Genomic DNA, 72,089 nt, shown 5'->3' with positions numbered 1-72,089 from the left:
TACAAAAGTAAAGTCCAAGAAGCCTTTCTCATGGTACCACATGCAGGGTGCTGACAACCCAAAGTTCAAGGGTAAGGCAACTACCTTCGCTGGCCAGTCTGAGGATCCAACAGTAGTAGTTACTGATTCAGCTTATGCGCCTTCCATAGATGCTATGCCTTCTACAGTAGCCAGTCCTTCCACCGGGATAACATCCATGCCACCACCTTCTTCTGCTAGACCATCAGCCCATTTATCAGTGCCAGCTTCATCCAGATTGCGCTGCGAGTCTCCCAAACATTGGCGAGTCTCAGCAATTGGATGCAGGCAGCTACTTCAAAGCTGTCTAACATATCTAATGTTGTTGCAGCACAGTCTTCTGCCCCAACAGCACCATAGGTACCTCCGTTAGTGGAGGAAACGTTGAAGAAGATTCTGGACAGCCAGAAGACCATTATAGAGACCCTTGTGGCGCATAGGGAGGTCATTGAGGAGTTGGGAAAGCAAACAAAGAATATGTGGAAGTCTCAGGCATCAAAAAAGTCAGTGGAGAAGTTGAGAAAAGAGATTGCCAAGATTACATCTGCTGGAGATCTACCATTGGACCTGTTTATAGAGCCAGCAGCACAGGCAGCACCAACAGTACCCAAGGCACCAAAGGCAGCGGTCGACCAGTCTGAGGAGCCGGTTGCAACTGCCCACACCGCTGAGGAGATGATATGGATGCTCAGCAACCCTGTTGTCCATCAGCCAAGTGATGATGAGATACAGCTAGAGGAGATCGAGGGTGTTGCGGATCCCATGCAGATTGAGACCACATAGGTAGTTCTCTTAACTCTCTACCCTTCCATGTTCTTATTTTTGTTAAGCATTGGGGATAATGCTTATTTTTATTCTGGGGGTGGTCTATTTTGATTGATTGACATTGACATTTGGCCTGTAATAACTCTTATACTATTTTTTCTTTTATCTTTATTTTCTCTTTGGTATGTATATATTCTTCCCTTTCATTTGATGTATATATTCATTTCCCTTATGTATATATTCATTTCCTTCTGGTTTGTATATTTATTTGTCTTACTTTCCATAGTTTAATTTATAGCTTCTTTAGTTTGTCTTTCTTGGTAGTATAACTTCTTATTTACTTTAGTATTTTCTTTTGGATTTGTTAGCTTCTTTTTACGTTTGAGTGATCAATAAGCCTTTAGTTTTCTTAATGTCACAGTTCTTTCCAAAGGTGGATTTTGTGTGAATCGGGTGGCTCTTCCCAGCGATGGATGGCGTGACAACCTTCTTAAGGGATTGAGTCCGTTTTCTTTTAGGTTTTGAAAAATATAGTAGTAATGAATAAAAGGGTCACAAGCATGCTTCACTTGGTACCAACACACTTACCTACGACCTTATGGTTAAAAACAAAGTTGTTGGCATAAAATAATTCTAGTTGTGACCTTTTGACTCTTAAGTTGACTTAAACAGTCATCGAGTGGTTCAGTCGAGCTATTTGTGATTCTCAATCTTAAATAGAGTTATTGTGGGTCCTCGACTCCGTTCTCTTTAGAAATCCAGCAGTGTGAGAGGTGAGGTATTGAACTGCAAGTCCAAGTACTCGTGCTAATAGCCTAGAACTTGCCCCGAATATTTTTCTAGGCGAAATTCTAAGTGTAGCTTGGCTTGAGAAATGATTGTAGGCTCTCCTTGATCCAATTTGAAATTGTAAATATTCTATAGCCTACCAATGTCATATACCTAGTCAGCCCATTTGAGCCTAAGCCCTTTTTTCAAATAACCACGTTATAAGCCTTTATCCATTTTGTAGTGACCCTCTCTTGGCACCCGATCTTTCCTTAGCATTCTTGGGAAATAATTGACAAAAACATAAGTTTGGGTGAGAGACGAGGATTTTGAAAGTGATAAAAAGTAAAAACAAGAGAAAGAAATGAAGAAAAGGGAAGGCAAATAAAAGAAAGAATGAACAAAAAGAAAAATGTCAAAAAGAAAGTGAATAAGGTAGAAAGTTGAAAGGATTCAAAGAAAACAAAGATGAAAGGCATGGAGTAAAGAGAAAAGGAGAAAAAATGTCATGACCAATAAAGAGTAATGTTACGTCTCTCTAGTTCCCCCGAGGAAAAAGAACTCAAAGAGTCGACAAAGTATGAGCCAAAATGAGAAAATGGATTGCTTAAGGAAAGATGGACTCATTCTATTTCATCAAGACCTACCTTGATCCAAAAGGCCTTCATTACATCCCGAAAAAGCCCTACATGATTTCAAGTTGAGTGAGCTTATATTAGTGGTGATTTACATAAGGGGCAAGCTTATGGTACTTAGAGTCGGACTTTTAACATTCTTTTGAGAGAGATGAGTGAACTTTTCACAATCCTTGCTTCGAGTGTTACATTCTAAAGTGAGATTTGCTAATGGAGAGTAAAGGAGGAGGAGTTTGGCATCCACAATGACCTACATGAAATAACGAGCTTCCTTGATGAATAAAGTCAACTCTTGATGCTCTAGTGTCACATTAGAACTATTGTACTCAAAAAGTCAAATCATTGCATTGTTGATAATTCATACGTATTGTGGGTAATTGTTGGTCCCAATTGATGTGTGATTGCTTCACCTTAGGCCAACTGAAATAGTTCTTGTCTTATGGAGATGGGAATTACCTTATTTGATTGGGAACAATCAAAAGCTTAAGTTTGGAGGAGTTGATAAGTATGGATTTTGACTACTTATTTTCACTCTTTTACTTTTGTTTTAGATAAATATTGCTTAAAGACATTCCTGAAAACTAATGAAATGTGCTTGCTTGCAAGAATGTTGCAATATGAGCCAAAGAAAAGAAAATCAACTCAAGAAGGAGTAAATTTGGACGAGGACCAAAACAAGGCTAAAAGGGGCACAGTGAGGACCGCACAAAAGTGAGTGTAGCCACAGAACCTAAGGGCGACCTCTGACAGAATTTCAAGGCAAAATACGAACCGCACAATTCTAGTGTGGGCGCAGAAGAGGAAATTTAGAGAGTTGGTTTTTGGGCAGGCTGAAGATATGCGGACCGCACCATAATTGTGCAGCCGCAGGATGACAAGCGCGGCCGCACTCACAATTATGCGGTCCGCAGAAGAGAAGAATCAAATAGCAATGTTCCAGTCCAAGTTCAAGTGTGCAGTCCGCACAATCAAATGAAATGCAGTCGCATCCCACTTTTATGTGACCGCAGAAGGCCCAGTTGACCAGTCAAGCTCAGAGTGCGGACCGCACACAGAATTATGCGGCCGCACAATCTCCGCAGGGGCAATTTTGTCATATATTTTAGCTTAGTATAAATAGAACTTTTGTCATTTTTAGGTCAAGTTGTATCAGTGTAGAGCATGTGAGCCGTTTTTTTATTGTTTTAAGTAATATTGTACTAGATTAACGTCTAAACATTAGTTTTTTCCTGATCAATTATTACACATTTTATCTTAATTTCTTAATTTTTCATGAGTAGCTAAATTTCTAGCTAGGGTTGTGGCCCAACCCTGGCGTGGGTACTTAATGGGTGTTTGATTTAGGGCTTGTTTGTGATTGGGTTAGTGATATTTAGCCTAGTTCTTGCTTGAATTCAAGAATTAATGGTTGCAAATATTGATTCATGCCTAATTGACTTAGTCTCTACTTGAGAAAGAGAGACTAAGTCTAGGAAAATTTGGCTAACAGGAAATTGTGATGAACTCAAAAAATTGATAGCCCTAATTAAAGGGTCAAATCTAGAGATAGTAAGACCCGACTTGAGCATATATCACTTGTTTTGTGCAATGCCCATTTGGACTTGAGAAAGACAAATTAGGCAAAATTACTCAAACTACTGAGAGGTATAGAGTGGGTAATTACGTGTGATTGCTATATTACAAACCCAACCAATCAAACTTGTCCGAGAGTTTACAATCCGTTAGGTAACCACCTAGGTGGAAGTCACGACCCTAGATCTTTTATCATTTGAAAAACAATCAAAAATTAAAAATATTGCCTTCTATCTTTATAATTACAATCAATAGCTTAAAGTAGAAGTAGAAACAACAATCAAGAATGTGGAAGTGTAATTTAAGGCACATCATATAATTACACTAAATATATACCTAATCCCAATTCTAACTCCCTGTGGATTCAACCTCGACTTGCGTTGGGTTTTATTATTGCATCGACTGCCTCACTACCTATATTTGTGGTGTGAGTTTAGGTGACATCACCCTGCTACCCCGGAGGCCGGTTATGGCTAGGGGGATGTGGATGGGATTGAGCATGACGCATGGTACGAGGAAGAATACCCCTATGGCAGCAGCGATGGTGTTGCTGGATTAGGTGGCGAGTAATTATTCTTCTTATTTATTTGTAATTTTAGTGCACACTTTTTGTGGGCGTCTATTCTAGCCTGTAAAGAATATGTTTGAAGTATGAAATGTTATTTTCACTGTTCGTATCTCATTCTTTTCTTTCTGTTTGGGCTTGTATGCTTCTTTTGTTCTGCCATTTGGCCGCTTTAGTCATAGGCATTTGGTTTATGTATGTTGAACGAGATTAAAAGCAGAATTGTTTTGGTCATGTTCGGAGACCGATAAGTGTTAACTCGAACGAGGTCGAATATAATGTGGTCAATTCGAGCGAGGTCGAATATAACTTTTGATTGACAATGGCCGTGGGCTATATGGGTATTGGTTTGAACGAGGTCGAGTTTAACATGTAATTAATTCGAGAGAGGTCAAATATAAATTTTTACTAATTCGAAACGCGGTCGAATGCAATGTAGTTAATTTGAGCGAGGTCGAATGTTATTTTTTCGAACGAGGTCGAATGTGAGTTAATTCAAGTGAGGTTGAATGTTATTTTATTTGAACGAGGTCGAATGCGAGTTAATTCGAGTGAGATCGAATGTTATTTTATTCGAATGAGTTCGAATGTGAGTTAATTCGAGCGATGTCGGATGTTATTTTATTTGATTGTGGTCGTGGGTCGAGTAGATACCGAGGCAATGTTGTTATGGAAACATAGGTAAGCGTTCATTTATGCTTTTTTCATACTTTGAGAAATTTACATATTTTTCGGGCTCGCATTCTAGTCCCGGTCTATCTAGTCCCTTTATTGGGTGACCTGGAGATATGTCGAGAGGTTGGGAGATGAACAGACCGCCCTATGCCTTTTACTGTCTGCACTTCGACTGGAAGTGTACCCCTTATCGCCTTGTTAAAAACCTCCTTGAGAAAACCCAATTGGGACAAAAATCAAGTGAAGGAAAAAGAGTACGACTTGGTGGACGCTTGTTCTTAAAAGTTGAAGTACTTGAGGTGAGCGGCGTTCCAGTTGTTCGATAGCAGTTTTCCTTCCATTGTTTTTAGTTGAAATGACCCTTTGTTTGCTGCTATTGTGATTTTGTATGGGTCGTCCCAATTCGTTCCCAATTTTCCCTCCTGTAGGTCATTGCTTGCTTGTGTTTTGGCCTTGAGCGCGTAGTCCCCGACTTAGAGTGGTCTGACCTTGGATTTTTTTATATTAACATTCTGCCTGTTGTTTTTGGGCGATCATCCTTATGTAGGCCATATCTCTCCGCTCTTCGGCTTCGTCGAGGTCCTGCCTTCTACTTTCGTCGTTCCTCGACCCGCTCTTATGGGAGTATCTCAAACTAGGTTCTCCGACTTCGACTGGTATTACTGCATCAGTCTCATAAACTAATGAGTAGGGCGTCTCTCCTGTGCTCGTCATTGGCATTGTGAGGTACGCCGATAGCACTTCTAGCAGCAGTTCTGGCCATAGTCCCTTGGCCTCCTCGAGCTTTTTCTTCAAGATGTTTAGTATTGATTTATTGGAGGACTCCGTTTGCCTATTACCCGCGAGGTGGTATGGGGTAGAGAGTATTCTTTTGATATGCCAGTTGTCGAGGAACTTGGCGACCTATTACCCGCGGGGCCGAAACATCATATGATGGTTTTCCATATGAAGGCGATCACTTCATGTTCGCGTATTTGGGCGAATGCTCCTGCTTCTACCCACTTAGAAAAATAGTCAGTTAAAACCAAAAGAAATCACATGTTACCTCGCCCTACTGGGACGGGGTCCGATGATGTCCATCCCTCACTTGATGAAAGGCCAAGGGGAGGTGACCGAGTGGAGGTGCTCACCCTCTTGGTGTATCATTGGGGCGTATTTTTGATCTCTCTCGCATTTTTTCACGAAATCAGCAGCCTCTTTTTTGATGGTGGGCCAGTAGTAGCCTGCCCGTATCAGACATCTAACCAAAGCTCGATTGCCGGAATGAGCTCCGCAGTGGCCTTCGTGGACTTATTCTAGAACGCGCCGCATTTGATTTGGACCTAAGAATTTTGCTAAGGGGACACCATACGTCCTTTGGTATAGGTCGTTGTCAATGATGTTATACTTGGCTGTTTATATCCGAAGCTTCTGGGCGTCTTTTTTATCGTCTGGGAGAACGCCGTCCTGCAAGTATGTAACAATACGGTTGCGCTAGTCCCAAGTTAGTTTTATAGTTCTTACCTTAATTTGATCGATTGATGATTAGAGGAGGGTGGCCATATTTCGTTCTCCGGTTATGTTTTTAGTAGCTGCCGTTAATTTGGTGAGGTCGTCTGCTTCGATGTTTTGTGCTCGAGGGACCTGGTCGAGCTGGCATTCATCAAGTTCGGGTAGCAACTTGCAGATCTCGGCTTGGTATTTTTGTAACCTTTGCTCTTTGATCTGGAAAGTCCCCGTGACTTGGTTGACGACGAGTTGAGAGTCGCAATGTAGGATGACCTGCCTCGCTCCGTATTTGAATACTAGCCTTAATCCTGCAATCACAGTCTCTTACTCGGCCTCATTGTTAGTCATGTCCTGGCATTTTATGGACTAAAGAATTACTTCGCCTGTCGGGACCTTGAGTACGAGTCCCAGTCGGACCCTAACACATTGGAAGCGCCGTCGGTATGCAAAATCCATCAATTTTTTGTTTGCGGAGAAGCATGGGCGGCTTCTCTTTTGGTTTTGGGCATTGTTTATGCGACGAAGTCGTCAAGCACTTGAGACTTTATCGTCGTCCGCGGTTGATATGTGATATCATGCTCGCTTAATTCTATGGCCCATTTGACCAATCTGCCCGATAGCTTGGGCTTATGCAAAATACTTCTTAAGAGAAATGTGGTGACTACCGAGATGGGGTGGTACTAGAAGTAGGGTCTAAGCTTTCATGAAGCTACGACCAAGGCCAGGGCCAATATTCGAGCTGGGAGTACCTCTTTTCGACGTCGACTAAGGTTTTGCTAATGTAATAGATGGGAGATTGTGTATATTTATCTTCTCGGACCAGGACTGCACTCACCACTACTTCAGATACGGCAAGGTAGACGAGGAAGCATTCTCCAGGCTCCGCTTTGGAAAGCAGTGGCGGTGATGATAGGTAAGCTTTTAACTCCTTCAGGGCATTGATGCAATCGGAGGTCCACTGAAGGCTGTTGTCCTTCTTATGTACAAAAAAAACTTGTGGCATCTGTCGGATGACCGCGAGATGAATCTCTACAGGGCGGCTATACAGCCAGTTAGTCTCTGAACCTCTTTTTTATTGGTTAAGTGCTCTGGTATCCCCTCTATGGATTTGATTTAGTCGGGGTTGACTTCAATGCCTCGTTGTGATACTAGGAAGCCTAAGAATTTTCCTGAGGTCACGCTGAATACGCACTTCTCAGGATTTAATTTCATTCTGTATCGCCTGTGTATATCGAAGGCTTCTTTCAGGTGGCCGATGTGATCTTCTTTTCTTTTATATTTGACCAACATATTTTCTATGTAGACTTCCATAGTCTTGCCGAGTTGATATTTGAATATTTTGGTGACCAACCATTGGTATGTGGCCCTCGCATTTTTGAATCCGAAAGGCATAACTCCATAGCAGTACGTTCCTAGGTGGGTGCTGAAGGTAGTCTTCTTTTGGTCTTCCTCTTCCATGAGGATTTGATTGTACCTAAGTAAGCATATAAGAAGCTCAGCAGTTTACGCTCAACCGTTACGTCAATGCGTTGGTCGATATGGGGCAACGAGAATGAATCTTTGGTGCATGCTTTGTTTAAATCTGTAAAGTCTACGCACATCCTCCATTTTCCGTTCTTCTTTACCATGACCACATTGGCCACCCATTGAGGATATTTTGATTCCCTAGGGATTCGTTCTGTAATAATTTTTCAACCTCCTCTCGGACCGCGTCGTTTATTGCAGAATTGAACTTCTGCCTAACCTATCTCACTAGGTGTAGAGTGGGTCAACGTTCAATTTGTGCGTGGCAATCTCTTTCGGGATACCTGGCATATCTGCATGGGAAAAAGCGAACAACTTTGTGTTAGCGGTTAGGAATTGATAGAATTTACCTGGTTCCTGAAGCTTACAGCCGATGTAGTCTTTCTTGTTGTGGTCGTTGTTGTCAAGTTAGACATGATCGAGGTTTTCTACGATTGATCCCGCGGCCTCCACCGTTTCGAGATCCTTGATGACGTCTTATTTTTCATCACAGCTTGACCTCACCCTGCTTATTATTATGCCTTTTTTTACTTTGCCCCTCATTTGTTGGGTATTCGTACAGTCTAAGGTGATGTGGTAGAATTCTCGAGATGTGCGTTGTTCTCATTGTATGCTGAATATTCCCCACTGGGTAAGAAATTTGATAATTTGGTATAAGCTGGAAGGAATGTCCCTCATGGCATGTATCCAGGGCCGTCTTATTATGGCATTGTATGTCGTATCCTGATCCATGATGTGGAACATGGTTTCCAGGGTGATGCCGCCGGCCAGGACGGGGAGTGTGATTTCTCCAGATCAACTGCATTGTTAAAACCAGTTAGCGTGATGCAGCGTGGCACTACCTTATCCTCGAGTTTCATCTGTGCAAGTACTCAAGGGTGGATAATGCACATTCATGTCCCATCGTCCACCATAATGCGTCTTACATCTATATCTAATAATCGTAAAGTGATAACGAGGGCATCATAGTGAGGGAAAACCAAATTGTGGGTATCCGACTTATCAAAGATGATACTTTCTTCGAGTTCGTCATACCGTTCATGAGTGATCGACCATTTGAGTTTGTGGGTCATGGTGAACTTTACGCAGTTGATTGACATGTCATCGCCGCCTCCGATGATCATTTGGATGGTATGAGTTGGTGAAGGTGGTTTTGGTGTCCCCTGGTGTTGTTCACATCCTCGGGCAAAGTCAACCTTTCCTCGATCGCTTAGCAGCTCTTTCAAGTGCCCTTGGTGAATCATGTTTACGACCTCCTGCCTTAGAGCGATGTAGTCCTCGATTTTATGACCTCGTTCCTGGTGGAATTTGCAGAGGGCGTTTGACTTTCTGGTGTTTGGGTTGAACCTCATCTTTTGTGGCCACTTCACTTTTGGGCTGAGTTTCTCCAACGCGTAGATTATCTCTGAATGTGACACATAAAAATTGTGAACGGATAGTAAAGGTGGCATATCTCTCTCGCTTTGGTGAGTCCTTGTCTTTGGCCTAGATAGACTTTCTTCATGACGGGAAGGGGGCGTGATGGCGCATTTGATGTATAGTTGATGTCTTTCTCAGTTGAATCGTGGAGTTGTTTGATCTCTCCAGGCATCGTTTTTTTGTCTTTCCGAGATTCGGCCTGTACCGAGGTCAACCGTTGGGTTGGTCAATTTAGGTCATCTTCATCAGCACGGACTTCGGCACAATAGGCATTGTGTATTTCATTCCAAGTGGTTGGGGGATATTTTATACGCCGACTCAGCAATTTTCTGGTCGCTCTCGAACCGTATTTGTTCAGCCTATTTTGGAAAGCTGCTACAACCATGCCTTCTGATTCATTTGGTAAGGCCATCCTTACACGATTGAATCGAGCTAGGAAGTCCCTCAGTCTCTCTTCGGGTGATTGTTTAATGGCAAATATATCGTTCACTCTTGCCTCCGCCTTTTTAGCTCTGGCATGGGCCATTTCAAATTTGTCGGTCATCTCTTTGAAGGTTTCAGTGGAGCACGCGAGCAGCTGTGAATGCCAAGTTAATGCACCTCCGGTAAGGGTTTCACCAAACATTTTCAACAGGATGGAGGATACTTGTTCTTTGGCGAGGTCGTTGCCCTTTACTGCAGTGACATAGTAATTCACATGATCTTCAAGGTCGGTCATGCCGTCGTATATTTTTAGGTAGGGCGGCATTTTGAAGGTCTTGGGTATGGCATGTGGGGCGGCTTCGTCACTGTAGGGTTGTTCTACGAATCAACCAACATATCGTTTTGGCAAGAGTTTTGGGGCACCCGGTATTTTGTCTACCCTTTCTTGATGCTCCTTCATTTGGTCTCGAAGCATTTTGTTTTCGTTTTCCATTTCTTCCATCTTCCTCAGAATGGCTGTGAGGGTGTCGTCACCTGCATTACTTACATTGTGAGTGATACTTGTTATTGGAGGGAGAGGGTCGTGCTGCTCGGCCATTATTGGTGCAACACAGGTCCTCGCATTCTCTATGGTTGATTTTTGGGCGGGCATGTCGAGGATGTTGATCAGCGTGTTCGTCAGCCAAGCCTCAAGTAATTTCTTCACTACTGGTGGCGCCTCTTCCGTTGTGGATGTAGAAGCCCCTTTACCATGGGACGTTGTGATACTATCATGAGGGAGGGTCTAGCCACTTTGACTGGGAGAGGCGTCCGGCGTTACATCTTCACCCTCTATTTCTAAAACCTCGTTGATGGTGTTTAAGAGATTGATGGTGAGATCGGTCACTGCCTTCATCCTTTCTTCTCTGTTACCTACCATGTTAGATGTGTGTGTACAAGAGAGTAGGGGATTTTTCCTTCTTTGTTTTTGCCAGTTATAGGTCAAGAAGAAACTAAAATTTTAACTAGGAAATCCCCACAGACGACGCCAAATTGTTTGACCAAAAAATGTAGATCTTTGATGTAACTAACTAAATTTCTGTAATGAGGGGTTAAACCTAATTAATGATAATAACTTCAAATCTATAATCGATTAATATGAGTAATGTAGGGTAGCGCTGGAAGAAGATTAAATGCAACGTGTATTTAATGCTTCGAGTCCATTAATAAGGAGGGAATGTTAAGAAATAAATAACAATAAATGGTATTAGTGTAAATAAGGAGAATGATTAACCCAATATTGAATGAGGTGGATGATTCCTCCTCCTGACAATGATACATGAAAGACAAATATTAGAATATCGGGATTCTTCTCGGATCTCATGGAAAAGGTGTTGAATAATAGACAAACGAATCTCTTTAGAAATCTAACATTTGTATTCTATCTAGAGAGAAAGCCTACTTTTCAAAGAATGTTCATCTCAGAGAATATTACATACATTTCACCTTATCTCTCTTTCTACTTATATGGGACATACCCCCAGTCAACCCTAAAAGTACAGGTACAAAGAATATTCAATGGAATATTCTTCTAAAGATCCTATTACAAAACTAGTCGTTACTGCTGCTCTCGATGCTTGGCCTCGGCCGTTATCGACTGCTTGGCTATAACCTCCACTGTTTAGGTCTCGACCTTGACCATATTACTTTTCGTAATGCCACTTCATTCTAAACCTCTTGAAGGCAAATTTAGACCCATACAGGAGTGATACTCTATATAACAATTATCGACTTAATATTTTGAATTCATTTCTGAATATACAGACTGATAGTGTGATTGAGGACAGGCTGTTAAAGGTGGGCCAAGCCGGCAGGCAGAGGCAGATTTAGGATTTTCAAAACATGAGTGCACCACTAAAGATAGAAAAAAAAGCACCAAGTGGAAATTGGTTTATATTTCTTTAGGTAAATAACTTAGTATTCAACCAAGTGCATCATTAAACCTTTGTAGAGCATGAGTGTCAACGATAATATTAGACTAATTCTAGAAACACATACATAAAATATCTAGTTTGGCGGAGAGACCATGGGTTCACGCGTCCCATAAAGTACCCTATAAATCCCCCTATGTTGGCAGACTTCTAACCGGCAAGCTTCTGAAGAAGGGATATACATATCACCTTAGGTGAATCCCACATCAGAATGGGAGAGGAAAATGAAGAGTATTGTAAGGCATGACACAAGTTCACATGATATGAGCACTTTTGGGGCTCGATGTAACGAGCCCAAAAGCTTAACCTAGGTTGTTCAAAGTGGACAATATGTATGATGAGCTTGGGTTGTGACAAATCGACACTCTTGTATACCAATACCAAAGTGCACTTTGAACACACACCAAAAAAAATGTTTTACTGTCTGCTTGTATGCGAAGCGCGAGCTAGGAATACACAAGGTATTTTCCTATATAAATAGCAAGTTGGGCAGAGAAGACATGTTGACTGCATATTTGGGAGGGAACAAGATCACGATCTTGATCTTATAAAGACAGTACGTATCCACTTAAAGCTTAAAATCAGTACTGTTTTGGCCTTTATATATATGGGGGGACGTCCTCTTTAAGCAAGTTGTGTGTCCACTAGTACAGGAAGCTTATGCCAATCTTTACTTGAGAGAAGTAAAAGTAAAAGATTTTCAAATGAGTGGAGAATGTTTTAGCTCTGGACATCGTGTGTGTCATTCTCCTTGAATATGGCATTCCCAAAATGATAAGATTCCGTTTAACCTATGCTCAACTTGATATCGATCGTTAATATCAATGGCAGCCTCAAAATTTAGATACGATGGGTTTTATATTAAAATGCGAGTTACGAAATGTATATTTAACATTATCTGTATGCTTGTTTTTCACATTTATACATAAGGTTAAGTCGTGGATTCTGCCGTACCCAAAATTTCTATGCTTAACTTCCCACTTGTTAACACCAATGATAAGGGTAATGACAGACCTACTTCCATAGTCTCTTAAATGAGGAGGGGAACATGAGTATTGTAATGGGTGATTTAGAACTCCCTAGGAGTTGTTGTGACTTTGGGTATTGTAGACGGATTAGAATTGATGATGTAGGGGGGACTATGCATAAGATGAGCAGGGGCAAAGCAACCGGGCTGAATGAAATTTCGGTGGAGTTTTAGAAGAGTGCGGGCAAGGCAAGCTTGGAGTGGCTCACTGTGTTATTTAATGTCATTATGGTTCCTGTATACAAGAACAATGGTGATATCTAAAATTGCAGTAGTTATCGGGGTATCAAGTTGCTAAGTCATACTATGAAAGTCTGGGAGAGAGTGGTAGAGCTAAGGGTAAGGATAAGTGTGTCTATTTCCGAGAACCAGTTTGGATTCATGCCGGGGCGTGTCATCCACCTTATTAGGGGATTGATGGAGCAGTATAGGGAGGGGAAGAAGAACTTGCATATGGTGTTCATCGACCTAGAAAAGGCATACGATAAAGTTCCGAAGGAAGTTTTGTGGAGATGTTTGGAGGCTAGAGGAGTACATATTGCTTACGTTATAGTGATTAAGTACATGTATGATGGAGAAAAGACCCGAATAAGGACGGTCGGTGGGGACTCGGACCATTTTTCAGTTATGATGGGGTTGCATCAGGGGTCGGCACTCAGCCCTTTTTTGTTTGCCCTGGCGATGGACGTATTGACGCGCTGCATCCAAGGGAAGATGTCGTTATCATGCTATTTATAGATGATATTATATGGATTGACGAGACGCGAGACGGTGTGAAGGTGTTATTAGAGGTATGGAGGCAGATCCTGAAGTCTAAAGGTTTCAAGTTGAGCAGGACCAATACAAAATACTTGGAGTGTAAGTTCAGTGGCGAGATTCAAGGAGGGTAAGGGGAGGTGAGGCTGGACTCGCAGGTCATCCCAAGGAGATGGAGTTTTAAGTACCTTGGGTCTATTATTCAAGGGGATGGGGAGATTGATGAAGATGTCACACATCGTATTGGTGCGGGATGGATGGAATGGAGACTCGCTTCCGGTGTTTTGTGTGACAAGAAGGTGCCACCGAAACTTAAAGGTAAGTTCTACAGAATGGTGGTCAGACCGACGATGTTGTATGGGGCTGAGTGTTGGCCAGTCAAGATTGCTCATGTCCAGAAGATGAAGGTTGTAGAGATGAGGATGTTGAGATCGATGTACGGGCACAACAAGTTAGATAGGATTAGAAAAAGGTTATCCGCGACAAGGTGGGTGTGGCCCCTATTGAGGAAAAGATGCGGGAAGCGCGGCTTAGGTGGTTTGGTCATGTGAGGAGGAAGAGCACTGACGCCCTGGTGAGGAGGTGTGAGAGGTTGACATTGGAGGGCCTACGGAGAGGCAGAGGTAGGCCAAAGAAGATGTGGAGAGAGGTGATTAGGCAAGACATGGCACAGCTTCAGCTGACCGAGGACATGACCCTTGATAGGAAGATATGGAGGTCGAGGATTAGAGTAGTAGAGTAGGTAGTCTAGAGTGTTCATAACAACAGTATTGGCATGCAGTCTCGCCTTATGTTGGTAGTAGGTTGTTATGACTAACCATTATTTTCTTTCATTATTGATCATTTACTATCTTGTTGTTTTTATTCTGCTTTTATATGGCTTTTTGGTGTTGTCCCTTCTTGTCTATATTTTCATTAATGTGGTGCTTATGCTTTTCTGAGCCGAGGGTCTATCGGAAACAACCTCTTTATCCTCACAAAGTAGAGGTAAGGTCTGCGTACACACTACCCTCCCCACACTCCACTGGTATAGTGGGATAATAATGGGTATGTTGTTGGTGGTGTTATTGGCTTTGACATCATATTATTCATTTGACTAGTGCTCTTTGATTCTTTTGGTCTAAAGTACAATAACAAAAAATAAAAATTTTAAAAAAAAAATTACATGCTTAGTGTAATTTAATCGACTTCATCACGTTATCCACCATCTGAACCAACAAAGAACAGTCAACAATTGGCCCATTCCGTTGTTCCTCACAAGTCACAGGTCATAATAATGGAATGGTTTCATTTGTATTCTAGTTATAGATGAGAATAAAGGAATTGTAAAAGCCCAAGTCATACGAACCAGCCTAGGATTGTTACGTGAAGAATTAGGGAGTTCAAAAATGTAAAAATAGTGCGGTATAGCCAGTTTTCAGACTGGTCATTCAAAAATAGCCAGCATTTATCAAGTCAATGAAAAATAGTCACTTTTTTGCTGCAACAGAGACCGGGTCATTCAAAAATAGCCAGCATTTATCAAGTCAATGAAAAATAGTCACTTTTTTGCTGCAACAGAGACCGGTCCAACATAATATACTCGAGTTCGGTGTACCTGTATATGAACTCCAGCATATTATGCTGGACCGGTATACTTTGTTAGCTCCAGTATAATATACTGGAGACTGGAGCATCGGTGCTCCAAACTCCAGTATATTATGCTGGACTGGTATACTTGCTGGAACTCCAGTATATTATGCTTGGAGTTCTAGTGTACTTATGCTGGAACTCCATCATATTATGCTGGAGTTCCAGCATACTTATCTTGGAACTCCAGTATAATATGCTGGAGTTTAAGTATACTTATGCTAGAACTCCAGCATAATATACTGGTGTATTTTTCGGGTTTTGAATAGTGTTTTCGCTCAAATTTATCTTTACATAAAAAGTGGCTAAATTTCGATTACTTTTGAAATTGGGCCATTTTTGAACGACCAGTTGTAAATCTGGCTATTTTTGAATTTCTCCCTTCAAAAATAGCTAGATTTACAAGTGATCATTCAAAAATAGTCACAGTTTCAAAAGTAATCGAAATTTAGCCACTTTTCATGTAAAGATAAATCTGAAGGAAAATACTGTTCAAAATCCGGAAAAATACTCCAGCATAATATACTGGAGTTCCAGTATAATATACCGGTCCAGCATAATATGCTGGAAGTTCATATACAGGTGCACTGAACTCCAATATATTATGCTGGACCGGTCTCTGTTGCAGCAAAATAGTGGCTATTTTTTATTGACTTGATAAACGTTGGCTATTTTTGAATGACCAATCCGAAAACTGGCTAGACCGTGCTATTTTTACGAACAATTAAGCTTATTGATTCTCGGGATCTCAGCACTCAGCAACATCAGATGCGTCCTAAATAGGGAAACTTACACAAATGTCCCAAATAAATCTCAACTTACCAACCTCAAGCCATTAATCATAGACTTACCAAAACTAACCAACAAAAATAAAAAAACCAAATAATAAGGTTTTTCTCTCAAAAAAGCACATGCAAAAATCACCTTCCATATTTTTAAGCTTGATTAGTAACACTAGATACAAGACGGAGAGAAAATTTTATGGATGAGGTAGCAAATAAGATGATGAAATACAAAAAAATATATACAATATTCCTAAAATATAAACAAAAAAGAAACTTTTTCAATGGATATAGTTGAAATTCATTGAAAATATATAGATAAGTCAATATACAAAATTTGAGGAAGATTGGAGGTGATTTGGACTGGTTTTGTATCAAAATTTGTAATTAAATCGAGTTCAAAAAAGTCTTATGCGACACATGTATCAAACATGTATCACGCATGTATCTCACAAACAGGTATATATGGATATACATGTGATACACAATAGATATAAATATGATACATATGTGATACACAAATGATACACAGTGTGATACACATATCATTTTTTTTTCATGTTCAGCTTTTACTTCGAATTTTCAATTCAAACTACCTCAAAACTTCACCAAATCATCCCAAAACTGAGATTCAAGCTTCTTAAGTTGTGCCCAATCTATTCTAACACTCAAAACAAAGCAAAAATTTAATATTTTTTTGCTACAAATAGCTAATTGGCTAATTTGGCTAATATTAGTAATATTTATCAATTGGTCAATTTTTGTAATGAGCTACCTATAAATGGACATAACTGGTAATTTCCCTCCTAAAAAAGGCTTTTGGGCTTTAGATGTGTCCACATTGAAATTTGGTTTTGGACCACAAAACTACTTTTGTTTTGAAATTCTCAATTGAAAACCTCTAAATTAAGGCATAGGGACGTTTGTATTGGGCTGTTTATCAATATAAGGAATTTCGAAATGGGATTTTTACATTCATATACCATATAGTAAACTATATTACCATCCATACTTAAATTTTAATATAATTACCTTTTATATACCTAATCACCATTTATGTACATTTTTAGGATTTTAATGGTATTAATTAGTCTCCTAATTTTACTCAACCGTATATTCTCACTCCCCCCAAGTTTCTCTCTCCAAATATCACCCCCTCACTCACGTATCTTGCACAAGAGAGCAGCAATTCCACCATTGATAACCATTAAAAAGCGTTGAAGCTTTGAATTCAAATTTGGGTTTTCAAAAAATATTGTTTGTTTGAATTGGATGTTGTTGCAAAGAATTGAGAATTCTCTCTACGTCTCTCTCTATCTCTCAATCCCAAATTTCGGTAATGTAAAGCAAAGGAAAAGAGAGCAGCAATTCCACCATTGACAGCCATTAAAAAGTTTTGAAGCTTTGAATTCGAATTTGGATTTTCAAAAATCATTATTTGTTTGGATTGGGTGTTGTTGCAAATAATTGGGAATATAGTTTGGAGTTTATGTCTCAATTTTGAGGGGTTTTGGTGAAGATTAGACTTGGTTTTGGCTATACTCCAGAATTGTAGTAAAATTGTAGAAAAATTATATTCTGTTGTTTATATATTTTTCTTTTATTCATTTAACTATTGTATGAAAGTTGAACAACATTATATAAAAATCATATTTAAGTTGTATGATATTGTAGTTGTATAAAATTGAGTAGAAATAATGTATGAAAATTGTAGATAAATTGTATATAAGTTGTATAATATATAATTAGTTGTATAAAATTTATTTTTACTATGTATAAATCAGATACAAAATATACCAAAGACATTTAGTATAAAATTTGTATTTAAGTTGTATGTTATTGTAGTTATATTTAACTGGGTAGAAATAATATGTGAAAGTTACAGATAAGTTGTAGATAAATTGTATAATATATAATTAGTTGTATGAAAGTTATTTTTACTATGTATAAATTACATACAAAATATACAAAAGACATATTGTATAAGATTTGTATAAAAATTGTATTTAAGAGGTATTATATTATAGTTGTATATAATTAGGTAGAAATAATGTATGAAAGTTGTAGATAGGTTGTAGATAAGCTGTATAATATATAATTAGTTCTATGTATAAATCAGATACAAAATATACAAAAGATATAGTTTATAAAATTGTATAAAAATTGTATTTGTGTAATAAGGAATAGTGTCAAGAACAGAGAAGTAGTTGAATCTGAAGCCATTTTCATCTATTTTCTTATAAAATCGAAACTTCTTTTGTAAACATTTAAAAGGGTGTATTGGTACTGATTTTTGACTTGTTTATTTATAGAGAAAATATGAAGATGTGAACAGACTAATTTTAAGTGTGAAATTGAGGCGCAACATATTTGGTGATTGGTATTATAATATAATTCGATATTTTGTCCCTATTATAGCCTGTTTGGCCAAGCTTCTCAAGACAAAAAAGTATTTTTTTTCCAAAAGCACTTTTTTCCCTAATTTGAGATGTTTGGCCAAGCTTATTTGGGGAAAAAAGAGTGTTTTTGGGAAGAAGCAGAAACAGTTTTAGAGAAGCAGAAAAAAGTAGCTTCTTTCCAAAAGCAGAAGCAGTTTTGGCTTTTCTTCTTACCTAAAATACCCTTAACAAAATATAGTATATACCAAAATAACTCTTAAACCTAATACTTAGGGTATTAATTTATAAATATTTCTTCTTATTTCTAGGAAACTTTCTAATATATAGTGACTTTAGGGGTGAATGCTTTTATATTTGTTGGAGGAATTTTAATATATTTAACTTATATTAAAAGAATTAAGTACTTTTTAATTTTATTTTCATATTTTACTTAAATAAAATAATTTTTTTAATTATTGCATGTAATAACAAAATTTTGATATTATTTATTTACTTATAATATTAATTATTAAGTAAATCTATTCATGTCCTTATTCGTAATTTGACACTTAAAAGCACTTTCTAAAAAGCTTGGCCAAACACAAATTATTTCTCAAAAGTGTTTTTCAGACTGATTAGCCAAACACAAACTGATTCTCTCCAAAAGTACTTTTTTCAAAAGCACTTCTCAAAATAAGCTGATTTCTCCAGCTTAGCCAAACAGGCTATTAGTGTTGCTGATGTTGCCATTGAGAAGAAAACTGGACAGCTTAATATAGGATCTAGATAAAACAAATATATACCAAGTGCAAATTATTTTCGTAAATATTTCTTTAAGTAGAAAAGCAACTATATTGACCATTTACATAGAATGAATACTTCCAGTAGGGGAACGAACAACTCAACACCACATGATAATTGATAGTAGTATTATGCAGGACAATGCATAAGCACATGAGAAAACGGAGTATGTTCGAAAAACAGAGATTAGAAATAGTGAGAGAAACGGGCTTAATTAATAGCGAGATTTGCGTTGAAGAAAATTTGCAAGAATCCTTAATATCCCGAATTCGACGCGCCTATAAAAGGAATTATACATCTAAAAGGATTCTGCTTTAAATGAGTTGCTCAAATTTTGTAGACTAAATATGTCCAGGTCGAATAATATGCTAATTATGGACATTTTAGATAATATAGTTTCATATATGGTATAGGAATGAAAAAATCTCTTTGAAAATTTGAAGATGGAACTTTTCTACAGTTGAATGTGGGTTAATCAAAGTTGCGTGACAAACTTTTAAATGCGAAAGCTTAGGACTCTATCAACTCTTTTTTATTTCTATTTTTCTATCCGAAAAGAATTTGCGTGAGCATTGTTGGGTAAGCCACTTCTCTTGTTGAAGCCAATCGAACGGAGAAACGTAGTCATTTTTGACATGTCAAATAATATTTTTTAAAGATATATACTCCTTTCGTCTTATATTAATAGTCGTGGTTATTAAAAATAGTTATCTCAAATTATTTATCATTTTAGAAATTCAAGACAAAATTGATTGTTTTTTTTCCTTTTTTTACCCTTAGTAATAATTGTTCTTAAAGATAGAGATAACACATAAATAGAATAAATATTCAATAAAGAGAAATTATATTTTAAGACATAAATAAGGGTAAAATAGTCAAATCCTTTTCTTAATTAATATTACTTAAGAGACGTGTAAAAAAGAAATACGACACGTAATATGAGACCGAGGGAGTACGTATTAATTCTTGCTGTCCACCGACAACGGATGCTTGAATTCTGTATGGCAGAAAACCTCAGAATATCATTAGCAGACTCAAATCCAAAAGACATAAATGTTGCATTACGACAATAAACTAAAACCAATTGTGGAAAATCATGCGTATGTAGTGGCGATTCGTGCTCGTTATACATACTTGCTATTAATTTTTAAGTATAAAACTTAAACTCGGAAATAGAATAAAATGTGAAACTGAAGATGAGCTCACATCTGTTGTCACACGCTATCAACAGATAATAAAGTAGTCAAACAACCAATAAAGTTTGCCCACTTTGACACGGGCTCTCCTTTACCAAACTTAACAGCATAAACTTTCAGTTAGAGGTGATAAGTTGGGTTGGTTCGAATTTTATAATTATCAAATTAAATTAATTGTGTCGGGTTATTAAATTTAAAGACCAAATCAATAAAACTCGGGTTTTTTACTCTCGATGTTTCTCGGGTTATTCGGGTTTTTTGGGGGGTTTTTTCCGGTAAAATATTTGTAGAACAAAACATAAAAAATTATGCTCAAAATATTTCTTTAATCCTAGTAAGATACAACTATATAAAGTATTTTCCAAGAAACAAAATATGAGATGTGCCATGGTAGTATCCTAAAATATTCAACAATAAAGGCAATAAAATTATGTAATATAAATATTGCTAATTAAAAAGTCATAATAAAAATAGACATAATCTAAAAGTAATAAGTTATTCTAAAATAAGTAGACTAATGAGAGAGTATTAATTACATAACTAAACGCTAAAGAAAAAATAAAAATAGGTTATGCATTTTTATCTAAATTATTGCAAAACAAAAAATAGATATTCAATACATTTTTGTTCGTAGTGTTGAATTGAATGTCTTTTGTTAGTATTAGTATTGATTTGATTTTGGTTTGGGCTTTTGTTAGCATTACTTAATTTACTAATGTTGGGACTTTTGCATCTATACCTGTTTTTTGTGTCACGTTTTAACTTGTGCCCGCTTTGCAAAAATAATTACAAGTGTACCCGCTTTTTCGCATAACTTCAGCATACGAGGCTGAAGTAGCAAAGGCAATCACGCAAAACTTCAGCATTTTAGTAGCCGGACCTGAAGTTCAGCTCTAGAGCGGGTACAATTATGTCATAATCGCGCAACTTAGGCCAACTGCACCTGTTAATAGTCCTAACACGATGCCTCGACTACTAGGGAAATTCTTGACACAAGTAATAGTTGTACCAGTATTTGCAAATGACTGAGAATTTGCACCAAATGCATATATACAAACACATTTGCCAAACATGGGGTTTTGAAATTTGTCCTGTTATAGCCAACCATATCATGAAGTAACCAAAAAAGTTCAAGATTGCACCTATAGCAAGAACTGCCCAAGGTGGTATAATTTCCATAATTAAACCAGCAATTATGGCTAAGTTTCCCAGTTACAAAGACAAAAATTTCAGCAAGAACTGAAGTTTTGTCTTTGTAACTGGGAAACTTCAGCTATAGAGCTGAAGTTATTTAGTTCATTGTATGTTTACTACCCCAAATGACACACTTTTCACATAATTTTTACCTGGATTCTTTTACTGTAATTGTTATGGCCCAGTTCTCAATTCCTTTTCTTTTCAATGGAACGATAACATAATATACAAACCTGAAGTTCATCATTCAGGAGTAAAAGCTAGATAGAAAATAGGAAGGAGAAGAAGAAGAAGGAGAAGAAGAAGAAGGAGAAGGAGGAGGAGCAGAAGGAGGAGCAGAAGGAGCAGAAGGAGGAGAAGGAGGAGAAGGAGGAGGAGGAGGAGGAGGAGGAGAAAGGGGGCTGAAATTATTTAAAAAGTGGGTACAAGTTAAAAGTTTTTAAAAAAATGAGTATAGGTTAAATGGGGGCGATCAAATAGGGCGCCCCGTGCAATTTTTACACTAATGTTAATGGCTATAAAACTTATTGGAATATTCAAAAGTTTTAAGTACAACCTTGAAATAATACCTTAAAAGATAAAATTATGAACATTTTTAAGAAATATTTATAAATTACATCACAATAAGTATATTTATATCTAAAATTTCTATATATATAATGTCGGGTTGGTTTGGTTTCGGTTTGACTTTCTTTAAAAAACCAAACCAAAGCAATTATGGTCGAATTTTTTTTCCCAACACCAAACCATAGCCGATTTTTTTTTCTCGATTTGACTTAGATTATCGGGTTGGTGCGATTTGTCGGTTTTCTTTGTACACCCCTACTTCCAGTCCATGTAGACACATGTATTGGCCACCAGACCAAGGTGGTTCAGAATATTAAAAAATAAATACACGATCAAGTCAAGGGAATTCGAACTAGTGCCACCAACGAAGTTAATTGGTCAAAACCACTACTATGTCAATTTCATAGGAAAATAGAACTTTAACCGGCAGAGCTAGACTTCTCAAGGATCAATTTTCATATTTGAACTGTTGCTAAAAGTTAGCCTGAAATCTGAATCATGTTCTAGAAGTGAAGATTTTCCTTTTCTTGATTGTGAATGAAGAAAAATCTACTCTTCAAATAATATACCAAACTAGATGGTCAAAACATACTATCATAGAACATTTGCTTTTGACCAAAGTCAACCAAACCTAAGACTCGAGTCAGTCTAAGTGTTCACACGTTAAGGAAACTGCAAACACATTGAAATTACAGACGGTGAAAAGCAAAGACATGTAATTTTTAAAAATGGTAAAACCCTAGTACCCACCTAATGCAACGTTTAATATGAAATAAACGATATCAAAGTGACCATTAGCCATGAGAGAAGCTTAAAGAAAGGTACAAGAACAATGTAATTGTAATGATACGATATGGTTTAACTTTGACGCGTTGATAATGAAAATAAATTATAGTATAAAATTATTTAACAAACAATTAGAACTCACATGTACTTTTTACAATAAGTACTTTTTATAGCAAGTGACTAATAGCATGTTTGGTCAAGATACAAAAATCATCGTATTTTGAGAAGTGTTTTTTTCTCAAGAGTATTTTGGTTGAGAATCCGTTTGTGTTTAGTTAATTAATTAAAAGCACTTCAGAGCCGCAATTAGTGTTTGATCAACTTTTTAAAAACTATTTTTAAGTGCATTTTTTTCAAAAGTACTTTTCAAAAAAGTATTTTTGGAGAGAACTACTTTTTATGTTTCTCCAAAACTGATTCTGCTTAAAAATACTTTTTTTTTCCTTCTAAAAGCTTGGTCAAACACTTCAACTTTGAAAAAAAAAACTTTTTTGTGCTTTTGGAGATGGAGAGGCTTGGCCAAACAGGCTATAAGTATAAGTTAGTAATATAGAAAAAATATATAACTAAGTTGCTACAACTGATTAAATTATATTCCATCTGATCCACTTTAATGATTTTTTTATTTTTTTTGTCGTCCATAATATTTGATTTTTTTAAAATATCAAGAAGGAATTAACTTTTTTTCCAAAATTGCTCTTGGAGTAAAAAAAAACTACTAATATTTTTGTTATATTTTTAATAAATAAATTAAGGTTTATATGATCAATTTTATTAATAATTAATGTTAAAAAGTAAATTTCTTTATACGTATGAAAATATTAAAAAATAATAATTAAAGTGGAGCAGAGGGAGTACGGATAGATAAAAAGATTTACTTCTTATGGATTTTCAAACGTGATTTGTTTTGGTCACGTTTTTACAACTTATCCAAAACATGATAATGATGAAGCAAATTTTGACGAGTACACGTGGGGTCAGTAGCTTAATCTTCGGTCAAATAATCCTGTATATGGTCTTAAACAGTCGTCTTAACTCTGAATTTTCCTTTTAATTCGCATTAAATTAAGCACGTTCCACATTCTGATTCGCAAGGCCAAGTTTCTTCCACCTGGGGTTGGTCGTAAGTTGGGGGTTGGAGGCCAAACCCAATATAAATATATATATTACTCCTAAGTCTTTATACACAACACATCAAAGTCCTTTATCATACAATAGACTCTGGTTATTTGGTCAGTTCATATGGAGGAGATGAAGAAGAAGAGCAACATGGCAAAAAAAGAAGACAGATTTTTGGAACAAAACTACAAGGGTGATCATCTCGTCCACAACCAAGTGAAGAAGATTAAGCAGGAAGAGTTCAAGAACCATGTCATTGACTGGTCCCTGAAACAGCCAGAGATGAAAATGGTTCTAGCAAGAGAGGTTGTCATGACCAGGCAACACTCGAGATCACGCCTTGGACTGAACTCCGGCCAACCCATCTCCGTCGGCGACAGCTAGATTAAATATAGACAGTTCATTAGCTTAGTAGTACAGGTCATGCAATAGGGTCTATTGGTTAGATTTAGTTTTCCATAAATATGATTTTTGTAAGTATTTTGATGGTCATGATCCTCTAGTTTTATCTTTTATGGAAGTTTCTTTTCACTGCTTTGCTTCCTCTTTAATTTGGACTATTAATTTGGTTCGTCCATCCCCTTTTTCTAAAAATTTTGTGGAGATTGAACGGTGTGGTTCGAATTAGTGGAAGTTCAAGCTGACAATTTTAGACTTGCTGAAAGCAGAGAAAAACTCTGTTTATTTCCTACTGATTGTTAACTTTCCTTTTCTTTTCTTGTGCTTTCACCTGAAAAAATCACTTGTTTTGCATCTTTAAGTAAGAAGATGGAATCATGGTAACAGCTGAAAACAGCACAGAATTGTAAATAAAAAGTGTCTTGTACATCAGCTCACAATATTCTTTAAGGATTTTATCATTAAACATGTATGGTTACCGAGTTACAATTCTTCGTACACAGATACTTCAGGTGACAGCCACGATCTTACTTGTTGCCTGAAGCTTTTTCTTTTCTTTCTTTCTTCTTCTTTAGACAAGAAACGAAATGGGAAAAGGTCCAAATTTGCTCCTCAACTATCACACGTTCACGCTTAACTTTGTCCTTCATTAGAAGTTGCCAACAAACATACCTTGAGTTTTTGCAATATTATCCCTTATCTTTGAGAATAGGTCTATTTTGGTAGCCTGAGCATATTTAGTCCCTTAAGTATGCTAAAGTTGAGCACCTTTAGTCTCACTAACACAGAGTGTTAAAAAACTAACGGTTTTACCCAACTCTGATTCGCGAAGCGAATGCTTTGAAGCAAAACGTTTTCTCTCCTTTTATTGGATAACGTAAATTGTCGCTTTAATTTCTCATTTTTAGAAAATGTCTTCTAAAATTTTGACCTTGAAAATATCCCCTTCTGTGCGAGTTTTCAATGAGAAAATGACATTGTATAGCTGTTTTAAAAAAATAGCCAAAAATATATAAAATTTGTATATATATATATATACACACACACTTCGTATGTTAATATACAAAAATTATATAAATTTTAAATACTTTTTCCTCATGTAAATAGTGTCTGGCACGGGTTAAAAGTGATAATACAACCTGGTTATTCGTTTGCTTCAATAATATGCTTAGAAGTGATTCTGACAGCTCTGTTTTTTCAAATTTTAACTTTTCATTTTGGAAAAATTGGCTGAAAATTTTAAAACGTATATATGTATGTATGTATATATATATATATACAAAAATATACAATTTTTATACATTTTTCGGATATTATTTTACAGCGGCTATACAATGTCATTTTCTCATTGAACAATTGTATTTTCAAGGTCAAAATTTTAGAAGACATTATCTAAAAATAAGGAATTAAAGTGATAATTTGCATTATCCAGTAAAAGGAGAGGAAGCGTTTTGCTTCTGAGCAGAAGATTTGCTTCATGAATCAGAGTTGGGTAACACCGTTAGTTTTTTAACATATTGTGTCAGTGAGACTAAAGGTGCTCCGCTTTAGCATACTTAAGGGACTAAATATGCTAACGGTTATATTTGAGGGACCAAAATAGACCTACCCTCAAAGATAAGGGACAATATTGGTCAAAAACTCTCCTTCACTGTTTCCTTTTTGTATCATATATTCATATTTTCCCTAATTCACTAACGGCCCTCTACTTGGACCAGTTAAACACAGAAACATACGTGGAGAGAGGAAGAATTCTAGAAACAACTTAGCGTGGCTGCATATATGGCATAAGACATCAGATTGGTGACAAAGTTAGAAGAATCTTATCTCGGAAAAAGGCATTTCAATTTTCAACTATAAATTGCACCAAAGAGTTCCCCACACAAACTGCAATATTACGTGCAAATGAACCAGCACCAAGTTCTTTAGGTTGTATCTTTATCACATGGTAAACTAAGTAAGCAGCTTTTCATCAAAGAAGTTCCTTTAAGGTACTCTTATGCTCCTGCAGAACATGGAAAACGTTTTTGATTTTTTGTTACTATTTCCTGAGAACTTAGGGCACTATGAATGCAGAAAATGTCAATTACCCAGCAAACTATGGACAACTTACCTCTTGAAAAGTTACATTCAACTACGGCATAAGCTCAGGATTCACCATGGACATTCTGAAGTAGATATTTAGCATTTAGCAACAGAGCATCAGCCTCCTCATTTGCTGTGTCAAGTGAACGCAGTTCCTTAATCTCTTCTTGCCACTTTTCCATCTGTTCCTTGTGTATTCTGCAAACAATATGGTTCAGAAAACAAGGCAATTCATGTCTAAGTACTTGCTTAACTTTCACTTACTGAATCAACCGTTCTTCAAATTCATAACTCAGCTCCTTAAGCATGGACTTCCCTGACTCCAGCAGTTCAGATACCTTCTCAAATTGATAACAAAAAGGATATCAACTATATAAACATGTGGAACTACAGTAAATCAATATTTTCACTGGCATGTTTGCAAACGTAAATGCTCGACGCTATTTTAGCAACATCAAAATTCCATCATACACTGAATTAGGCAGGTCTTTCAACCACTTTGTCCTATATTTTGACATATTACCACTTCAAGCTATATGAGGTATAACAGTTAGTACACATACCTGCTGAGTGAAATGGTTCATCTTGTCAAGAATATTGGCAATCTCCGCCTCCATCTGTTCAGAAGCCATAGGGACGGGAATCAAAGCATTTTCTTCTTCTGCATCCTTTGCTACTTCGATATTATTCTCTGTTGTTTCACTATCTGCCACCTAGTAGCACGTTACCATCTGTCAGGAAAAATATCATAGTAGTCAAAAAACTTAAGGTGGATAGAGGGTGTACAGAAGGTTTCATGTGCTTATTTGTGAGATCAGCAACTTCTATTTCCATTCTTGATCTGTAATTGCAGAAACTGGACAAATATGACGCGTATAAAAAGTTGTCAATAAACAAGGGAACAAATAAGATAACTATGTCAAACCTAATTTGTGATATATCTCATTTGCTTGTGCATTTATTTCATATATATATGCTGATACTTGACTAAGCAAATTGAATATTTAGTTACTAAATCCAATCCCAAAAGGGAATTTTTTTTAAGGAAATCCACAAATTATAGTGGGAGGTCAGTTATATGGCACATTACAAATGTTGAATTAGTTATATGGCCATCGTCACTGGCAATCAGTATAATATAACACAATAGATCTTTGTTAGAGGAGGAGTAGGAGCTAGCTTTAGGGGCGGAATCGAAGCGAAGAAATAAGTTCATGCCACGACGATCTATATGGAAGGGAAGTTTTGTTGATGCATTCCTCTTGAGAATGAAGAAGAAGAGAGATCCTCTTTTTACCAGGAAAATTTGGTCACGTAGATCTTCTATTTCACCGGAATTCATTGATTGCTCCATAGGGAGAAGGTCTTATGGCAATCTCAGGCAGACTCAAAATCGGTTATTTGGCCTGATCGAGCAACCTATAAACAGTTGTCGCCTACACCTCCGCCTCCCGATGCTGCTAACCCCTACTGCGACCTTTTTCCTTTATTCGCTACAAGACTGGTCCAAAATTCTAGTTCGTTGCACTCACCCTTCGTTTCTGTTAATCATTCATGACCCCTGAATGGAAGATAAAAGACTTTACTAAACAAGTTGTCTGTCGGTCCCCTTTGGTTAATTGTGTCACCAGAGGCAAGGAGTACCGTTGGACTATCCCCCTAGCGATCCTACTTCAACGACCTTCTCGTAATATGTAAAAAAAGTATCCCGATCCTGTAGGAGTGACAGTCGTAGTGGAGATCGATGAAGATCTTTATTCTTAAAAGAAAAGGCAAGCACCGAAACATAGGAATGATCAACGAGAGGCCTTTTTCATTCAGTCTCCCAATAAACGAAAAAAGATTTCTGGTGACACGTAAGTTGTGCTCGACCCTCTCTTTTCTATTCCACTGCGCTAAGTGGTCTTTCCCTTTCTTGCTAGATGACTACTATGGAAAAAGATGACGACTACTCCCAGTCTCCGGTCAATCCATGCTGATGCTAGAAGAGCTATTCCCCCGCGCACCCGAAAGAGATGAGGATCATTTTCTTCTATTCAAATTGTAAATAGTCACGGGAGATCATTTCCTCCAAACTATATCAATGACATCCAACTAGCAAAATGATATATATTTGATAAGTTATGCAAACTAGTTAATATGCCAATGAAACAAACAAATTCATCGGAACAAGCTACGGATCAATGTAGAGACAAAAATATGGCTAAAATCGTTACAGATTGCAATTCTGACCGCCTAGAAGCAGAATAGGACTACTCTTAATCAAAACTACACAAAATGGAAACAGCAGAATCCCAAGGCTGAAGAAAATAGAAATTGCTGCACGCTCAAAGTTTTAGATTTACAAAAATAAAATCACTTCTCATACTTGTGAGTTTAAGAGAACTGAGTAAATTCTCTCCAAAATTATCCCGACGATTCTTCATTGAAAGAGCAAAGAAATGTAGTCGACATCGAGAAATGAGATCGGATAATTGATGAAACTAGCAGTCATGAAATTAACAATTAAGTTAAATTCCATAATTTTGCCAATGCACTTCTTCATTAACAAGCAAAATCAAATCATTCGAAAAATGGACTAGGATTTTTATCTCTAGAGGAAATCTAGCTGAATAAGTTGAAAGAAAAAATGTAGCTGAAGGAAGAGAGAGAAAGGAAGAAGGTAACTTACATCGATTTCGCCGGAGAAAGAGAAAGTGAAACGAGTTCGCAGCTCATTTGAAAATGGGGAAGTTGAGCTGAATAAGAAGGTCGCGCGTAATTAAAGATGGGCCGTTGTGGTTTTGGGCTAGTGAGGTTTAATAGTAAAAATAGCACGGGCTAGCCAGTTTTCGGATTGGTCATTCAAAAATAGTCAGCGTTTGTAAAGTCATTAAAAAATAGCTACTATTTTGCTGCAACAGAGACCGGTCCAACATAATATACTGGAGATCAGTGCACCTATGTATGAACTTCTAACATATTATGCTGGAACTCCAACACCCAGAAAGTTCCAGCATAATATACTGGAAATTGAAGCAGCTGTATATGAACTTCCAGCATATACTGGACCGGTATACTTATGATGGAGTTCCAGTATACTTATGCTGGAACTCCATTATAATATGTTGGAGTTCCAGTTTACTTATGCTGAACTCCAGTATATTATGATGGAGTATTTTTCGGATTTTGAACAGTATTTTTGTTCAGATTTATCTTTACATGAAAAGTAGCTAAATTTTGATTACTTTTAAAACTGTGGCTATTTTTGAATGACCACTTGTAAATCTGGATATTTTTTATTTTTCTCCGGTTTAATAAAGCCCAATTCTTTATCCACATTCGGCCCAAAATCCTTTTGATTTAGATAGGGAAATTTTCGTTCATATACCATATAGGAAACTATATTACCAAATATGTTCATAGTTTGCATATTACCCTTCATGCTAATAGTATTTCTACATAATATAGACAATGCATTAAATAAGGAATCATAGTAGCTGTAGGCTTCCTTATTTAAGCGCGCTAAAATTGGGGGATTAAATATTCTTCCAGATCTTCCACAACGCAAAACACGCACATTCATCTTCTTCGTCAGTTTCGTTTCAAATTTAGCGTCTCTGCTTTTTCGATATACCGTGTTTCAAACTTTTTTCTGATTTTACAAATCAAAAATGACTAAATCTTCTACAATTTTTCTACATCAAACGCAATTATGTCCAAATTTCAGTAATACAAAGCAAAGGAAAAGAGAGCAGCAATTCCACCATTGACAACCATTAAAAAGTTTTTAAGCTTTGAATTCAAATTTGGATTTTCAAAAATCATTATTTATTTGGATTGGGTGTTGTTGTAAATAATTGGGAATATGATTTGGAGCTTATATCTCAATTTTGAGGGGTTTTGGTGAAGATTAGACTTAGTTTTGGTTGAATTTCGGATTGAAACTCGAAGTCGAAGAAAAATTGTATTATGTTATTTATTTATTTTTCTTTTATTCATTTAACTATTGTATGAAAGTTGAACAACATTGTATAAAAATTATATTTAAGTGGTATTATATTGTAGTTGTATATAACTTAGTAGAAATAATGTACGAAAATTGTAGATAATTTGTATAATATATAATTAGTTGTATGAAAATTATTTTTACTATGTATAAATCAGATACAAAATATACAAAAGATATATTGTATAAATTTTGTATAAAATTTGTATGTAAGTTTTATGTTATTGTAGTTGTATTTCACTGGGTAGAAATAATGTGTGAAAGTTGTAGAAAATTGTAGATAAGTTGTATTCCTCTATAACGGGAGATGTTGGCATATCAAGTAACTTTAGTGTTGCAGACGAACATGCATAAAAATAAAGATAATTTTGTTATGAACAGTTTGTAGAAATTTTGTAGATAATTTATAGAAACATTGAAATTCTGTATTTTCATATTAATTTTTCAAATGATATGCAGTTTTATTGTAGAATAAATGTAGAAAACAAGCCATTTGTGAGTCTTATTTGACTCATTCCTCACATTCAACCTATTCTACAAATTCACGCCTCTTTAAATACAATACAACCATACTTTCTTGAATTTAAAGGTATAGCACTATATATAACTTAAAACATTTTCTCCTCTGCACAAGTTAACTCCAAAACAGACGAAGTGGAATAACAAGCTCCCATCAAAACTTTTAACACAAAAACACAAAGCTCAAATTTTATGTTATTGTAGTTATATTTAACTGGGTGGAAATAATGTGTGAAAGTTGTAGAAAATTACAGATAAGTTGTATTCCTCTATAACGGGAGATGTTGGCATATCAAGTAACTTTAGTGTTATAGACGAACATGCATGAAAATAAAGATAAATTCTGTTATGAACAGTTTGTAGAAATTTTGTAGATAATTTGTAGAAACATTAAAATTCTGTTTTTTCATACTATTTTTTCAAATGATATGTAGTTTTGTTGTAGACTAAATGTAGAAAACAAGCCATTATGAGTCTTATTTGACTTATTACTCACATTCAACTTATTCTACAAATTCACGCCTCTTTAAATACAATACAACCATACTTTCTTGAATTTAAAGGTATAGCAATATATATAACTTAAAAAACATCTTCTCCTCTGCACAAGTTAGCTCCAAAACAGACGAAGTGGAATAACAAGCTCCCATCAAAACTTTTAACACAAAAACACAAACGCTCAAAAATAAATAAACAACAGTCTACAATTTATCTACAATTGCTGCAATATAATGTACGCCATGTCTTTTTCTTCTCCTTCTTCGAGTTTCAATCTGAAATTCAGCCAAAACCAAGTCTAATCTTCACCAAAACTCCTCAAAATTGAGATATAAACTCCAAACCATATTCTCAATTATTTACAACAACACCCATTCCAAACAAATAATGATTCTTGAAAACCCAAATTTGAATTCAAAGCTTTTTAATGGCTGTCAATGGTGGAATTGCTGCTCTCTTTTCCTTTCCTCTTATATTACTGAAGGAACCCGAAATCATAATCATCAAATCGACCAGGCTTGTGCTCATCTTTCCTGGGCACAAAAACATTGGGAGAAGATTGCAGAGGTGCCGACAGTGCCTTGGCTATGGAAGAAATAATGGGATTTTGATACAGAAATCATGGGTGTGGGAGGGAAATGTGGGTGAAGGTGTGGGAATTGGAGAGAGAAACGTGGGGGGAGTGGTATTAGAATACGGTATCATTAAATTAGGAGTGTAATTAATGCCCTTAAAAACCACTAATGGTATATAAATGGTAATTAGGTATACTAAATGTAATTATATCAAACCTTAAACAGTGAGGGTAATACAGTTTTCTATATGGAATAAGAATGTAAAAATAATTTAGGAAATTTTACCGAGCTAAATTCACTTTTAGCCTGTCGTAGAAAATTAATAGCATCTGATAGCCATAAATATTAGTCAGATAATTCATAACCCCAAACAAATTATACTGGCTAGCCCAAACTTACCGTATGCAAAACAAGGCAAAATTAACGGCTCTTCTTTGTAGAGCCATTAATTGAGGTAAAAAAAAAAAAATCTCCTAGGCAAAATAACTATGTTTAGTTGGTCTCCAAAAAGATTTAAACTTGTGAAGAGTTCAATTCCATTGCAATTCGTTGTCAAACGTGACTGGGACATAAATCCTTATAAAAGATAATTTTGAGTAGTTAAATATGATATCTAAATTTCTTTAAAAACAAACTTTTGGTTAATTTCAAAGTTTTAAATGAAAATCTTAAATATTAGGTAGTAGTTTAATTTGACAATCTTATAGCAAACTCTAATATTCTCATACTTTGATCAATAACGCAAAATTATTTTTTCAGGTAACTAATATGCATGTTACAATGTATAACATGAATATTGATCATAAAATATATTATTCAGACACAGATATAATGCGTGCTAAATTATATCCTAAAATATATGCATGCCACATACCAAATGCAAGTGAAGAGCTGGGAAAAGCGTAGTGTCTTTTTGATAAATTAAGAAGCAGATGATACAATAATTGTCTCTTGGAGAAAATGAGAAATTATATGGATTGGTTCAGTGCACGGGCTTGAACTAAGGTCTAATATTATAATAATGTATTTATAATTTTTATACATAGTAGAATAATATATACACTTTTATATATCATACAACAGTCTATACACATTGGATAGATAAAAGTGCTCGGGATATAAAATATATAAAAAATAGACTGTCATTATATAAAAAATATAAAAAATAGACTGGCAATATACAATTTATATGCAATAGACTGTCACTATACAAAATAAATACAATAGACTGTTACTACATAAAATATATACGAAATAGACTGTCATTATACAAAAAATATACTAAATATACTATCATTATACAAGATATATACAATAGACTATCACTATACAAAATAGACTTCATTATACAAAAAATATACTAAATAGACTATCACTATACAAAAAATATACTAAATAAACTGTCACTATACAATTTATATACAATAGACTGTCACTACATAAAATATATACAAAATAGACTGTCACTATACAAAAAATATACTAAATAGACTGTCACTATACAAAAAAATTTATAAAATAGACTATCACTGTCCAAAAAATATATAAAAATAGACTGTCAGTATACAAAAATATATAAAATAGACATTTCGGGCTCACTACAAGAAAATGGGCCTTTAGCGAGGGGAAAATTGGTCGTTAAAAGTCCAGTTCCGGTCGTTATAAGTCGTTAACAACCGGAAAAAATCCGGTCATTAAAAGTTAACTTTCTTGCTTACTGTTCATCAGAGTTGTCTTATAATTTGTTGTTCTTACTATCCCACCTCGAGACTGTCATAGGTTGAGGTCGAGATTTAGCTTGTATACTTGTTTGACTTATTTCATTCTCTAGTTTATCTATTTAATTCCTTGTTTATCAATTGGTATTGGATTAAATCACATATCCTTAAAACCACAATATAAGTTTAATTGTTACTCAAATTTTAGGGTAAACAAGAATATATCTAAGCAAATATCACAAGGTCTAACGTTAAAATATATCTGATATTTGATTGACTAGAAGTGCAAATTTCCCTTATGAATATTTAGTACTATTTTGTTTCTTAGTTAACTAGCTTTAAATAAAGATGATCGCAATATCTTTTTGTATGGTCGATGAAAAAGTATTTGTGAATAGTTTAAGTTGTGTGTATTAAGTGCGTTATCATGAAATTAAATAACCTACCATAATATGTAATCTTCGCAAGAAGCAATTTGTTATAATCAATTGTTCTAACCGGTTAAATTATACTCTATAATGCATACAATATACTTATAACGCAAGCCTGGGAAAATTAGGAGAAAAAGGAAAAATTTTATTTTGTGTCTCATACAACTGATACTAATTGTATGAGGCATTTTTTTTATCTCATAGTTCTGTGGACCCAGATTTTTGTAGACCCAGAAGTATAAGATTAGAATCCACAAATTTATGAGAGAAAAAAGAGTCTCACACAATTAATATCAATTTTGCGAGACACACAATAAAACTTCTCGGATAAAAGCGAGTTGGCACTTTAACATAGTCAAATCAATCTCACTGTCACAAAGTGAGAAATACTAGCTGGATTGGATTAAATGACAATTAAGTTAGAGCCCGTTTGGAATGGCTTAAAAAAGTGATTTTTCAATATAAATAGCTTTTAAGCCAAAAAACAATAAGTGGGGTTGTCCAGCTTATTGCTTTTGGCTTGTTTTAAGTAATTTTTTTAGTTATTTTAAGCACTTTTTGACTTTGCCAAATACTGAAAAAGCTAAAAAGAGCTTAAAAGCTATTTTGATCAGCTTAAAAGCCAATCCAAACACATCTTAATATCAACCCGCTAAGCCCCAATCTCACCATTTGGAGACTTGGAGTTATATCCATTAATTTCGTCTTATTTAGATCCATTTCATTCCAAAACACTAATTATATTAGTCATTTACCACTCATTCAGCAATCGATATAGCATGTTTACATTAAATCAACAAATACAAAATATATGTTTAAATATATACGCTTTTCTTACTTAATCATGATTAATTAATATATATTCTTATTTCATTTATATTATTTAATCATAATAAGTTAATGTGATTTGATAAAAATACCATTGCGATAAGTTTTTACGAGAAAATAGAACAAAACAAAAGAGTATTGTAATATGTATGAATACAAATAGAAAAGTTAATCTTGTCGACGGCGTGAGCGGCGTGGTTATAGGCGCTAAAGACTAGTTTCATTGGTCTTTTCCTATATATTTAATTGGTTAGTTAGACTTTTAATTTGTCGCACGATTAGGTGACTTATTTTCAAGGTTAGTTAGGGAAGGTTAAAGCTAACAAAAATAGAAAACTCAATTTCTCTTTGACTTTGTGTTAACAACTACTAATTGTACTACTAAAGCTGTAAGATTGTCTCAATGTAGTTATGTTCCATTTTTTCAACAATGTATTGTGTTCATAACTCACATAATTATAGTCAAAGCGATCCATTATATCACATCTTGCTAAAAAAATGTTATTTTTAAGGGGGGATGAACAAGTATGATGTTCTACCTGGACGAAATAGCAAGCTACCTTAACATACCTTTTACATAAAAAAATAAATTTTTATAAGTTAATATCGTGTGAGTCAATAATCCGCGTATCACATATTAAACTGATGGTACAAACGGTGTAGTTGATTTCAATCAAACGGTCGACAAAGGTAAGTCTTGCCCATTGTTGTTGGGGGAAGAGGTAAGGCATTCGGCTTTCAATGTTACAAATCTAGTGGGGAAAGGGTCTAAACTTTAAGGGGTCGTTCGGTACAATAGTGAGATATTTTAAAATATTTTATAAGATAAAATATTTCGTGAGATTAGTTATTCCCATCTTCTATACGGGATAACTAATCCCACTATTTTAATGTAAAAGTTATTTTGGGTTAACTAATACCTCAAATGCCTATTTGGACCTAAGAATTTTTTTACTTTTTTCTGAAAAAAATCATTTTTTTCGAAATCAGTATTTGACCATAAAATTTTTAATTTTCACTCGAAGATATATTTTGAAATTTTTCGAAAATTTGAAAAACTGAAAAGAAGTTATTTTTCAAAATTTTCACTCAAATCACTCAAAAAAATTTAAAAACAACCCCAAAATTATATTCATGTCCAAACACAACTCTGATTTTTAAATATAATTTTCACTTGAAAAAAATCATTTTTTTTTTTAAGTTTTACAATTTTTATGTCCAAACGCCCACTAAGTATAGTATGTTTTTCTTTGGGCAGTTGAGCAAGTGGGCAAAAGGAAATTTGTAAAAAAATGCAACTTTTGTAAAGGTTCCTTCTGTTAATTTCAGAAGGTGGTAGGGGGTGGGGGGACCCTATTTAGAAGCTATAATGGGTTTTTTCTGAGTGCGTGAAAAGCAATGAGAAAAATCATGATGGTTTGGATACTTCATTATTATAACACACCCTTTTCAAGTAAAGTTCAAAACTATAATTATTAGCCCTTCAACCTAATAAGTACATAAAGATAATGTTTAAACTCTACTCTTTTACATTTGGGAGTATATGGCATGATCCACTTTTTCTATTAATTTAACTTGATCATTTCTCAATTTCCAATGTTCTACTAATGCCCTTAAAGTACAAAATATTTTTAACTGTCTTATTTGTCCACACATTGTTGCTTCTATTGTTAAACAGATATAGATAATTGTGACATTATCTAATCGATTATTTTACTAATAGCACCGTTAAATCTATTGAGAATATAATAGGTAGAATTTTACTTAAAACGAAAGACCTTTTATATCCAAGGCATTAAAGAAATTTCAATACTTGTTTCAAGTGACCTTATGATTTTATAGTATTGTGTTTTTCATATCACTAGTATTATTATTATAAACAGCAACAACAACCCAGTTATACGAATAACTTACCCCTACTCTGAAAGAGTAGAAATGTTGTTTCCGAAAGACCTTCAGCTCAAGAAAACAAAAAGACAATAGGAGACAATATTAGTATCACCACAAAAACCATTGAAAAAATAGTAATAACATGAAATTCAGAAGAAAGATACAAAACAAAAGCGATAGCTAATAAATACTAGTATTATTATTATTATTATCATTTTCGTATTATCCTAGCTAGCCTTCGGTTTTTATTATTATTTGTTGTTTCCCTTATATCAGTTTTTTTGTTTTGCTATTTTATTGTTGTTATTGTTCTTGCATTTATTATTTTCAATATGACTTATTCACTTAAGTTTTCCTTTTTCAAACCTGATGTGAATTGCCTTTCTTAAGCCTAGAGGCAGACCCACCTTGTGGGTTAAGGGGTCACGGGATCCCGCTAGCCTCGGCAAAAATTCCGTATATATATCTATACATATATATGGGACCCCTTAAATAATTCCTTAAATATTTTATTTGTGCCCCAAATATAAAATGTTGTACGGGAGAAGTGGTGTTGCGCTAAACTTACCTGCTTAGCTTGATGGACGTGTGATCCAAAACCAGCTTCCGCTTGTCTGCTCCTCTCTATTTTAGTTCTTATCATTTCTTCTATTTTATATTTTAATTCTTTGAATACAAGGTAATTTATACTTAGCAATTTTTTTAGAATTTAATTATAGTTTAGCACTAACACATAATAGTCTACTTAATTAATTTTTCTTTTTTATATTCCTCCCTTAAAATTAAAATCCTCAAATTGATTATTAACATGCCCTTAATATTGATTTCTTTACTAAGTTTTTGATAATTTAAAGTTTGAACGCCCTTTTGATCACTAACCCCTTCTTTAATTAGAAACTAGAAATTTTAAAGTGTGATATATGCTTAATCAAATACCTTCCCTTTTTATAGCACCCATTTTGCGAAGAAATCCCTTTGTGTTCGTTTTTTTTTTCCTTAGAACTTTATTTTGTTTATCTTTGGATGATAAGTCATCATAATCATTAAGTTTTAAAATAGTTTCCCGTCGAATTTTATCTTTAGTAATTAGCATACAGTAGTGCCCCGTTGTACTTAAATTCTGGGTCCGCCTCTACAGTTAAGCCGAGTATTCATTCGGAAACAACATCTCTAGCTCTAGAAGATACGACTAAAGTATGCATATATGTTACTCTTTCACGACCTAATATACTGTGGGGATATATTTGGTATGTTGAAATTGTTATATGATTATGTAATAGGAGTATAATTTTTCCTTGAAGATGAAGTTTAAAAAAATTCTTTCTGTGGAGACTGGACATAACAATTAGTCTGGTCATTTTCTTATATTTACTGAGACATTGATAGTAACTGTAAAGCTACTCTGGAGAAAGAAACATACCTTTACCTAAAAAGTGACAGAGTGTATACTGATTTTTCATTTTACATACCTTTGAACCTATTTTTTTTGGTCTGTGCTAAAAAGAATGATCACTTTCTTTATTTAAAAATAATTTATCTTTATACAATGATTTATAGCCACACAAAATATATGTGCCTCATTTTATACCACAAATTCAAATATCTTCTTTATTTTTTTAAATTTTGTGCCCGGTCAAATGAGTTAATATAAATTGAAAGTGAGGGAGTATATCCATTTATTGGGAAACTAAACTTAGAACAAACTCTAAATTCAAAAGCAAATTCCTAGGGTCTCCATTGTCCCTACCCTCTCCTTTCACATCCAAGAAAACAACCCCTCTTTGCTTTGTTGAGTGCTAAATCTGCTGACAAAACCAATCTAGACAATATGGGGACCAGCTAATTATCAAGAATTTCTCCAATTTATCTCTCTGGTCATTTTGGTCTCTAGTACATGTCCCTCTCTGCTCAACATTTTCATGCTTACGGACAGGAAAATATGACATTTTGATTATAATACTAGTAATTATATTAGGCATGCTATTTATTTAATACCCTCCACTTATTAAGTCCATGACTTTCTGTTTCTGTCCTCCACTAAACCACAGTATATAGCTCAACTCTATTAGCTCACACCATATTCACTCAATTAGCTCTTTTTTCTTGTTTCCAACATTAACTTTGCAAAATTCAAAAGCAATGGCATTATCTATTTTCTTCTTTCTTCTTTGTGCTTTTGTAGGAATTCGGAATGCATTTCCTCATCCAGACAAAATAATACTATTGCCTGGACAACCCCAAGTGGGATTTCAACAATTTTCAGGTTATGTTACTGTTGATGACAAGAAACAAAGATCTCTCTTTTATTACTTTGTTGAAGCAGAAACAAATCCTGCTTCTAAGCCTTTGGTTTTGTGGTTGAATGGAGGTACACAAAAGTTACTTTCATTACAATTTGGTCTCTTGATAAAGTTCCAAACTTGAGTTATTTGCATTTGTTATTGCAGGACCTGGTTGTTCTTCTTTAGGTGTAGGTGCATTCTCTGAAAATGGTCCTTTTAGACCAAATGGACAAGTTCTTGTTAAGAATGAGTACAGCTGGAACAAAGGTGAATCTTGTTCTATTCAAGGAATTTTGTCATTATTTTTTTTTCCTCCTTAAATGATTTTGGTGAAGGGGAGCCTTAGCCGTAACGGCTAAAGTCGTGGAAACCCTTTTTTAAATGAGTTTGGTATTGCCGAAGGTCTACCGGAAACAACTTCTCTAACTAAAGGGGTAGGAAGGTAGGAGTAAGGTCTTCATTCACACTACCCTCTCTAGACTCCACATTTGTGATTACACAAATGTGGTGGTGTTGTTATAAATGATTTTGGTATCTTCACTGAAAGTGATTTTTTTCTTGAAATATTGCAGAGGCAAACATGTTATATTTGGAGTCTCCAATTGGAGTTGGCTTCTCTTATTCAACTAATACATCTGCATATGAGACAGTTAATGATGAGACAACAGGTAGTTAGCTACTTAAAACTATAGTTTCGTCTGTTTACTTGCATTAAACATGGATTTCACATTGATAATATTTTCATTTTCTGACTTGAAAAGTTGATCTCCAAAAGCTTGCTCTTTTTGTTGTTTCTTTTAATCTTTTCTATAATGCACATGTGATGCCCATCACCATTCTTTTTGTGCTGATTAGAGTAGTTAAATAGTTTTTCTTTTTTGGTGTAAAGGAAAAGTAAAGCAGCTTTAACTTTGATAAGGATACTGAAATCCTACTGATTTATCTGTGAGTTTTTACATGTTAATTGTTCTATATTTTTCTACACACCCTAAAGCTGCTCCACTTTTTTCTTTTCTTAATGTTTTAAGCTAGGGACAATGTTGTGTTCTTACAACGCTGGTTCAACAAATTCCCACAATATAGAAACAACAATTTATTTCTAACTGGGGAAAGTTATGCAGGTATTCTTTTCTTGGACACATTAATTATCATGAAATTCCTAAGTATCGAAGCGGGCGAACATATTTTAATTTTCATTCTCTTTCTTGGTTATTAATATTTTTGGTATGTCGATTACAGGCCATTATGTACCTCAACTTGCCAAGCTCATGATTGAGCTTAACCAGAAGAAAAAGTTGTTCAATCTGAAAGGAGTTGCAGTGAGCATCACTTAATGAATTCATTTATTAATTCACATTTGCAATCCAAAATTGTAGGATTAAGTTAACAATGAGTTTCATTTGATGAAATGCATGATGCTTGTAGTACTTGGGCAGCCCAATGCACAAAGCATTGGGTTCGGGAAATGGTCGTTGCACCTGAGGGGTGTGACGTAGACAGCCTAAGCATTAGTGACTGCTTCCACAGCTCAAACGTCTGACGTTTGGGTCAGACGGAGACAACTTTATCTGAGATCGAAAAATTAGTTCTTGTTTAATCCTATTCTTTTTCTCTCTTGTCATGGCAGCTGGGTAATCCGGTTCTGGAATTCGCGACTGACTTCAACTCAAGGGCTGAATACTTCTGGTCTCATGGACTAATATCAGATTCCACATACAAAATGTTCACTTCTTTTTGCAATTATTCTCGTTACGTGAGTGAGTACTACAGGGAAAATGTATCACCAATGTGTTCAAGAGTCATGAGCCTAGTAACTAGAGAAACAAGTAAATTCGTAGACAAATACGACGTTACCCTGGACGTCTGTCTCTCGTCGGTGCTCTCACAATCCAAAATTATAAGTCCCCAAGTAAGTCATTGCTTAAACTAACTGTGTTCATGTTCCAATACTTTCTCAGTTTATTTTTTTTAGGCTTTTCCAATGTCATATCGAACTATATTGACTATGTTTTACTGATACTAATTACTAGGAAAATGCTGATACTGAGAAGATAGATGTCTGCATCGACGATAAAACTGTCAATTACTTAAACCGACAAGATGTAAGAAGGGCTCTTCATGCCAAGCTTGTTGGAGTTCGCAGATGGGATGTTTGCAGCAAGTCAGTATTTCTTGCTTTGCTAAAAGGGAATAATAGCATAATACAGTGTCAATTAACAAACTTGATCTTATCAAAAAAGTCTTAGCATATTGTAGCCTCATAACTCATAAGTTCCCTAAATAGAGCACTAAGAGTATCTTCTTTTTGCGACATTATCTAAAGAACAGATAATGCCTTCAAATAGATTAGCTAACTAAATGAAATATGTTTCTTCATAACTCTAGAATGCTAGATATACAAGTCCACATCGAACCACTTGCTACAAAAAAACTCAAAAGGATTTGTATCAAAATTATAAGTTCTGTAGTTGCACCTTTAAAGGTTTACCTATTTTTTGAGGATTCACTAATATTTTCCTTCTGCCGCCACAGCGTTCTGGATTATCAATTACTTGACATAGAGATACCAACAATCTATATAGTAGGATTGCTTGTCAAGGAGAGAATTCCAGTCTTAATTTACAGGTACATATACAGTACAACCCGTTATTATAATCTCAGTAATCTTGGAAGAGTTCTATCTAACGCCAATGCTAGTAAATAAATGTGTCATTTCTTGAAATATCTCTTATGATTCAAGATTGTAGTGTAACGTGTGATTCTTGACAACAGTGGAGATCAAGATTCTGTTGTTCCATTGACTGGAAGCCGCACCGTCGTACATCAACTCGCAAAACGGATGGGACTTAACACAACTGTACCCTATAGAGTTTGGTTTGCAGGGCAGCAGGTAAAACTTTAGTTCTGACCGTTCTATAAAAAACCATAGATAATTTTGATATTACTGTCATGAAAAGGTTCACCTTCTTTCTCTTTTTCTCCACATTTTAGGTTGGTGGATGGACTATAGTGTATGATAATATCCTTTCATTTGCCACCGTTAGAGGAGCCGCTCATGAAGTTCCTTTCTCTCAACCAGAGAGATCACTTGTTCTATTCAAGTCATTTCTTGAAGGCAGGGCACTTCCTGAAGTATTCTGAGATCAACAAATTGGTGATGGACAGCCAGAGCAAATAGGTCTTTCTTGTACATACATTTCACAACTAAATGTAAAAGTAATTTTTTTCATCGCTTTTTTTGGCTCGGAAAGATTAAAAGGAGAAGACTAGAAGAGGCTGAAAAGTTGTGCTAGGAAGAAAAGTAGTATATGATCTTAGGGCCTCAAATGTGAAAAGTTAGTTTTCTTTTTCTGTCTTCATAGTTTTGTCTGGCATGCAAATTAGTGCAGAAAGAGCATCTATAAACTTTGTTGAAAGCAAAAGGTTCCATGACCAAAAGTTTGATTTTTCATGATTTATACTTCATGTGTTGAGTTAGCACATGTCAAGGTTGCTCAGTTAGTGCGGTTTATGATGTGATAAGTTTGAAAACATGCTCAAATTGAGCTTTATACTTCTCTGCAGTTGGCATAGTGTTTCAGCCTACTTATCTAGGAGCCTTAGTTAAGTTTGTATTGTGGTGACTCTGAATCATTGTTATGCTCGTATATATGTTAGTGCTGAAACAGTTTGTGAATCTACAAAGATGCATTTGCTTCTCCTTTATACAACTTTGGTTTTCCTATTTCTCATATTTTTCTCTTTCTTTTCTTTTATGGGATGACAACCCTCTCTTATTATTTAAGGCTGACAATTGAGCTAAAGTACTAACGGTAACTAAGGGTGGCATGTGGGCCGGTCCAGGCCCGAGACCGCGGATCATGTGGGCTTGTGGGCCTAAACGGGCCTTAATCGGATAGAAGTGGGACCGTGGGTGTGGGCCGGTCCTTCACAAAAAGACCGCAAGATTGGGACCGTTTGAGACCGGTCCTTGGCGGGCCTAAACGGTCCCAATGATCGAAATTTTTTTTTTAAAAAAAATCTTCCCATTTGGGCATTTAAAAACTTAGCCGTTTGGTCTGCCAAAATAGCCATTGGCTATTTACAAAATAGTCATTTAACCCTCCTCAAACTTTGTTTTAACCTCAAACTTTTTATAGTTACACTTTTTCCCTATTTTTAATTATAAATATCCCTCATTCTTTCATTTTTCTCACAAAATCATCAACTTTCTCAATCTCTCTCTAATTTTCTTCTATAATTGCTACTATTGCTTACTTTATTATTACAATTTGTGAAAAAATTGTGAAGTTGGTGAATTGAAGTCTTCAGCGATAATTAATTTTCAACAAGTTGTTCATCAATTCGGTAAACTCGTTCCAACTCTTAATTTTTAATATTATAGTTTTGTTTGTTTTATTTATTTTCTATTATTTGATTAATTACAATGACTTCCTTAAAAAACTTTTTGGTAAAAATAAGGGAAAATTCAAGAGTGGCGAATCTAGTGGCCAATATGTTCCTCCTCCACTGCCCCCGGCTCCCCGACCAAAACCCTATATCCGTCCTACACCTGCTATTCTTGATAGCAATAATAGTTTATTACAATTTACTGAGAGTGAATTTGCTATAATGTTGGAGTTGGTGAACAATTAAACTATGAATTAATGAATGCTCTTTATTCTAATCCAACTATTGATGAAAATGATAAGGAGGAAATAGATTTTGATGAAACTCAACCGGATGACGATACACCCGCTAGTCATGCTCCTGAAGTTAACCCAACTAGTGACAATCCAAATGATGCCCTATCTGATACTCCTGTTAATGTCCCTACTTTTTCTAGACAACGTACCAAACGGACAAAAACATCTATTGTTTGACCATTTTTTACTCAACTAATTCCACAAAATAAGGCTAAGTGTAAAACTTGTGGCAAGAAGTTCGCTTTTAAATATTTTGGAGGTCGGGGGTGGGGTGGGGGTGGGGGGTGGGGACGGGAACTTTGGCTACTACTGGGTCAAATTAATTTCAACCGGAAATTAACACTGCTACCGGTGGTATTTCATATTATGATCCAAAAAAAGATCGGAAGAATTGGCAAAAATGGTTACTGTTATGTGCTTACCCTATAATTTTCCTTTTGACCCTCACTTTGTGCATTATATTAGAATTTTTTTAATCCTACTTATAAAAGTTTTCCTCACACAACCGTAAAGAGCGATATTTATAAATATATACACGAATAGGAATAAAATTTGCGCTATTTGTTTACTCATATAAATTGTCGTGTTACTATTACAACTGATATTGGTAGAAGTGGTAATGACCGTGATTACCTTACTGTTACCAGTCATTGGATTGATGAGGATTGGATAATGCAAAAGCGCATTATTGCTTATAGAATAATTAATTCACGTCACACAGGGCAGTTTATTGCTAGCACAGTTACAGATATTTGTAGATATTTTTACATTAGTGATAAAATCATGTCAATTTCAATGGATAATGCTACTAGTAATACAAATGTTGTAGCCTTGCTTACCATTACATTAAGCTACATTTAGTAACATTTTTCATGTTAAATGTATTTTTCATATTTCCCATTTAATTGTGAGTGATAGTATGAGAATTTTAAATATTGAAATTGAAAAGGCTAAAATGGCTCTTAACTGGCTTTTTTATTCAAACCGTAGAAGTAGACTTAGAGAATATTTTTAAAGATGCGATGAATTTGGCCTAAGAGAAAGAAAGGTTCCTAAACCTTGTCCAACTAGATGGAATTACATGTATGAAAGTTTAGTTGTTGCATATGAATATAGAAATCTCATAAACTCAACGTTGAATATCTCTTTACAATATTTTTGTCTTGAAATTTGAATTAAAAAATTTAGGTCACAATTATATAATATAATTTACAAGGAATTGCCTTAGGTACTTTTATTACCATCTTTTTTTTCTCTAACATCTATAAAATTTAAATTAAAAAAAAAAAAGTATTCGTTGGGCCCGCTTAGGCCCGGGATCGACCCACTTAGCCCGGGACCATTAGTTTGTGGGCCTGGTCCTGGGCCGGCTCCTACAAAAAACCCACCAGGGCCGGGACCGTGAGGCCCGTTTAAATTGGGACCGAACCTGGGACCGTGAGGACCGGCCCACTTAGGCACGGGACCGGCCCACATGCCACCTTTAACTGTAACTGAACTGGCCAATGATGCGGGTTGTGGACTGGCCTTGTCTAGTTCAAGCTCTTAATTGGCTAGTTCGTAAAAATAGCACGGTCTGTCCAGTTTTCGGACTTGTCATTCAAAAATAGCCAGCGTTTACCAAGTCAATAAAAAATAGCCACTATTTTGCTGCACCAGAGACCGGTCCAGCATAATATACTGGAGTTCGGTGCACCTGTGTGTGAACTTCCAGCATATTATGCTGGACCGGTATACTTTGCTGACTCCAGTATAATATACTGGAGAGTGGAGCACAGGTGCTTCAAAATCCAGTATATTATGCTGGACCGGTATATTTATACTGGAACTCCAGTATATTATGCTGGAGTATTTTTCCGGATTTTGAACAGTGTTTTCATTCAGATTTATCTTTACATGAAAAGTGGATAAATTTCGATTACTTTTGAAATTGGGCTATTTTTGAACGACCACTTATAAATCTAGCTATTTTTGAATTTCTCCCGGCTAGTTCGGGGGTTGAAATGACACCAGGTAGCCATTTTGAGCACCCCTATTTAAAACATATCAGTTTTTTAAGAATCATATCCAGTCTTCTTCTTCTTCTTCACATGCAGATATGCACTAAATCTCACTTGATACATGCACAGATGCACCAGATGAATAACTGCAATGACATGTTCTTTACATGAAGATTCTGAGTTAAACTATTCTTACGTCAATTTGTTACTTAACTATGACTAATCAATACAGATTCTTACTTCAAGTTATTACTTAACTATGACTAACAACATAACTTGGTGTACAAACATTATGTTCATTTTTTCCTTTTTATATATAAAATAATTTTTTTTTCCAGATATGGGTGTGTGTTAAACTGACATTTGGACATGGGAACATATCAAAATTTTGGTAATTCACAACCAATTGTTTGTTTCAAGCTACTGCATTTGTTGGTTTCTTTTTGCCGGTTAGTTACAACACCAACCAGTGTGATCCTACAAGTGGGGTCTGGGTTGACACCAGGAAAGCCTACTCCTTTTCCAAATTTATGCGTCCTCGAGAGTTTCGATTAGCAAGGTTGAAGAAACTAGAGGTCATTCATTCATAACAAAAAGCCCTCACCTTGAGTGATAAGCTGCAATCCAACCCTGTTAATATTATTGCCAAAGCTTATTCTTGCTGAGGCACTAAATCATTGAATTGCCTAGTAATGAAAAACAACTAATGACATCAAGTTAGAACTTGGAATGATTGACCCAAATAATAGCATTCAATTTTGAAAGATTGGGTTAAGGTTTCTCCTAAAGAAAACACAAAACAATGGCTGCTGGATAAATATAGAAAAGTACAAAAGAAGCATTGAAAATAGTCTGAGAACAACAATTAGCTAGAGTCTAAAGTTGAAAATGGTGGCTAGATTGTCTTCCTTGTCGACCATAGAAGCTTATATCATCCCATGGCTGCCGGCTGAATCCAGCAATACTGCTTTGATTTGATCAGGATGAAAGTCTTGACCTTCTTTGCATTGCTGCGATTACACAAAAACAAAAATGTCCATCAGAAGAAGAATTCAGTTCCAGGACTCATTAAAGTTCAAACTGCGCAAGGATAAGAAAACAATTAAATGACAAATCATCTACAGATCGTGCTATATTCTTTTTCTTGACTTGGTATTGGGAAAAAGGAGGAGGAGAAAACATGATTCCTGGAAAGAGACGCTAACAGAGTTATACTCAATCAAGAAAGGCAGAGGACAGAATTCGCGGCATATATCCTGATCGTGGTGGTGCTCATTTCAGTGGCGACATAACATACCATGAGTAATTTGGACTGCTTTGTAAAAAGTTATATGTCAGCTGTTAGTTGATAATCAAATCGTATATCTGGAGTTACTGTTCAATAGGAATAAGTACAATCTGTTATCCTCGCCGCTCCCATTTTAAAGGCTTAATATGGTTATAGGTTCTGCTCATTCCAGAAGGATATTCTTTTCTGCAGGGACTGATGGGTTTTTCAATTTTCTAGATACAAAATTTCGCTCACGTAAAGCATTTCCTAATCCAACAGTACCAACATTGTAAATTGAACAAAAAGTGATTACCTCAGCTCTGAATATATCTAAGGCGAACCCATTAAAGCAGCTGATAACAGCTTGTTGAATGTCCAGTCCAAGGTTGTCCAGAACCCGCATTGTTGAGAGTAAGAGGCCTGGTCTGCGGCTGCAGAACATATGGATATTCATTGCTCTTCCTTCTCTTGCCCTTACTTCAACCTAAAAGTACAACAAACTCTAAATTACATCATCTTAAACCGATACATGATGACTTAAGACTTCACAGGATATTGGCTAATGACTTTTTTTTTACCCTTGCAGGTTGTCCAGTTGGGCTAGAGAGAGGGCTCGCGAATGAACTTGGGCAGAGTTCTTCTTTGATGTGGCCTGGCAAAGCTGGTGTAGTTGGTGTTAAAGGATAGTAGCTTGTTGTTTGGGTCAATGAAGAGCTAGACGGCGTGGCCTCCAGTTCATTATGCAGGTCATTGATTTTCTGTAGAAGCTCCTTTAGGTACTCGATTGCATCCCCTAAGATTGAAGCCCTGTCCATCTATCAACATGCAAAATCACAATTCAATTCATGGAAATTCACCTTGCACTGGCACGTCATTAGCACAAATTGCCGAGAAGAAGAAGCTTTTAAGATTAGGTAGTCAGGAACACAAATTGGTAATACAAAATATTCTGTAAGGTTAAAGTCAAGTCCAATGGTTCTTTGGAATTAAATCTCAACTTAGTTATTCATAAACATACTTCACTTCATTAAGAATTTGCATGAGCACTTAAGGCATTTTAATTACTTCCTACATCCTAAAGCTTATATTTATGACCATGTACAGCAAGTACTTTGAGGAGTGGTGGGATGGCAAAAGGCTGCCCCCCCCCCCCCCCCACAACGGGGGAGGGGATGAAGAAACAAATTAAAGCAGATATATAAAAGAGAGAGAGAGAGAGAGAGAAGACAATTTCATGTAACAGCAAGTTAGTAATGTCTATTCTCTCATGTGGTCCAAAACAGAAGATCCTTTTGAAAATCATTTCATATAGTTCATGTGAGTGAACTTAATGCAACTATCAAATAGCTTTAATTCAGAAGCCTTTTTGAACTATGCATAGCACAAAGTTACATACGTAAATGAAGAACACTCAAATTAGAAAAGAAGAATAACCGCGTATTGTTCAATTTCCCCTTTTCCTTTTCCGATTTCTTGGGGAAAGGAAGCTAATGGCTGATGATTGTGAATAGCTAAAACATGTTAAAATCATATAAGAATTCACGAGAAATTGATGTAAAAGAATTTCTTACCTTACTAATTCTTGGTACAACAGACCTCAGCATGTAAAGCCTATCGTTTAGCTTCTTCCTACGTCGACGTTCAGCCATCAAATTCTTGGCTGGTGGTCCCTTTTTCTTCCTTTTCTGATCTCCACCAGTTACAGTGCTAGTTGCATTTGAACTATTTCCACCATTTTTAACACTATCCTCCACCTTATTACTACAATTTTCGACAAACTCATCTGAATCATAATTCAATGTGAAACCATCAATGCTAACATCTTCAAGTTCATCCCCATTTTCCCATTTCCTCTTCTTCCCACTCTCTTCCTTCTCACCAATTTCACCTCCAAAATCCCCCAAACTGCCACAATTATTATTAGCTAAATTCTTCCTAAGAGCAGCCCTTTTTTGGAAAAGAGTTGGTTGTGATCCAACTGAAGTAAAATTATCAAGTGGTTTTAACAACTTGGACCTATTAAGAAACAGAGAATTCTCATTAACAGAACCATCACTAAACCCCAGCGGACTAAACCCAGTGGCACTATTTTGGGGCAATTGAAGCAAATGGGATGATGGGAATTGAGTACAAGAACTCAAATTGAACGAGCTCAAATCTTGAAACCCACCAGTAAAAATCCCACCTTTATTCAAACCACCCAAAGCTTGAGTTTCAAGAAAACCATTTTCACAACCCAAATTGAAACCACAGTCCAAAGGGTTGTTAGATAAAGCAGTTAACATAGGGGTTATGGATTTTTGGGCTAAGAAATAATGTACCTGAGATGGGTCAAGATTGTTGAAAACATAAGAAGCTGAAGATGAAGATGAGGAATCTACTGGTTGTAGAAGCAAGTTACTATTGTTTTCAGTTTCGGTGAAATTTTCGGTAAAAGAAATGTCAGTATGGTTTTGGTTTTGCATGTTGTTGTGATTGTTACTAGACATGAACCAGTCTACATCTGCTGCATTATCTAGCATGGATTTGAATGTAGAAATTGCACTCATTTCCATATCATTTTTGTTGGTCGTGGGATTGTTTTGAGCCCAAGAAGCAGTTTCATTTTCTTCTTCTTCTTTGTCTTCCATATTCCAAACCATACTGTTTACTCTTGAGAGCATTTTTTGGTTAGCTTCAGTGGACAGTCTTAAAAATAAAGAGAACTGAACAGAATTAAAAGAAAGTGGGGTGGGGTGGGGTGGGGGTGGGGTGGGGTAGGGTGGGTTGGTTTAAAGAACCAAAGGATTGTGAGGGAGTTAAAGCCTAAACTAAGGGAGGCAAAGGAGAAGAAAAACGTAGGCAGCAGAGGTAAAAGGGAAATGGCTTTTTCAGAGTTGTCTTTATTTGAGGCAACTGACTCGAAAGTTACATTTTCATAGACAAACAAGTGAGGCTTCCTCGTTAATAAAGCACTTTTACATTCGACCGTTATTATTATAAATTAGTATTAGTATTCATGCGGATACGCGAACACTAATCATGTCAAATATTTAAATTATTTGAATTGTATGTAAATAATCTTCAAATTTACATTTTCTCAGTAAATATAGATAATCATTGGATATTAATTATATGAAAAAAATTAACCATTTATTCTATTTTTCTTTTTTGATATCATTCTTGCCAGTGCCATTGGATTCTAAAAATAGTCAGAAAGCAAAATAATAACTCATATTTATGGCAATACAATCAAATGTTGAAATAATAAATGACTATTTGGATAAGACTTAACTCTTACTACTACTTGAACTCTTATTTGGTGTGTTGATATCTCTTAAAAACCATATTTTTTCTTAAAATTTCAGTTTCTAAAGCATTATTTTTCAATAATAATTATTTTTATAATAATGTAATTGAAAATATTATTCTTAATTCAAAACTCAATTTAGTTGACTATCTAAAAATATAAAAAAATTCTTTAGCTAGTGATTTTTTTTACTTCATTTTGATATTTGACATTAACCATGTTAAATATCTGAGTTATTTGAAATATATGTAAATAACCTTAACATTTAAACCTTCTAAATAATTATAGATAATCGTTAGATATTAATTAAGTAACATTACATGAAAAAAGACTAACATTTTCTCAGTTCTCGTAGTAGCAATTTTATTTTTGCATCATTCGCATAGGTGTCATTGGAACCTAAAAATAGCCACAAAGTGAAATAATAACTCATATTTATGGCAAAACACAAAGGTTGACACGATATAAACGATTCTTTGATTATGACATGACTCTTATACTACGACTTGAACTCTTATTTGGTATGATTTTATCTTTCAAAAAATATTTCTATTTTGATCAATTTTTAAAACTTTACATATATTATAATAATGATTATCTTTGATGCAAGTGAAAATATTATCCTTAATTTAAAATTCACTTTAATCGGCTATCTAAAAATTTAAATGATTCTTTGGCCGGATTTATTTCAGTATGACTCCACTTTAAGTTTATCGATATCTCTAGTCCCAAAATTTAAATTTTTAATACCCTATATACAAAAAATTTGTTCTTTGAATCATTAAATGTTAAATTAGTTGATTATTATTATAAAATATTGCATATATGGTCTTAAAATTATTAAGTAGTTTATTTTTCGACACCATACTTGGTTTAACCTCAATGCAAACTACTCAAATTGCATTCCAGTTCAAATTTGAATACCATATCAGTTTGTTAGTAATAGTAATTTTTTTAAAAAAACACATAATGCAAATTAAAAAAAATATTCAAAGATATCCTTATCTTATAATCTATGTATTTGAGTTGAAAAGAAAATATTTGAAATCGATGAGATTAACTTTCAAATTTTTTATACTCAACAAAGATGAAACATAAGAAGAAATTTGTTGTCATCTTTTATTTCTCGTTTTTAGATCTTTCTAACATTTTTTCCAATATTTATTTTTTTTATATTATTTTTTATGTCATTATTTCTGTTGTTACAAAAAATTAATTTATTTCACTATAAAAGGATGATTTTTAATAAAAATTGTCTACATATGAACTTTAATTATATTTTTAGTCTTTGGTGAAAATTATTTCATATTTTTCTTTTGGCTTTATCTAATCAGCTTAAATCGGTGCTCACCCGACTACTTAAATTAAAAAATTAAATGAAGTGTAATTTATATGTAATCCATATATAATATGTGTATAATCGTGTGTTGTCTTTATATCATCTATTTATATTAGCTATAAAAAAGTAAAAAATAAATATGGCCGGATATTATGTAAATATTCCATAAGATTTCGGTTTTTTGAGTTTATCCATGATATGACTTCTATTATAATAATTTTAAAACTCTCTACTAATGTTCAAAAATATCTTATCTTTTTATTATCTTTGAATTAAAAAAAGTAAAGAGATTTTTTGAAATAATTTGTTTACGTTTAAAAAAAAATATTTCACGGCATACCAATTTTTTCTTTATATATACTTTTTGTTACACTTAAAAATCGCTATAGAAACTATCAATTAGAAATCAATTTATCTCTTGTTGAGTTTGAAAAAAACCTTTCACATAATCTAATGATTAAAAACTAATATTCTTCAATGAAAAAAATATTATACCATTGCAATGGCTTGACTACAGCTAAATGAAGGGGTTTCAACTATACTTTTTAATTCCTTGAATGTGCTAAATTAAAATTAATGATAACAATTGTATAACCAAAGTTTTGTTATTTGTTTGATGTCCATTTATGCAAATTGACTCTTCAAACAAATATTCTTCAAGAAGAAAAAAGAAACAACTTTTTTTTAATATTGACTGATTTTGTGATGTTTCTTTCTCCAACATATATGTTTACTTTATTATATATGTAAGTAAACTTTTATTTGTTGTATGTAAACTCTTTTTTATTATAAAACATAGACATGTACCCTATATATTACATTTATTTTAAAAAAAAAATTGTTTTATTCAAATCTAACTATAGTGTTTCAAAGAACTATACTTATAAGATTTTAAATGTGAAAGAGTTTTTATAGTTATATGGAGTATTTTTTTTTTGCTAGAGGTATTTAAATAATTATAAAAATTAACAAAAGATCCTAACATGATTGCATATGATCATTAACGAATTAAGTATGATAACATGATAATAAATTTTATTTTTATTTTAAATTCGAATTTTAGAACTTTATCTATAAATTCAAAATTATCTTTTAATTCAAATTCTGTATATATATATTATATATATATATATATATATTATATTTGTATTTAACTAAAATAGTCAAATATAGAATAAAGTTACCATATACTATTGACATTTATTAGCTTGCCACTTGGCTTAACCATAATGTCAATTATATATGGTAACTTTCTTGTTTATATATATATACTATAAATACTCGTAATTTGGGAGAGATTTAAAAGGGAAAAAACAGGCTGTTATCATTACTATTTTTTAACTGGTTTGGTATAATTTAACTAGCATAAGTTTTAAAAGTCATAAATTTGTAATGAGAAAATGCATAAAGACACCATTCAACTTGTCCTTAAAAATTATTTACACGCCTAAATTTTACGAGTGTTCTAACACGCCACTATTGTTAAAATAATTGTATTTATTTACCCCCTTCTAAGCCCTGGCCCAACTATATTAACTTGAGTGGGAAACACGCGCTTTATTAGTAAGCCACGTAATTAAAATATCTAGTAAATAAAAATAACAGTCTTTAAACGAGCCTTATTCACCCCATCAATTAAAAATTCCCAAATTGAAGAACTCTAATGCCCCACCAAAATCGATTTTCCTGAACAAAATCAAAGTGACCAGTTGCAAAATCCTTCGATTTCGCTGTTATTTAGAGTTTCTGACGAGTTGGAGTAAGACCCGTAAGCCAAAGTTCTTTGAAAAATCAAGCTCAAATATCAAAGTTGAATTATTTGCGAAACATTGTTACGTTTGGAGGAGAAATATTAACCTTTGCTTTCAAAGATCAAAACTTCAAAAAGCAATTTGATGCAATTTCGGCAGAATTTAGATGAAGAAGAAATTAGGGTTCTTCAATTGGATTTGGTAAAATATTGCCGAAGAATGAATTTACCGTTGGTTGGGGTTATATTGAAGTTAAATTTTTTTTTTCTTTTTTAAAGGTTTGTTTAATGATTAAAAGAGAGCAAAGACGCGCTCAATTTTATTGTCTAAGACGCGCGGCTGGCCAGGGCTTAAGAAGGAGTAAATAAATTCAATTGTTTTAACAAAACTGGGGTGTTAGGACACCCGTAAAGTATAAGTGTGTAAATAAATTTTCAGGACAAGTTGAATGGGGTTTTTATGCATTTTCTCAATTTGTAATATCAAATATGTCATATTTGCTTAATTAATATTTTTGAAATTTTTGATTTTTAGATATGTTATAATATTTATGTTGATATAAAAGATTTTTATTCTTTTTGTACATACTATAAAAAATTCTCATGTGATTTTAAACATGCTATAAAAGCTATAACATGTGTCATTTTTTTTAAACAAACCAGTAATGAAATTATGTCAAATAAAATAAAATAGAGAATACGTATTTTATTGCGATATTTTTTATATATAAACAAAATCTTTAGCTGTTAAAATATCACAAGAAATTTGTTACGAAGGAAAATATTTTTCGGAAAATATTTTTCAATTTTTCCATGTTTGGTTGGCTTAAATGTTTTGAAAAATATTTTCCTCATTAATTCATTTTCCTCCAATTGGAGGAAAATGTTTTCCCTATTAAGAGAAGAAAAAATATTTTCCAAAATTCTTTTTCAATCTTCTCCACCCTATCCCTATCCCCACCAACCGACCCCCACCTACCCACCCCGCCCTACCCCAACTCCATCCCCACCTTTAATAAAAATATTATTAATAGGTGAAAAAAAAAAGTTTCACTAAACTCTCATCCATCACTACAAATAATCAATGGAAACCCACCCAAATCACCTAACATACCACCGGATGACACTGTCATGGAAGAAGACACAACCCAATCCCCTCTTATAAGGAAATGCTCCTAGATAAGCAAAATATAACACAAGCTGATTACTTCGCTTCAGAACTACAATCGACCATAACGCAACAAAAAGGAAAGGAAACAACGGGTCCTATCCTACTTTCTCAAGAGGATAAAAACAAGTTATATGAACCATGGCGTTACTCAGTCATAATAAAGCTCTTTGGAAAGCGAATGCCATACTACCTCCTTCGATCTAAATTAGTTGATATATGGAACCCATCCGAACAGTTGATCTTGATCGACCTAGGATGAGATTTTTTTCATAGTCAAATTTGGTAAAGAGGAGAATCTAGTGAAAGCTATACAAAAAGGGCCATGGTTCATCTCTGGAAGTTTCCTCTTAGTCAGAAGATGGGAACCCAAGTTCGTCCCCACAGAAAGCGACATTATCCTTCACTGCAATTTGGGTAAGACTACCACAACTACCTACTGTCACACCTCCTTTTTGCGCGCCCGTCCCGAAGGATAAATGCGCGAGGGAGTTTTTCCAATTTAAGTGACAATATTCGAAATGAGATTATTTATTTAATTATTTCAGAGTCGCCACCTGGTAATTTTAAGGCGTCCCAAGTCACCAATTTTTTTTTAATCCCTGAATCGAGGAGAATATGACTCTGTTATTTATTCTGCGAACCAGAAATCCTGGGTAAGGAATTCTGTTAATCCGGAAGAAGGTGTTAGGCATTTCCGAATTCCGTGGTTCTAGCACGGTCGCTCAACTGTTTTTATTATTGGCTTATCTTGATTTTTACATATATATTGCAGGATTTTGTCACCGCTTCTGTTTATTGCTTATGACGAATTACGCGTACGTATATTCGTATTATATACCTTTTATAATTACAGAGGATCGTGCCACGCATACGTGTACACAATAAAATTGTTATAGTTTTTATTAACAAAACATATGTTCGAAATTTAAAATAAAATCAGGAACATCATCACCCTTGTATTTAGACAATGAACTGCACATCTCGGGTATATGAAATTATTTTAACATCCTTGGAAAAATCCTTTTCTTAAATATTCGCTCGAAATTGCGCGTACGCATAATCCGAATTTGGTTTTTTTAAAAATGCAATCAGGGTACGCGAACGCATCCCTAATCGCGCAAAATATTTGTAATGGTATTATGGATTTTCTACAAATTGTTTATTATATTCATACATTTTTATGTGAGAATCATGAGAACTCCCATTTTAGAGGCCCTTAAATTCTTTGAAAAGAATTCACAATCTATTAAATGTTGCCCGTTGATTATAATTTCCGAGTATAAATTATATTCATCCCGCTATTCAAATTCGAAGAAATAATAAAATAGGATTTTTAACAAATACAACATATATATATATATATATATATTTAACAAATACAACATATATATATATATATATATATATGCCAAAGAATGAATTGTATATGAAACTAAAAATGATTTATAAAGGGAAGAAATATTTTTCAAGAACTTTTATTATTTTTATTTAGTGCAAGTTTTATTTCTACTTATCATTGATATAAATTGTTGCAATTTGTTCTCATACATATCATCTCATTCTCACATACTTGTTTTTAATCCAAAAATTATAATTGCTTAGTTTATTTATAACGCTAAATAATCAAATTGATGAGAAAGGAGTTATTATTCGAATTGATTCAATAAAATTGTATTACATACAACATAGTTGCGCGTCTAAACATTCATAATATTCTTAACACCATAACGAGCTATACCAACTCACCTTACTCATATGATTATAACTATACCTGTCATCATGCCATATAATAGCTTATATCAATCTAAACAAAATCATATTTTTTTTAAGATATACTACTAATGTAACTTCTTAATACTTACATTACATTTAGCTAAAGGTATTATGAGATGTAATCAATGGCCCATTTTTTTGCCATACTCCCTGTTTTGACAACTCACATATAACTACACTAATGAGAAATTCTAATATAGATAATATTATTACAACACTTATATGAGTTTTTAAAAAAAAAAGAATAATCAACTACTAATTATCATGTCAAACATACTACTATATTAACCAAACGCAAAACAAGACTGAACTTTTAAAATAACAAACTTAGACAAAATAAAAATAGAATTGCAATTCAAGCTTCATTGATTCGTCATGCTGAATCTCTTTCCAACATAGAATCTAAAAGATAAGTACCTGGAAATGAAGGTAGAAGAAGTAAGTTTCAGCAGTAACAAATTCAGCAGAATAGCAGTAGTTCCACAGATTTGAGCAATAATACGACCCGAGGAAACCAGATGCACATTGACAGAAACTTGAGGGAAAGATTTCAGATTCAGACTGAATAATATCACAATAACAAACAACAGACGGATTCTAGAAGGATAACATTTTTTTTTCTTCAGATTTTCAGTTTCTTCCTGTTTCAGATTCCTATTTCTGATTTCTTCTGTTTCTGTTTTCTTCAATCTCACACTCTCTTTTTCTTCTTAAAATCTCCTGTTAAAATCTGATTTCTTTTTCTTTTCAAATCAGATTTTTCTCTTCCTATTTTTTTTTCTATCTTTCCAAAACTCTCTCTAAGCTCTCCAAAGCTCTCTCTGAAAACTGATCCTTAAAATCTGATCTGAAAACTGATTTCTTCTTAAAAACTCCTCCTCAAAATCTGTCTCTCTCTGAAAAGCTTTCTGTGTATATGTATCTCTGTGTGTATATTCCCTAATGCCTTAAAAATCAGATCCTTTCCTCTAATGTCTGTCCCTGTATTTATACAGGTCTGCCCCCATCTCTTAAGTGCTGCCTGGACCCCTTTCTTCTTTTTAAAAATCAGAAAATCCCATTAAAACTGCTTTTTAATACTTTAAGTGATCTTATCCTGATTTTAAGCAGCCCCATTACCCTTTGTTCCCCATTATTACTCATTAACTAATAGCCATTATCACTCCACTATCAGCTCACTATTATATCATATTACCCTCACTATTCTGTCCCAAAAAATGTCCCAGATTTTCTACTGTAATTACTGTTATTACTGTCTTAAATTCAGAATCTAACAATACAGATTTTAAAATCTGTTTAAGCAGCTATAACCAATCCTAAAGTTTGGACTGAATCCTAACTAAGGATGTAACCTTCTAACACAATTACATTTAATCAACATTTGTAAAATCACACTGAATTAAGAACTAACATCATAACAACATATTACTGAAATTATCATAACAATTCAGACTGGACTTAACATTGAACCAAGATCAAACACACACAGGATCATTGTCAATATACTGACAATGCCCTGTTCAGAAAATAATACATACACATCATACATTTGAATTTACTGGTTTATTAAACAAGAACTAACTGATTAACAATAACTAATTAACTGGTTATAGCAAAATAATCTATTCAAGACAGGCTGTCTCAGTCAACATTTTCAGAAGCAAGATTCACAATACAACTAATCGACGAACTTAATCGAGTCGATTACACACATTGTACATAATCACAATCAACAGAAACAATTCGTTTATTTGATTAAGTAGACTAGTAAGAGACAGAAATGACAGTATTAATCAAAAAAAAATGTGAAAAATTAACAGGTTATTAAAACAAACAAAAATACACGTAGAATACACAAAAGAAATAGAAAAATACCTCTGAATCTTCAAACTTCATACGGACTCGAACTCAACTTGGATTCGGACTTTGTTTGAAATCAAACAGACCTTAGTCGAAGTATTTTCCACTGAAAATACTTCGACTAAGGTCTATTAAACCTCAATCTTTATTTAATTTGGGCAGAATCCAAAAGTCTGGTATTTCTAGGGTTCTTGAAGATTCGATTTGGGACTTAACCATTTCTGGTCAGATTCGAGGGGGACCAAATACGACACAAGGGTGAGGGTAACCTAGGGGTCATTTGGTATCATTTTAGAACAGGTCTGAGTTTGTTCTTGTTTGGTCCGAATCTTCAAAAGAAGATTCGAGAAGCTCGGAAGTGATTTGAGCCAAACAAGCAACAGATCCATACCTAGGGTGGTTAGGGGAAGTTATGGTGTCGATTTGGGGCTGTTAGGTTTAGATCTGAGTTTGGCTCGAATCTTCAAATGAAGATTCGAGAACCTTCAGGAAGATTCGAGCCAAGAGGCTAACATATTCGGATAGAGGGTGTTCAGGGGGTTCTGGGGTGTTAAGATGGTGACCGGCGGCGTTGATGCCGCCGGGTTTCAGGCGAAGGGGAATAGGGGCGGCTAGGGTTAGGGGTTTGGTTTGGGAACGATGATGAACAGGAGAGGAGGGGGGTGTTTAGTTAGGGGGCCGGGGTAAGGATTTGGGATTTATATAGGGGAAAGGTGAATTAATCTTGACCGTTGGATCAAGGAGAATAGATGGCCAGGATTAGTTCATTTAGCCAAACGGTGTCGTTTGGTTTACTGCTGGGGTCGGGCTGAATCGGGGCATTGGGTCGGGTAAGGATTATGGGTTAGGGTGATGAGATCTCGTCCGTTGGTTGGATTTGATCCAACGGTCCTTGATAAATGTGACCAAACGTCGTCGTTTGGTCTTAGCTTTGGACTGGACCAGACTTGGGCTGTTTGGATTGGGCTGTGGGGGGGTTAACTTGATTTTGGGCCTGGATTTTAATCCAGGTCCGATTTTTATTTCTTTTTCAATTATTTCATTTTTCTAATTTAAATTTCTAATTTTAATTATAAAACAATTTTAACTTCACAAAAATATATTAATTACTTTATAACAATTATTTAACACATAGACAAAACATTAATCACACAGTGGAATATTTAAAATAGAACTATTGCATATTTTTTGTGATTTTATTTAAATTATATTTTAAATGCATAATTAAATCCTATATGCATGCAATATGTATTTTATTTTATTCTTCATTTTATTATGACAACGTAAACATTTACGGATATAAGACAAATATTTAACAAACACCACGCAAATTCAAAAATTGCACAGTAAAAGAAAATTATTTTATTTTTTAAATTATTTTGGAGTAGTTTTCGTAAGGCAAAAATCACGTGCTCACAGCTGCCCCTCTTTGTGCGGAAACTCGAAGAGTTTTCGTGCAAAGATAAAGTGAGCGAACACGAGCGATTTTTGCCCGTTCAAATACTCCGTGAGAAGCATTTTTTGAAAGATTTGACCGAACCTCTGCTTCAAAAGTTTCCTACATATCCTTGGCTATAAAGGAATCAGGTCAATGTAGTTCGGGAAGTTTTGGGTAGCTGGGACTACCGTGGGACTGTGATGTTACTGCTGCTTCGTGCCGTTTTTACTGCTTGATGACCTCCTTATTACACCTTACTTCAAAGGTAATATAAAAAGCTAAACTAGACTATGGTACATGAATTATAAAAATTTTATCTAGATCATGCCCTTGCGTTTCTTGTTGTCTTGATATCTTGGTGACTCTTGGGCATTTGGCTTATTCCGTATTCCTTTTCATTGTGTCCCGTATTTTCTTTATCTGTTTAGGATTCTTGTTGTTTCCTGCTGGGGACTTTGTTGGACTCCTCTGTTTTATTGACTTTAAGTGTGCTCCTTTCTCATATGAACGGTCTTTTGACTTCAACACTTCAATTGCATTCCCTCGTTCTCCAGGTGGGTGCCTGACTGCTTCTTTTCTTTCTTCATCCTCATTCTCCAGGTGGACGCCTGACTTCTTTTTAACTTCTTCATCCTCATTCTCTAGGTGAACGCCTGACTTCTTTTTAACTTCTTCATCCTCGTTCTCCAGGTGGACGCCTGACTTCTTTAATTCTCATCCTCCTTCTCCAGTTGGACGCCTGATTTCTTTTTAACTTCTTATCCTCGTTCTCCAGGTGGACGCCTGACTTCTTCTAATTCTCATCCTCATTCTCCAGGTGGACGCCTGATTTTTTTCAATTCTCATCCTCATTCTCCAGGTGGACGCCTGACTTCTTCAATTCTTATCCTCATTCTCTAGGTGGACGCCTGACTTTTTCAATTATCATCCTCATTCTCCAGGTGGACGCCTGACTTCTTCAATTCTCATCCTCATTCTCCAGGTGGACGCCTAACTTTTTCTTTTCTCATCCTCATTCTCCAGGTGGACGCCTGACTTCTTCTTTTCTCATCCTCATTCTCCAGGTGGACGCCTGACTTCTTTAATTCTTCATCCTCATTCTCCAGGTGGGCGCCTGACTTCTTCAATTCTTTGTCCTCATTCTCCAGGCGGACGCCTGACTTCTTCTTTTTTCATCCTCATTCTCCAGGTGGACGCCTGATTTCTTTAATTCTTCATCCTCATTCTCCAGGTGGACGCCTGACTTCTTCAATTCTTTGTCCTCATTCTCCAGGTGGACGCCTGACTTCTTCAATTCTTTGTCCTCATTCTCCAGGTGGACGCCTGACTCCTTTAATTCTTATCCTCATTCTCCAGGTGGACGCCTGACTTCTTTAATTCTTTGTCCTCATTCTCCAGGTGGACGCCTGATTTATTCTTTTCTCATCCTCATTCTCCAGGTGGACGCCTGACATTCTTTTAATTTTTATCCTCATTCTCCAGGTGGACGCCTGACTTCTTCTTTTCTCATCCTCATTCTCCAGGTGGACGCCTGACTTCTTCAATTCTTTACCAGGTATTTCCTGACACAAATATTGTATTTGCCCCTGTTTTAAATCAAAGAAAAGTTCGTTAGTTTAAAGCAGGGTGGTTAACTGGGGTATTCTTGCCGATGGTGAGGCTTCTCTTCGTCTCTCTTTTATTGCCTTGGAATGGTTGAAAAAGACTGTTTTGTCTTTGTAATTGATCTTTGACTATAGGATTCCCCTCTGTATGTTTTCCTTCAAACGCTTTTAACTGTAATCATATATCCCTTCTGACTTTGCTGATCCACTTTTGATTTCACTTTTCTTACACCCATATCTTTTATCTCCCACCTTTCATGGCCGTATTTTGCATCATGTAACCTTGAATCTTGGTAGTATATCTTGACATTCCTTCTTATTTGTTTGGAATAAAACTTATCTCAAAGCTTTTAGAAAAGTAAGATTATTAGTGACGAAACACGCTGATTTCGACAATTATAGAATGAAAAGAAAAATCCAAGTTTGGATGACTGTTGGAGAAAGAATAAAAACTTATCTGATTGGAGTTACCGGTACCAATAATCAGGGTATGCATTTCGGATTAATCAACCCAGTCTTTTAATCAATCTCCTTTCAATTGTCTCATTTTTGTTTTCCCCAAAATTTCCGTAATCCAACTTCATTTTTCATTTCACAGGCCTGTTGGACTTTCAATATCTCAAAGAGTTTTCATCGATAAACCTTCCTCATTTGTTCATTTCTCACTTCCTTTTCGCCTTATGGTGCCTACGAAGGTTTTCACCAATAAGACTCTCTCATTTTACTTTTCTCTCAACTTCCGTCGCCTTATGGTGCCCGTGTGGGTTTTCACCTATAAGACTCTCTCATTTTTACTTTCTTTTCTTGTTTGTACCAGAGTGTTATGAACCATCTTCATTTGCTTGACTCAGCATTTTTCTAAGATTGGTCGAAAGGTCTTTCTGGTATGTGGTTGGAAATGGAAAGGTATCAAAAGCTAAACAGTTTTGGTATGTGTTTAAAATTACAACTCTTGGAATCTTTTTCTTATTTCCAATACAATTCTTGCCCCAGCTTCTTGATTGGGGTCGCTTGATGTTTCTTTTTGTGCACATTATGTATATTGTGCACCCTATGACCGAGCCGTGAGGCGCCTACGTATCCTTCTTTGAGGAATCAGGTCAAACATAGTTCACTAAATAATAGTGATGTGTTTTTTTTACATTGATTCCAAGAGAGGGTGGGAAAGAAACAAATATGGCTCGAAGGGGAAGCAAATGATATAGTGTTTGGATAGCAGAATAAATTGCCTTTGTCATTCCAATCTTCGAAATAATGCTAAATATAAACATTCAAAAAGTTATGCATAATATCTCTTTACCGCGTCAGAATTGATCGCCATATCTATGCATTTGCCTTCAATATCTTTTAAGCATAGTGCACCATTCGATAATACTCTGGTCACAATGAATGGTCCTTGCCAATTCGGGGCAAATTTGCCTTTTTCTTCAACCTGATGTGGAAGAATACGTTTCAGCACATGCTGACCTACTTCAAACTTCCGGGGACGCACCTTTTTTGTTGTATGCTCTTTCTATTCTTCTTTGATATAATTGACCATGGCATACTGCGGTCAATCATTTTTCATCAATCAAGTTTAACTGTTCTAGACGGGTTTTGACCCATTCATCATCATCAATCTTTGCTTTGGCGATGATCCGAAGGGAAAGAATCTCAACTTCTGTAGGAATTACTGCTTCCGTGCCATATACCAACAAATAAGGAGTTGCTCCTACTGAAGTGCGAACAGTAGTGCGGTATCCCAATAATGCAAATGGTAATTTTTCATGCCATTGTTTTGAACCTTCTACCATTTTCCGAAGTATCTTCTTTATGTTGGCTGCTTCTACTGCTCCATTCGCCTTGAGCCGATATGGGGTAGAGTGTGTAATCTTAAACTGTTGACATACTTCCTTCATTAAGTTGCTGTTAAGATTAGCACCGTTATCTGTGATGATCACCTTCGGGATTCCGAATCGACATATGATATTTGAGTGGACAAAATCGACCACAGCTTTCTTGGTCACTGATTTGAATGTCTTGGCCTCAACCTATTTGGTAAAATAATCAATAGCTACCAGAATGAACCTATGCCCATTGGATGCTGCCGGCTCAATTGGGCCAATCACATCCATGCCCCAGGCAACGAAGGGCCATGGTGCCGACATTGTGTGTAACTCGGATGGTGGAGAATGAATCAAATCTCCGTGTATTTGGCATTGATGACACTTGCGCACAAAACTGATACAATCTCGCTCCATGGTAAGCCAATAGTAACCAGCTCGGAGGATTTTCTTTGCCAACACATATCCACTCATGTGGGGTCCGCAAATTCCTGAATGTACTTCAGACATGACAGTTGTAGCTTGTCTGGCATCTATGCATCTTAATAATCCAAGATCTGGTGTTCTTTTGTACAAAACTCCTCCGCTTAAGAAGAATCCATTTGCCAATCGCCTAATGGTCCTTTTTTGATCTCCTGTGGCTTGTGTGGGATATATCCCCATTCTGATATACTCCTTGATGTCGTGGAACCATGGTTCACCATCAAATTCTTCTTCAACCATATTGCAATAAGCGTGCTGATCGTGGACTTGAATATGTATCGGATCTACATAAGCTTTGTCCGGATGGTGCAACATTGATGCCAGGGTAGCCAATGCGTCGGCAACCTCATTATGGATTCTTGGAATATGTTGGAATTCCACTGATTGAAACCGCTGACAAAGATCATGTAGACATTGTCGGTATGGTATGAGCTTCAAATCTCGGGTTTCCCATTCTCCTTGAATTTGATGTACCAAAAGATCCGAATCTCCCATGACTAAGATTTCTCGGATACCCATGTCTGCAGCTAGCCTTAACCCCAAAATGCAAGCTTCATATTCAGCCATATTATTGGTGCAATAAAATCGCAATTGAGCCGTAACAGGATAGTGATGCCCTGTTTCAGAAATGATTACAGCTCCTATCCCGACTCCTTTCATGTTAGTGACTCCATCAAAGAAAAGTTTCCAGCCAGGTTTTTTAATTCGCTCCACCTCGTCGATATGCATTGTTTCTTCATCAGGAAAATAAGTTTTCAACGGCTCATATTCCTCATCGACCGGGTTTTCCGCCAAATGATCGGCCAGTGCTTGGGCTTTCATTGCAGTCCGAGTTACATAGATGATGTCAAACTCTGTGAGCAAAATCTGCCACTTCGCAAGTTTTCCCGTTGGCATCGGCTTTTGGAAAATATATTTCAATGGATCCAACCGAGGAATGAGGTAAGTAGTGTAGGATGACAAATAGTGTTTCAATTTTTGAGATACCCATGTTAGGGCGCAACATGTCTTTTCCAAATGAGTATACTTAATCTCATAAGCTGTGAATTTCTTGCTAAGGTAGTAGATGGCCTGTTCTTTTCTGCCAGTGAGGTCATGTTGCCCCAATACACAACAAAATGAATTTTCCAGGACCGTCAAGTAAAGAATCAAAGGTCTTCCTGGCTCTGGCGGGACCAACACGGGTGGGTTCGACAAGTACCCTTTTATTTTATCGAACACTTCTTGACACTCATCGGTCCATTTGACCGCAACATCCTTTTTTAACAATTTGAAAATTGGTTCACAGGTTGTTGTGAGCTGAGCAATAAACATGCTGATGTAATTTAACCTCCCCAACAAACTCATTACTTCAGTTTTGTTTCTTGGAGGTGGCAGTTCTTGGATGGCTTTGATCTTTGAGGGGTCTAGCTCGATGCCTCGTCGACTGACTATGAATCCCAGCAACTTTCTAGATGGAACTCCAAATGCGCACTTGGCAGGGTTAAGCTTGAGGTTGTACCTGCGAAGTCTTAAGAAGAACTTCCTCAAATCCCCAACGTGGTCGGCTTGATGCTTTGATTTTATAATCACATCGTCCACGTATACCTCAATCTCCTTGTGTATCATATCATGAAACACTGTGGTCATTGATCTCATGTAGGTTGCTCCGGCGTTCTTTAAACCGAATGGCATTACCCGGTAGCAATAAGTTCCCCATGGTGTGATGAATGCCGTTTTTTCTGCATCTTCTTCATCCATTAAAATTTGATGATACCCGACATAACAATCCACAAAAGACCCTATATCATGCTTGGCACAATTGTCGATCAAAATATGGATATTGGGTAATGGGAAATTATCCTTTGGACTTGCTTTGTTGAGATTGCGATAGTCGACGCATACTCTAATTTTGCCGTCTTTCTTTGGTACAGGAACAATATTAGCCAACCAAACAGGATATCGAGTGACTCGAATGACCTTTGCTTCTAATTGTTTGGTGATTTCTTCCTTAATTCTCACACTCATGTCAGGCTTGAATTTTCTCAGCCTCTGCTTGACAGGAGGCACCGTTGGATCGGTGGGCAATTTGTGAACCACTAAATCAGTGCTCAGGCCCGGCATGTCGTCATACGACCATGTAAAAATATCTTTGAATTCTATGAGTGCTTTAATTAACTCCTCTCGGATCTTTGGCTCAAGATGGACACTTATTTTAGTTTCCCGGACATTACTCGTGTCCCCTATATTGATGTCCTCGGTATCACTCAAGTTAGGTTTGATTTTTTCCTCAAAGTGAATTAACTCTTTACTAATCTCTTCAAAAACCTCAACTTCATCATATTCTGATTCATAATCACAATATATTTCTTGAATTAATATTTCGGAACCAGATTGATTTTTAAGACTGGGCTGAGGATTCCTCATGCATGCCATATCACTAGAGCCAGCGTAAAAGGAACTGTACAGGAAAGAAAAAAAGAAAAGAAAACTATCAGGAATGATAATAAAAAGGAAACTGCTTTTTATTGGATGATGAAAGATAACAAGGTTTTGCACACTTCAAACAAACTTTAAGATAAGCTTTGGGATTACAACCCTGAAGTAACCCAAACAAACTGAAAGAAGATCAAAATAAACTACCAAGACTCCTTTCGAATTGGGAGAGGAGTGGCTTTCCAATTATTGAGCTTTGTTTCTGGCCCAACGAATTGAACTTCTGCGTTGCTACACCCTTTTTCGCTTTCCAACATATTCACATCATCAAACAATTTCTCGAATCTTTCAATTAATTCTTTCTCAGGATTGACTCGGGATTCAGGAATTGTTGTTATCGGGCGATTTTTAGCACCGATCTTGACAAAAGACTTTGACAGATGTGGTACTGGTTTTGGAAGAACCCATGCTTGGTGTTTCAACTTCCTGGCCCTTATCACGTCATTGGCAGTGGGTATGAACCCCAAACCGAATGTTCCCCAGTTCTCGGGGAGAGATACTGGTTGTACAATTCCTTGCAAAGATAAGCCCAGACCTTTGTCGGGTATAAAGCCATTCTTTAACATTTCATAAGCTACCATGACTGATGCAGAGGATATCTTTGGATTCGGAAGGTATTTCCCCTCTGGGATTTTCTCTATCGACACTGTGTCGTACACTTGGTATACCCATGGTCCCTGGTCAATTTCTGTTCCCTCGACCGGTACAATGGTACTGCTGTGAGCATTTAAACTTTCTTCTCCATGCACGACTATTTCTTGATGATCCCATTCAAACTTGACAGCCTGATGTAGTGTTGACGGAACTGCTTTAGCAGCATGGATCCATGGTCGACCCAACAACAAGTTGTAAGAAACAGTTATGTCCAACACTTGGAATTCCATTGTGAATTCAACTGGCCCTATAGTTAACTCCAACACTATGTCGCCAAATGAATCTCTGCTTCCACCGTCAAACCCCCGTACGCAGATACTATTCTTCTGGATCCTCTCCTCTTTAATTTTTAATTTGTTTAAAGTGGAGAGAGGGCATATGTTTGCACTTGACCCATTGTCAACCAATACCCAGGTTACTACGGAGTTTTCACATTTCACGGTGAGGTAAAGAGCTCTGTTGTGCTCGGTACCTTCCACAGGTAATTCATCATCAGCAAATGTAATTCTGTTTGTCTCAAAGATTCTGTTGGCTATTTTTTCCCAAATGATTTACAAAGATCTTTTCAGGAACATGAGCCTCATTCAGGATTTTCATCAAAGCCAGACGGTGCTCCTCTGAATGGATCAGTAATGACAATAATGAAATTTGAGCGGGGGTCTTCTTTAATTGATCCACAACAGAATAATCATGGAGTTTCATTTTTCTTAAAAACTCTTCCGCCTCTTCTTCCGTCACAGCTCTCTTTGTTGGCGTTGGATTGTTTTTAGTTTTTCTTAACTCTTCGGGAGTAAAACATCTTCCCGAACGAGTCAAGCCTTGCACCTCACACACTTCTTCCTTGATTTCTTTGCCCTTGTACATTACAGTCACCCGTTCATAGTTCCATGGGATGGCTTTGTTGTTGATGACCGGCAGCTGGATTACAGGTGCAATAATAACCCGATCTGTACGGGCTCCTTCCACGAATACAATGGGTTTGTTAGCAACCCCTGGTACTATCACTTTCGGCCTTTCTTGTTTTGCAGCAACTTTGCTCGATAATCCCTCATCGACTATCATAGATGGTTCATCACCATTTCTGTTCTGCTTAGATACCGGCTTCTCCTCCGTTAACTGCTTATCTGGCTTGGTTTCATGAGGCTTGATCATCATGACAGTTTGTGACGGCTTCTTTGTCTCCCCATCAGCTTGTATGATTTCTATCATATTAGCCTCTTGATGGGCTGGCATTGGATTTCTATTGATATTTGGGGCTTCGGGGGTTTGAACCTCGATTTTATTAGTAACAATCAGCTCTTGTATTGCATTTTTCAAATACCAGCATTTCTCCGTATCATGGCCTGGTGCACCGGAGCAATATTCACAGCTAATGGTGTAATCCAGATTCTTTGGAGGAGGATTGGGTAGCTTGGATTGTATTGGTCTCAGCATGTCTAGCTGTCTCAGCCTGTGGAACAGACTAGTGTAAGACTCTCCCAATGGAGTGTAAGTTTTCTTTTTCTGTTCCCTTTCTCCCCTGAATGCTGGCCTAGGCCTGAAACCTGGTCCGGGATAGGCTCGTGGGTAAGTATTTGGTGTAACAGGAGCACGCCAATTGGTGTGAACAGGTGGCTGATTGTATGCTTGAGCATGGTTAATGGAAAAATGAGGCTCTGAAGGGTGATAGTAGTGTTGGGATGAATCATGGTGGTAAGCTGATTGGCGAGGTCGTTGTTGATTATAGTAAAGCGGTGAACCTATGGGTCCCGACCAAATTCCTGAATCAACTACTGCTGCTTCCTCCCTCTTCTTTCTTCCGATTCCTCCTACCCCGCCTTGAATAGCTTGAGTAGTTGCCTTAATTGCTGAATAGCTCATGATTTTATTTGTCTTGAGGCCTTCTTCCACCATACCTCCCATCTTCACTACTTCGTTGAATGATTTCCCAACCGCTGAAACCAAGTGGGCATAGTAAGTCGGTTCCAAGGCTTGGAGGAAGTAGTCTACCATTTCGCTCTCCTTCATAGGAGGATCCACTCTTGCTGCCTGTTCTCTCCACCGAAAACCATACTCTCTGAAACTTTCATTATGTTTCTTCTCAAATTTTGTCAAAGATAATTGATCTGGGATGATTTCCAGATTGTATTGGAAATGGTATGCGAATGCCTGTGCCAGGTCATCCCAGGTGTACCATCTCCCATGGTCCTGGCGTGTATACCACTCCAAAGCTGATCCACTTAAACTTTGACTGAAGTAAGCCATCAATAATTCATCCTTTCCCCCAGCTCCTTGCATCTTGCTACAGAAACCCCTTAAGTGGGCTACTGGGTCGCCGTGCCCGCTGTATAGGTCAAATTTGGGCATCTTGAAGCCAACTGGCAATTGTACATTGGGGAATAAGCATAAATCTTTGTATGCTACACTGACTTGCCCGCCTAATCCTCGCATGTCTCTGAACGATTGTTCTAGACTCTTGACCTTCCTGAACATCTCTTCTTGTTCAACATTTTTAGCTGGCTTGTCAATTTCGGTTGGGAGATCAAAACGAGGAGTAGTTGAATGAATTTCGGAAGCTTTGAGGGTGGGCTCCGGGGGGCAATATTGGTTGTCCTGGGCCTAGAATGTAGGCTCACTAGGAGATTTGTGGAATGTAGCAAGGGGAGGTGCTACGAAAATAGGAGTCATAGGTGGAGGAAAATATGGAACGGGTTTCAGAGGTGGAGACTGCGGTGTCTGAGAAGTGGTGCCTCGGTAGTGCTGGTAAATGGGTAAATTTGGGGACAATTCAGTGGTAATATTATCCTGAGTTTGGGTCGTTGATGGAGCAGGGTTATTTGGGTAAGATGGGGGTAACTGTCCTGTAGACCAGGCTTGGTACATCTCAGCCATTTGCTGCTTGAGTTTAAACATCTCTTCTTTCATTTTCCCGACATCCATCTCCTCTAGCTCCATACCTGTGTCAACATCTGGGATAGACATACTTTCGGGTATTGGTCCTTTTGATCTTGTGTGATAGTGATAATATGCCAGTATACTCTTTAGAGAAATTAACTGCTTGAATTCTGGAAATGAACAAACTTGTTAGTTTTGAGAGTTTAACACATATATAATCACACGTTGAGATGCAATGCTCCTAGACAAATAATCCCTTTCTATTATGCATTTACTCGGCTGCTTGTGTCGTCCCAGCTTTCTTGAAATTTTTATTGTTATTCACTTTTATTTATTATATATATCTTTTATCGTGGTGGTCGAATCTTAGAGATTGCCTACGTATCATGCCCTTACATGAATCAGACCCTGCGTAGTTTGGACTAAAGGCAATCACTTTTATTCATTACACAAAGATGGAATTACATTTGAAAACTTTAAGAAAATGGCATGAAACACACACACTTAAATCAAAATAAAAGATACAATTCTTAACATCTCACAACGTGCCCCACTTTCCACTTGTGTTGTATATTATTAGACTATTTGCTCAATGTGGGGCTTGACCTGGATGACCTCCCAGCGTACGATACATCCTTTCCAATTCCAATGCTAAATGACGGGCAAAAGTAGGTGCATGTTCTGTAAACCTTTCATAGTCCATTCCCTGACAGTTTACGTAACTCTGAGAAGTGTAGACCGCCAAGTCGTGGATTTGTGCCCTGAAATCTTGGAGACGTTGGTCTTGGTTCTGCAATTGCTGCTGACGAGTGGTGGCTATATCTCTGACACGATTTTCCCGATCTAGAGCTGATTCTAATATGCTTGGAGTCTGGCCTGCTCTAATCTTGCTTGCGCTCTTTCCCTGTCGAGGTCTGCTTGTTGGTGTTCTCTGTTGCATCTTCTTGCCTCTTCTAGTTGTGCACGAAGCTGGTCTTCTGATCGCATCCAATAGTCTTTTTCCTTCTTGAATTGTGCCTTGTCTTTTTCGGATTGCCTATCTTGGCGTTCCTTGTTAGATCTGGCTTCTTCGTTTAATTGTTGGATCCTTTCTTTTGCTTTGCTCAATGCCCTTTCGTTTTCCGCAAGAATGGAATCATAATCTTGCATTCTTTCAAAGAGATTGGCGATGGTTTTTTGATCCTTCCAGCTCCTCTTTGGCGTTTCAGAAACTCTTTTCATTTTTTGGAATCGGGCATGAAGACTTTCATTCTCACAAGCTAGACTCTTCTTCTCGCCTTCGGCTTCTTGTGCTTGCAGATCTTTCTCCAAACTGAGGCTTCTTATATTTTCTTTTAGGGCATGGATAGTTGCTTTGTACCCTTTTTCCTTTTCTCCCCAGATCAACCGTTCTTGGATTTTATCATTGAAGTTTTGAACATGGGGTCTTTTTGTTGGCCTTCTTAGCTCAGGCTCTGATACATCATCCACGCGAGACCGTTTTTCAAACCACCTTGCATATCCAGGATTTATCTCACCCTTTGTAGTGTCCGGGACTTGAGTATCACTTTTCAAGTATCGACATCCATTCCACATCTGCTGAGTAGAGCCTCGGGAATAGTGACTTCTGGGTGTAATTCGATTACTTGTACACTTAAATCTTCATCATCAGGAACTATTTGATATCTCCCTAGTTGCCTTAGGACTCTTAGTGGCGCATACGGCTGAATGCTTCTCAATCCCAATAGTAGTAGGTAACTATTTGAGGTTGACATGTGTATTACTTCCCTCATCGGGAGCCATCCCAGAGTCCAGTCAATTTGATTTGCCGTTAAAGCCTTTAGATGAGATACCCATGCTTCTATTCCTTCTGGAGCCTGATAATTTTTTGTTCTTTCCTCATAGCTCTCGATGCAATTATCATTGTTTGACCCATACTGTATGATCTTGGGCTGTTGTTGGAGATGCTCCATCACCCACATTTGCAATAAAATTTTGCATCCTTCGAAGACCTTTGCTCCTGATTTACATAAAGTCAAAGCCCGATAAATATCTGATAGAATGATGGGGACAAGGGTGTGATTTTCTTTGGTGGTGAGGATTTGCACAACTTTCGCGGTGCGAATATCAATTGTTCGCTCTTTGTTTGGGAAGACCATGACTCCTAGAAAAGCCACCATGAAAGCAAAGCGACGGTGAATCTGCCAAGTGTCTTTGTTTTGCTTATTAGTAAGGCCTTTCTCATGAATTTCGAACCCATCTGACTTTCCGAACCTTGAATACAAAAAGTTGAAGGAACAACATCCATTGATGACATTGCTTTTCCTGATTTGACTGCTGATGTTCAGAAGA

General features: G+C 35.9%; 4 protein-coding genes across 4 annotated transcripts; 1 reads left to right on the top strand and 3 right to left on the bottom strand.

Annotated features, from left to right (window-relative positions):
- Nucleotides 1-8,903: 8,903 nt before the first annotated feature.
- Nucleotides 8,904-10,147, bottom strand: LOC142162969 (uncharacterized). Its single transcript, XM_075220201.1, has 2 exons — nucleotides 9,775-10,147; nucleotides 8,904-9,415 (listed from the first exon to the last, which is right to left on the bottom strand). Exons 1-2 carry the CDS (start codon nucleotides 10,145-10,147, stop codon nucleotides 8,904-8,906), a joined length of 885 nt encoding a protein of 294 aa, XP_075076302.1.
- Nucleotides 10,148-24,010: 13,863 nt separating this feature from the next.
- LOC107820310 (uncharacterized) lies at nucleotides 24,011-29,264 on the bottom strand. The gene is made up of 6 exons (XM_016646596.2): nucleotides 29,213-29,264; nucleotides 27,328-27,397; nucleotides 27,105-27,254; nucleotides 26,806-26,879; nucleotides 26,570-26,739; nucleotides 24,011-26,461 (listed from the first exon to the last, which is right to left on the bottom strand). Exons 1-5 carry the CDS (start codon nucleotides 29,257-29,259, stop codon nucleotides 26,604-26,606), a joined length of 477 nt encoding a protein of 158 aa, XP_016502082.2. The 5' UTR covers nucleotides 29,260-29,264; the 3' UTR covers nucleotides 24,011-26,461; nucleotides 26,570-26,603.
- Nucleotides 29,265-39,009: 9,745 nt separating this feature from the next.
- On the top strand, nucleotides 39,010-42,948 carry LOC107820387 (serine carboxypeptidase-like 45). The gene is made up of 10 exons (XM_016646701.2): nucleotides 39,010-39,356; nucleotides 39,436-39,537; nucleotides 39,843-39,938; nucleotides 40,299-40,391; nucleotides 40,510-40,589; nucleotides 40,898-41,179; nucleotides 41,301-41,431; nucleotides 41,803-41,895; nucleotides 42,043-42,160; nucleotides 42,262-42,948. Exons 1-10 carry the CDS (start codon nucleotides 39,128-39,130, stop codon nucleotides 42,409-42,411), a joined length of 1,374 nt encoding a protein of 457 aa, XP_016502187.1. The 5' UTR covers nucleotides 39,010-39,127; the 3' UTR covers nucleotides 42,412-42,948.
- Nucleotides 42,949-46,688: 3,740 nt separating this feature from the next.
- Nucleotides 46,689-49,943, bottom strand: LOC107820223 (transcription factor ICE1-like). Its single transcript, XM_016646507.2, has 4 exons — nucleotides 48,797-49,943; nucleotides 47,804-48,040; nucleotides 47,539-47,709; nucleotides 46,689-46,965 (listed from the first exon to the last, which is right to left on the bottom strand). Exons 1-4 carry the CDS (start codon nucleotides 49,886-49,888, stop codon nucleotides 46,882-46,884), a joined length of 1,584 nt encoding a protein of 527 aa, XP_016501993.2. The 5' UTR covers nucleotides 49,889-49,943; the 3' UTR covers nucleotides 46,689-46,881.
- Between the last annotated feature and the right edge of the window lie 22,146 nt (nucleotides 49,944-72,089).

Source organism: Nicotiana tabacum, chromosome 8 (assembly GCF_000715075.1).
Source record: "Nicotiana tabacum cultivar K326 chromosome 8, ASM71507v2, whole genome shotgun sequence".
Taxonomy (NCBI): Eukaryota; Viridiplantae; Streptophyta; class Magnoliopsida; order Solanales; family Solanaceae; genus Nicotiana; species Nicotiana tabacum.
The sequence above is the reverse complement of the archived record's forward strand: the minus strand, read 5'-3'. Positions and strand labels throughout refer to the sequence as shown.

What these genes read in the sequence shown, in the direction of transcription:
- LOC107820310 (XM_016646596.2), bottom strand. Translation starts at nt 29,259, where the DNA reads ATGAGCTGCGAACTCGTTTCACTTTCTCTTTCTCCGGCGAAATCGAT. An exon ending in ATAAGCACATGAAACCTTCT is followed by an intron (nt 27,255 to 27,327) that starts GTACACCCTCTA and finishes ACGTGCTACTAG; the next exon opens with GTGGCAGATAGTGAAACAAC. An exon ending in TGAACCATTTCACTCAGCAG is followed by an intron (nt 26,880 to 27,104) that starts GTATGTGTACTA and finishes CAATTTGAGAAG; the next exon opens with GTATCTGAACTGCTGGAGTC.
- LOC107820223 (XM_016646507.2), bottom strand. Translation starts at nt 49,888, where the DNA reads ATGCTCTCAAGAGTAAACAGTATGGTTTGGAATATGGAAGACAAAGAA. An exon ending in CAACTGGACAACCTGCAAGG is followed by an intron (nt 47,710 to 47,803) that starts GTAAAAAAAAAG and finishes TTGTACTTTTAG; the next exon opens with GTTGAAGTAAGGGCAAGAGA. An exon ending in TAGATATATTCAGAGCTGAG is followed by an intron (nt 46,966 to 47,538) that starts GTAATCACTTTT and finishes GTGTAATCGCAG; the next exon opens with CAATGCAAAGAAGGTCAAGA.
- LOC142162969 (XM_075220201.1), bottom strand. Translation starts at nt 10,147, where the DNA reads ATGACCGACCTTGAAGATCATGTGAATTACTATGTCACTGCAGTAAAG. An exon ending in AAATAGGCTGAACAAATACG is followed by an intron (nt 9,416 to 9,774) that starts GTTCGAGAGCGA and finishes TGTCACATTCAG; the next exon opens with AGATAATCTACGCGTTGGAG.
- LOC107820387 (XM_016646701.2), top strand. Translation starts at nt 39,128, where the DNA reads ATGGCATTATCTATTTTCTTCTTTCTTCTTTGTGCTTTTGTAGGAATT. An exon ending in AGTTAATGATGAGACAACAG is followed by an intron (nt 39,939 to 40,298) that starts GTAGTTAGCTAC and finishes TAATGTTTTAAG; the next exon opens with CTAGGGACAATGTTGTGTTC. An exon ending in CCAAAATTATAAGTCCCCAA is followed by an intron (nt 41,180 to 41,300) that starts GTAAGTCATTGC and finishes ACTAATTACTAG; the next exon opens with GAAAATGCTGATACTGAGAA.